The 60,948-nt window shown below is 37.3% G+C and overlaps 7 protein-coding genes, 1 long non-coding RNA gene and 1 pseudogene across 21 annotated transcripts in view; 5 read left to right on the top strand and 4 right to left on the bottom strand.

The window, feature by feature from the left end:
• The first annotated feature begins 4,140 nt into the window (after window positions 1-4,140).
• Window positions 4,141-8,345, top strand: LOC113696151 (protein OCTOPUS-like). Its single transcript, XM_027215524.2, has 2 exons — window positions 4,141-6,606; window positions 7,810-8,345. Exon 1 carries the CDS (start codon window positions 4,461-4,463, stop codon window positions 6,597-6,599), a length of 2,139 nt encoding a protein of 712 aa, XP_027071325.1. The 5' UTR covers window positions 4,141-4,460; the 3' UTR covers window positions 6,600-6,606; window positions 7,810-8,345.
• Window positions 8,346-9,220: 875 nt separating this feature from the next.
• Window positions 9,221-10,541, bottom strand: LOC140009253 (uncharacterized). The gene is made up of 2 exons (XR_011816649.1): window positions 9,887-10,541; window positions 9,221-9,702 (listed from the first exon to the last, which is right to left on the bottom strand). It is a non-coding gene; the product is annotated as an uncharacterized lncRNA (long non-coding RNA).
• A 1,105-nt stretch (window positions 10,542-11,646) lies between these two features.
• On the bottom strand, window positions 11,647-17,060 carry LOC113696033 (uncharacterized). Of its 3 annotated transcripts, none has more exons than XM_072054249.1 (3): window positions 16,971-17,060; window positions 15,679-16,255; window positions 11,647-13,024 (listed from the first exon to the last, which is right to left on the bottom strand). In XM_072054249.1, exons 2-3 carry the CDS (start codon window positions 15,931-15,933, stop codon window positions 11,891-11,893), a joined length of 1,389 nt encoding a protein of 462 aa, XP_071910350.1. In that variant the 5' UTR covers window positions 15,934-16,255; window positions 16,971-17,060; the 3' UTR covers window positions 11,647-11,890. The 3 variants fall into 3 exon arrangements, with proteins under 3 accessions (XP_071910350.1, XP_071910352.1, XP_027071133.1); XM_072054251.1 differs by having other exon boundaries at window positions 15,679-15,990; window positions 16,971-17,057; XM_027215332.2 differs by lacking the exon at window positions 16,971-17,060 and adding an exon at window positions 16,861-16,953.
• A 1,957-nt stretch (window positions 17,061-19,017) lies between these two features.
• LOC113695921 (uncharacterized) lies at window positions 19,018-24,875 on the top strand. 11 transcript variants are annotated; one of them, XM_072054245.1, is made up of 7 exons: window positions 19,018-22,343; window positions 22,444-22,520; window positions 22,723-22,792; window positions 22,927-22,979; window positions 23,047-23,121; window positions 23,477-23,595; window positions 23,670-24,875. In XM_072054245.1, exon 1 carries the CDS (start codon window positions 20,234-20,236, stop codon window positions 22,319-22,321), a length of 2,088 nt encoding a protein of 695 aa, XP_071910346.1. In that variant the 5' UTR covers window positions 19,018-20,233; the 3' UTR covers window positions 22,322-22,343; window positions 22,444-22,520; window positions 22,723-22,792; window positions 22,927-22,979; window positions 23,047-23,121; window positions 23,477-23,595; window positions 23,670-24,875. The 11 variants fall into 11 exon arrangements, with proteins under 11 accessions (XP_071910346.1, XP_071910349.1, XP_071910347.1 ...); XM_072054248.1 differs by having other exon boundaries at window positions 19,018-22,142; window positions 22,927-23,121; XM_072054246.1 differs by lacking the exon at window positions 22,927-22,979.
• On the bottom strand, window positions 23,263-24,360 carry LOC113695923 (uncharacterized). The gene is made up of 2 exons (XM_027215144.2): window positions 23,935-24,360; window positions 23,263-23,850 (listed from the first exon to the last, which is right to left on the bottom strand). Exons 1-2 carry the CDS (start codon window positions 24,358-24,360, stop codon window positions 23,407-23,409), a joined length of 870 nt encoding a protein of 289 aa, XP_027070945.1. The 3' UTR covers window positions 23,263-23,406.
• Window positions 24,876-29,060: 4,185 nt separating the features above from the next.
• LOC113697492 (laccase-4-like) lies at window positions 29,061-31,910 on the top strand (annotated as a pseudogene).
• Window positions 31,911-37,903: 5,993 nt separating this feature from the next.
• LOC113695179 (transcription factor DIVARICATA) lies at window positions 37,904-40,790 on the top strand. 2 transcript variants are annotated; one of them, XM_027214184.2, is made up of 3 exons: window positions 37,905-38,529; window positions 38,712-39,535; window positions 39,872-40,790. In XM_027214184.2, the coding sequence occupies exons 2-3, from the start codon at window positions 39,111-39,113 to the stop codon at window positions 40,347-40,349; spliced, it is 903 nt and encodes a 300-aa protein (XP_027069985.1). In that variant the 5' UTR covers window positions 37,905-38,529; window positions 38,712-39,110; the 3' UTR covers window positions 40,350-40,790. The 2 variants fall into 2 exon arrangements, with proteins under 2 accessions (XP_027069984.1, XP_027069985.1); XM_027214183.2 differs by having other exon boundaries at window positions 37,904-39,535.
• A 13,741-nt stretch (window positions 40,791-54,531) lies between these two features.
• Window positions 54,532-56,741, top strand: LOC113697225 (BAHD acyltransferase DCR-like). The gene has a single exon (XM_027216744.2). It carries the CDS (start codon window positions 54,907-54,909, stop codon window positions 56,296-56,298), a length of 1,392 nt encoding a protein of 463 aa, XP_027072545.1. The 5' UTR covers window positions 54,532-54,906; the 3' UTR covers window positions 56,299-56,741.
• Window positions 56,742-57,508: 767 nt separating this feature from the next.
• The window catches only part of LOC113697224 (sulfoquinovosyl transferase SQD2-like), a 5,850-nt gene continuing 2,410 nt past the window's right edge, over window positions 57,509-60,948 (bottom strand). The window contains exons 3-11 of the mRNA XM_027216743.2: window positions 60,709-60,779; window positions 60,447-60,564; window positions 60,265-60,338; window positions 59,942-59,997; window positions 59,760-59,843; window positions 59,446-59,533; window positions 59,294-59,371; window positions 58,764-58,820; window positions 57,509-58,189 (exon numbers count right to left, since the gene is read on the bottom strand). Of these exons, the coding sequence (XP_027072544.1) occupies window positions 57,694-58,189; window positions 58,764-58,820; window positions 59,294-59,371; window positions 59,446-59,533; window positions 59,760-59,843; window positions 59,942-59,997; window positions 60,265-60,338; window positions 60,447-60,564; window positions 60,709-60,779 (1,122 nt within the window). The 3' untranslated portion in view covers window positions 57,509-57,693. The remainder of the gene's footprint in view (window positions 58,190-58,763; window positions 58,821-59,293; window positions 59,372-59,445; window positions 59,534-59,759; window positions 59,844-59,941; window positions 59,998-60,264; window positions 60,339-60,446; window positions 60,565-60,708; window positions 60,780-60,948) is intronic.

Below are 60,948 nucleotides of genomic sequence, written 5' to 3'. Positions count from 1 at the left end.
AATCATAATAATGTATGGTATTCTAAGCGAAGAAGAGACGTTCTACCAAGAAGTTAGACAACTCGAAATTTTAATCTTTTCATCAATTACCATCAAAAAGTGACCTTGTTTGGATTGAAGCTTTTCAAATAAAAATTATTACATTTTTTATTGATCACAATTTTTAATTATTTTTCTTATTTTATATACATCAGATCAGATTGCTGTAATATATATATATATATATATTTACAAAAGCTTTAGAAAATATTTATCTAGAATTTTTAAGCCCCAAATTGGCATAATTTTATCCATCGCTTTTCTTTTAGATACCATGCCACTAGGATAAAAATTTTCCTAGTAGTAAAAACCGTGAGGAGTCAAGTCGTTGGACTGTGGATCCAGTGCTCATGCCCCACCCCCGCACGCTAGGTGCACCATGAGGACATATATTTTGTCTTTTTTTTTTTGGTGTTTTTTTGGTTGGTCGGAGGATAACCTAAAAATGGAAACATTAGCCGAGCTGAGCCGAAGAATCCTAAATTCCCATTTGTCTTTGCCTAATCGAACCAAGCCAAGCTGTGGGAATGGAAGCGTGTTCCCGCAGGGAGGCACTACTGTGTGAAAACTGAAAAGAGGCAGGTGGTGGAATATCGGTACCCACAAAATGATGGTAAATCCGTATGAAAACCCCACAAATGATGGAACTCAAAAATTTGGGTGAAAAATAACAAAAGAGACGAAAAAAGAAACCTGAAAAACAAAAAGGAAAGCAGACGCCTCCAGAAAAACCCAAAAAATAAAAAGGTAAAAAAATAAAAAAGATAAAAAGCAAAGAAAGCGAAATGAGATTATTGTGATTTGTGAGGGAGAGAGAGTGACAGAAACAACAGAGGAGGGGAGACATCTCTAAACACAAATGGAAAGAGAAAGCAGGGAGAGTGACATCCATCTCCCCAGTCTTAGTGATGGCGTGATTTACTTTTGCTTTTTCCCTCGACAGGAATCTTTGAAAATCGAAAGCACCCCCCAAAAAACAAAAGATGGACCCAAAAAAAAAAAAAGAAAAAAAAAACATTTGCTACCTCAGATTTCAGAACTAAAGTGAAAGAGGTTGTTTGCTTTTGATTTGAGCGCTCCGCCAAAGTGGTACTACTACTGGCAAAAGACTCTGAGTACCCGCCAAGAGAAAAAAGAAAAGCAAAATCAATTGTCACGCAGCAATGGTGGTAACAGTCTACGCACTTTGGATCTAGGAGTTTTTTAAATACATTAAAATTTTTAAAAAAGTAGTATAAAAGGTATCCTAAAAATAGTCTAAATTTTTTTTAATATTTAAAAAATATTTCAAAAAATATTTTAAAAACTTTATTACTCTTAAATATTCTAAAATATTTTTTAAAAATATCTCAAAATATACTCTAAAAACTCTACTACAGTAAAATTTTTCAAAAACACCCCAAAAAACAGGTAATCCAAACGGAAGTATATTTTTATGGATTTAGAGAGAATGATATTTGCATGGTCTTTTCAGAAAAATTTTAACTTTTTTTTATGAAGATATTTTTACCTTACATGTATCAAATTATTATAGTATATTTTTTTACAAAAAATTGCTAAAATAAAAATCCAAACAGGAGTAGTTAACACTAGTGTGTTTGGATAGGAGATTATATGAAATAATTATTGTACTACTTTTTATGATTTAATATATGTGAAATAAAATGGTGATTGAAAAAAATAAAATTTAAAATTATGTTTGTGATATGAGCAAATAATTTTTTTGCCAAATCATGATTATCTAAACACACTCGCTCAGTTAAACCAAATTATGGCGTTACAGTTTGCGTATTGTTTGTGAAAGTCAACTTCGTTTCTCCATTTCCAACCGTTTTGAATTACATTAAGCAATTGCTGAAAAGACTACCATTCTTTAAAAAGTATACCAATATAATGAACTTAATACATTTTAAGCAGTAAATATTGAAGAACTTTCAGTTTAAGGCAAAAGATTAGTTCCACAAAAACGAAATATAAATGCTTTATTATCACACGAATAACAAAGGGAGTGTTTATATATCAAAATTATCTCAAATAATATTTCGCTTGCATCACAAACACATTTCCCAACCTATCTTTTTATATTCCCAACTACTTTTTATTTCACATATATCACATCAAAAAAAATGTTACAGTAATTATTCCAAATAATATTTCAAATAATACAGTATCCAAACAAACTAAAAGTCATTACGTGAATGGTTTATCTTTATGGGTTTGGTTGACTGGTGCCCATGAAATGCGCATTAAGAGGGATTTTATGTGTGCATTATTTTGGTTGACAAGTGAGTTTGAGGAAATATCTACATGGCAATAAGAATGTGTTTTAAGTTAAATATAACTTAGATTGACCAAATGTTTGGGTTGTCAATTGGGTTATATGAGCCAAATTTTAGTAAGCTTGAACTCAACTAATGAAAAGGTAAAGTATTAGGGCTTTTTATGTCCCATTTGGATTGTTATTTTTTGAAATTTTAACAGAAAAGTAGACTATATTGATTTGATGCATATAATATAAAAATGTATTCACGAAAAAAGGTAAAAAAAAAATTTCTTTGAAAAGCTACAATCCAAACAAGGTTTCGAGCTCACATTACAATACTCATGCTCGGCTCACATATACATTGGGACTTTGAGCTTAATTTGAGCTTGGTCCAAATTTACCATCAATATATAATAACTATGTGTTTAATATTTATATTTTGTTGTGAAAAAATTATAACATTATTATTATTAAATTAAACACATTATTATTTATATATACATGATATATGTAATTATATAACTTAATTTCACAAGTTGGCTTCAATCGAGCTAACTCTTAATTAAATCGGGTATCATATTTAGGCTAAATTTTTGCTTGGCTTACTTATATAAAAAGTATTGATTCCAAAATTTTCGGTCCAAATGGGCAAATTCATTCATTTAAATACCGGTAATTATTATTATATATATGTTTTTGTAACGATAACATTTGTATAATCTAATTCATCATATTTTAAGAGGAGGAGTTTAAAGAGAACGTATAAAGGACTAACAGGTTTATGGATTCGACTAGATTAAAAAAATGTTCTGACACTTGTTTTGAATTTTTTCATTATAGAAGGGGTTTAAACCCTCCTGACCAATAGGTGGCACGGAGTCAAAACTCGATAGTTAAATACTTGTTAATGAAGTATTATTAGTCGCTTCTTATTTACTCTCTCTGTCATATTTTGATGGTCATAGTTTTTTTTCACATAATTTAAGAAAAAGTAGTTAACTTTGTTGAGAAAATAAATTTAGATTGTTATTTTTCTAAAACACCCTTACATTAAATAAAGTACAACTTTATATTAATCATTCATGGAAACTTGAATTAATGGTTTATGGGAATTTGAATTGATGATCAAGAAAGAATCAATCATCGTTTTATATTAAATGGGATAGGTTATATTCAATAATAATTTATATTAAATAAGGTAGTTTATATTTTAAAAATTTTTAAAAAATTATATTCTTTAATTGAGAAGTAAATTATAATTTGAGACAAATGAAAAAGAAAAACAGGACTGAGGGAATAATTATTACAAAATAAATGGACTATCAAAATGTACTAGCAGTCTAGCACTACAAATCTCTCTGTCTTTGGATAAATAAATGGATTGATACGTAGTACTATTTTGGTGGGCGGTGGAATGGGGAAGTAATTAATACGGTCCTGTGTCCAAGAAAAGAAGCCTCCCGAGCGGGCCGCAGGCATTGACACTTGTGCCTACTGCTCAAATGAAATGCGAGTGAAAGAGGAACAGTGGTGGAATGCACATTGAATGCAGCAAAAGGGATAAGAAAGTCTATTCACGGCTGGAGGAGTGTCCGTAGCCAAGAAAAAGCATCCTAAGGGAAAAGTAGAATTTGTTAGAGAGAGAGAAGGGTGAAGAAAAGGAAAAGAAAAGCAGCCTACTAATTAGTGAGTGAGATTTTCCCTTTGATTCTTCTTCTTCTTTAATTTCGTCCTCTCTCTTCTCTTCTGTTGAAGCCTAATTTAATTAGAGAGTCTCGAGTGTCGAGTCCTGTCCTGTCCTGTCGTCCTCCTTTCCCTTTCCCTTTCCCTTTCCCTTGGGGGAGTTTTGTTTTGTTTTTGGGCCTTTGACCTCTCTCCCTTCAATTCTCTCCGTCTCCTCTCTAGACTCCTCGTTCCCTCGCTCTACTCTACTGGCCGTTAGAAAAGAAAAAAAAAAAAGGAAGAAAAGAAGGAAGGGAAAAACACACAAAATCACATTCACACGCACAAATACACGCACAGACCCAAGAATCCTAACCAAAAACGTTCTCTTAAATTCCAGAGTTAGATGTAGCGAATTTATGTGAATGTAAGCAGTTACAAATAGTAGTATGAGCAGCACTAGACTGGGCGGCATTTCGCACTACCACCACCGGTTATGAATCCCACTGCTGCTGACCCAGCACCTCCGCCTCCTCCTCCGCCGCAGCCTCCGCGTTCCTCCTTCAGCTGTGACCGCCACCCTCAGGAACAATTTACCGGTTTCTGCCCCTCCTGCCTCTGCGAGCGCCTCACCACTCTCGACCAATCCTCTTCCAATCCTTCTTCCTCTTCTCGCCGCCCTTCCACCTCCTCTTCCTCCGCTGCCGCCGCCCTTAAATCCCTCTTCTCCTCCTCTTCCTCCAAGCCCTCCACCTCCTTTACCACCACCACTACTAACCCCCCGCCACAGCCCCCTCCTAAACCCTCCAAACCAGCCTCATTTTTCCCGGAGCTCCGCCGCACCAAGTCCTTCTCCGCCTCCAAGCACGAGGGCCTAGGCTTGAGCTTCTCCGGCGCTTTCGAGCCTCAACGCAAGTCCTGCGATGTTCGTGTCCGCAACACGCTTTGGTCCCTTTTCACTCTCGACAACGAGTCTAAAGTCACCACCTCCGCCAAACCCTCTACCTCTTCCTCTTCTTTAAATCCTCAACATTCCATCCTCACCAAAGATACCCATGATGATTTTGTGAACAAACCCGTTTTTGAGTCCAAAGAAGAAGGAGAAGGAGAGGAGGAGCCTCAAAACGACGAAAGTGAATGCAGTTACGATAGCAGCAGCAGCAGCAGCAACAACAACAACAACAACAACAACAATAACAACAACATCGGGTCTGATGAAATCACCCCTGTAGCTGCAATTCAGGAAGCTCCTGTTGTGGAAGAAAGAGGAGACATCAATTTGGAGATCGTGGAAGAAGAAGACGAAGAGGTGGTGGATTTTAGTACCATAAAGCCCATGAAAGATCATATAGATCTCGATTCTCAGGCGAAGAAGCCTTCTGGAGGAGGCGGAGTGAGAGAAATTGCGGGGAGTTTCTGGTCAGCTGCCTCAGTTTTCAGTAAGAAATGGCATAACTGGAGGCGCAAGCAGAAGATGAAGAAGCGAAGCAACGGCGAGTTATCGGCTACATTGCCTGTGGAGAAGCCCATTTCCAGGCAGTACAGAGAGACTCAGTCCGAGATTGCGGATTATGGGTTTGGGCGGCGTTCTTGTGATACTGATCCTCGGTTCTCTCTTGACGCCGGGAGGATTAGCTTTGATGATCCCAGGTACTCGTTCGACGAGCCTCGGGCTTCTTGGGACGGGTACTTGATTGGGAGGAGTTTTCCGAGGATGCCACCCATGCTGTCCGTCGTGGAAGATGCCCCAGCTGTTCACGTTTCGAGGTCTGATTCTCAGATTCCGGTGGAGGAGCCCAATGTCCTTGGGATGAATTGCCCCGTTAATGACGATGAGGCTGTGCCGGGAGGGTCTGCTCAGACTAGGGAGTATTATTCGGATTCTTCTTCCAGGAGGAGGAAGAGCCTGGATAGGTCTAGTTCTATTAGGAAGACTGCGGCTGATGTGGTGGCGGAGATCGATGAGATGAAGGGGGCTTCTAATGCTACGGTATTGCCTGCTAATCTGGACTATATGAATGGGACAAAGGTTATAGTTGCCGAAAGGGATTCCAAGGATGCAAACTCAAGTTCTTTGAGGGATGACTACTCCGAGGCTTTTGAATTACGTAGTCTGAGAGATAATGCTTCGGTGGTTGGGAATGGAGAAGGAAAGGGGCCAAAGAAATCAAGGAGATGGAGTTGGAAAATATGGGGTTTTATACACCGGAGAAATGGTGGAAACAAGGATGAGGATGATGACAGGGATAGTAAAGCAAATGGGGTGGAAAGGTCATATTCAGAGTCTTGGCAGGAGTTAAGGCGGGAGGGTAATGGTGAAGTGAAAGATGGGATCAATAGAAAGGTGTTTCGGAGTAACAGTAGTGTGAGCTGGAGGAATTCAAGTTATATTGGGGGATCATTTGGAAGTGTGAGGAGATTGGGGATGGAGATGAATGGAAATGGCAAGAAGAGGAGAGACGACTTCATCTTGGAGAGGAATAGGAGTGCCAGATATTCGCCGAACAATGTGGATCATGGCCTCCTGCGCTTTTACTTGACGCCCCTGAGAAGCAGCAGCCGCAGAGGTGCCCCGGCAAAGAACAGGCAAAATGGCTCTCATACAATTGCAAGAAGTGTACTTCGGCTATACTGAGACTAAGGTCCTGAAGTTGTTTCTTTGGTTCCTTGTTCTTGTTTTGTCGTCTGATCTCTACTTATGTTGTCCATCATTTTTGGCTTTATTACTGCATTATAAATTATCTTGGTCATGCTAAATCTAACAATCTGGCGTCCAGAATACTTTATACCAGTGAGCATTCTATCCTGATACTGTCTTTAGAAATTCCTTATCATGAATGTTACCCTTAACGTCCATACTTCGTCATGCTTGTTCTGGTCCCAAGTGGTCACCTTTCACTGTTATCTGTACGGTTGCTGATTGGTCAACCCCATCGGGCATTTTTTTGTTAGGAAGTAATCATTCTGTGTGAATTTTAAACCACTTATAGGGTGTTGTAGCGTCACAATATTGGAACAAATTATATCAGTCATCCCTTGTTGATGTGGAATTCGTAAAAATATGGTGATCAGCAGAGAATTTTCATAGCTCATGGTGGTCCATTTTCTAATTTCCAAGTTGTTCTTTGCTTAATTTAAATCTTTGTGCTTTGCATATTACCAAGAAGACACAATGAATCAATGTGCGTATTCCAAGTTGGGTGATGTTAATGTGCTGAAGGCATCAATTGATAAACAAGAACTGGTCAAGGAAAACATAAAGGGAACTTGTGAATAAAGACCAAGAACACCGGTCCAAGTTCAACCTTCAATAACCACTTTAGAGACAAACTCGGCCCTTCACGTAAGTGAAGGTCTTCTTTTGCATAGACGGGTCTCCAAATCTAGAGTGAGCTTGAGGAACAGCTCGTTTTGGGAATAACTTTTCTAAAAGGTCCTTGAATAATTTGCACTTCAATATCCTGTACTCTACTTGTTTTGGGAAACTACTGAAGCCGGTTTCTGGGTCCATGCAACTTGGACAAGGTTAATTAATTTAATCTAAATCCTTATGCTGTGTTTCTGTAGTATGTGGATCTTAGAACTGTCTGTTGCGTTTTTCATCATTGCAATTGGTTTCTAAGGCAAATTAATATTTGTTTCTTACTCCATTCAAAACAATAAATAGTGGACATCAACCCAAAATATAAAATCTTTTTATGTATCGTGTCAAGGCAGTTAACTTCTTGTCAATGGACATGGATCATGATGAATGTGTGTTTTGGACTTTATTTAATGCCGTGATAAATTCTCACACACACACTCTCTCTCTTAACGTATGTTTGATTTTTCCCAATATGTTACAGGAAGGCTGGTTTAACCTTGTCCTGCGTTTAAGGGAAGTCGGTGCATTCTTCTTGATAGCAAAGTTGCGGGCGGACATGAAGTTGGGCATGCTTAAAGGCTGAAGATCGTCACTCCAGTCTTCCCTGTATCTGTGGTAAGAGGGTGTCAAGGTGAATGAAGGTGGTGAATAGCTATGAGGAACAGAGCATATGAGGAACTCGGAAGGCAAAACTGGTTGAAAAGAGACTACTTAGTTGAATCAGGCATGTAGGCGGATCAGAGGGAGAGGGGGTCCACAAGGCATCTCTTCTTCGCTTGATTTCTGTTATCCTTTGACATGTTTGTTTAATTGTTTTTGGGGTTGGGCGGGGTATATGCGTTTTAGTTGCAATTACAAGTTGATGAGGGGATATATTGGAGGATTTGTTGAAAAATGTGATATACAAGTATTTTAGCGCTGATTCCTCTTTCTTTTTTTTTTTTTTGTTTTTTTTTGGGTTCTTTAGGATGTAAATATCCACCCACCTTAATGTTGCATATTCTCTGCTTACTTTGATCTCTTTAGCAAAGGCATTCCTTAATTGCACTAATAGTTGGAGGAGTTCTATACGAGAATTTTGGAGTTGGAGAGTTATACGGTAAAGGACTTTTGATGCTATGCATAAAAACTCGTTTCCATGTTTGGTGAAAATTTCAGAAAAGCAAAGCTGTAAATTTGTTTATGCTTTATGGCTCTATTGTGATGAGGGGATGCTACTATTCCAGGACTGTAATTCCACTTCCTGCATGAGCAACTGTTTCCTGGAAATTTTTTTTTTTTTTTTTTTTGTTTCATGTATATGCCGAGGGTGTGCTAGTCTCTTTATAATTCTTGAGATGGGAAGTGATATTTGTACTCTTAAACTAATTTTTCTCACGCCTTGCTATCGTGCCATGGAGTGAATGGATTAGAGTGGAGCAAGTTGAAATAGGGGTGTGAATATCACACTTCCCTTTGAGATTATACCTCACTATTAATTTTTAATCAAGATATCCTTTGAAGGCAAGTTGATCATAAAGTGCTATAAAGATGCGAGCATTATTTAGATAGGATAGAGTATTATTTGAAATAATTGTTATAGTACTGTATAATATATATTCTATGATTTAGATAGGATAGAGTATTATTTAAAATAATTGTTATAGTACTGTATAATATATATTCTATGATGTGATACATGTGAATTGAGCTTAAAAAGATGATTAAAATTATCAAAAAAATATTGAAAAAAACAAATATCATCTCAAATAATAATAATATTTGTATCCAAACACTCCCCTAGTAACACACCCCATGCATAAAAATTCCTCCCATAGAAAGGTTAACAAAAAGTGAAGATGTGTCTAAAATGGGACATGAATACATGACGATATTTTAGCTTCACAAACACCTTTCAGATGAAAATGTTATGTTAATCAAAATAGTAGGCAGCTAAGAGGGATGTTTTGAGTATTATCATTCTCCATCTACATTAACGGGAAATGCCTTGTACATCTGTAACACTTTTATGGCCCATTTTCTCCCTCTCTCAGAGCAAGGTTTTAGCTGGTTCTTGCATTACATTTAAGTACTACAATCGAGTTGTGAGTAATAGTACTGTACCATTTGCCACTAAATGTGGCAGGTCACTTCCACCGGACGAGTGCACTGTACACTCGTATGATCCGGTAAGTAGTTCAGCCCCTCAATTTTTTTCTGGCCCCTCCTCCCATAGTATTGAATAGGATAGAATAAATGTAATAAAAAAAAAGAGTAGTAAGTAATAGTTTTGTACTGGTAAAAGTTGTCTTTGATAGGCCTTTCCCGGAATAGAAAGACGACGGTGGAGTCCATCCATCCCACCAATTGTGAGGGAAAGCTACAAGCTTTTGACCTAAAAGAAGATAAAAAAAAAAAAAAGGGGTGCTAGTCAAAAATAAGAATCAGATCAATGAAAAAAGGAGGAACAAAAATCAAAGCCAGCAATTATCACTTGCCTAAAATCAACCGAGAATTTTGTTCCTGCTTAGCGCAAAATCAGAGGGAGCAAAAGTAATGAGCAAAGAGTATCGTCTTACGATTGAGATCATGATCATGTTCTTCTGTCGAGAAAAGCTCTCGCGATCAGAGTGTAAACTCGCCATTAAAAGTCAAAAAAAGTGGCAATTGAAAACATCCCAACATGATCCGTGATGGCGGTGGGGGGTGCTGCATAAGGCATACGTCTGCTAAAGAAAAGGAAAAGAGGAGAGAGATGGGAGGAAAAGAAAGAAAAGTCGCAAAAGAAACGAGATAAGAAAAAGAAAAAGAGAGAGGCTCGTTATCCGATGGAATGTCTAGTTCCTCTCCTTCTGCTGCTGCCTTCTTCGGTCTGGTGGCTACTGCTCTCTTTTTTTCACTCTCAGGTCCTTTCCGCATTGAATTTGATGGCAACGTATTTTTTCCGGACGCGGGCCAGCAACTAAATAAATAAATCATTCGCCATTTTAATGTTCTGTTCTCAACATTTCACACACTCTCCTTCGGCCGGCCTATTGGCTTCTTCTTCTTGGTTCGAGAGATCTTTTCTTTTCAACTGCTGCTATTATTGCAAATTCAGGATGACCCATGCCTGTTGTTCCTAGCACTGCATTTCGCGATCGTCTCAGGCTCACACTCGTTTGTGAATTACACTACCATATCATATATAGCTCACAGCCATTTTCATTTTCTTTTTCCTTCTTATTTTGTACCATGAATAACTTTGGAAACAACCTCAACCCATCCCCAAACCAACAACATTAAACGAAACACTCTTCTGTTCTGTTCTTTTTATCTTTATCATTTTTCTTTTAATCAATCAAACCACAGCCCCAACCCAACCCCCGACCACCCTTTCTCTTCCTTTGGGTCTCTCTCTTCTACCCCTCTTATCAAAATACTTCTCCTCCCGAGTTAAGTCGATGACCCTTTTTTCCCCTTTTCTTTTGAATTTACAAACGTCAACGCTTGTGCATTCCTAGCTAAGCGGAAGGGGATTTCACTCCTCAGAAAGAAATGTCAATCTTGATCAGAAACAGTGCAATAACACACGCTACGTATGTTTTTAACCATAAGTGCAGGGCTTGTACTCTCGATCAATAATAGTTTACATAAAAATTTTAAAATCCTTTTGGATGCCCCGCTTGATTACTAGAGCTCTGACAAAAGTTGGAACACGCAAGACCAGTGACAAAACGAGGAATGTAGGATTTCTAATGCTTAAATAGAGTTATATTCATACCGTTTATCAGACTATTTTGCCTAATTTTCGTTTTGTAAAAACTCTAAACCTTTCAAGCAGGATAGAGAAAAGGAAAAGATTGAGCAAAGGTGCTCATTAGATTCCTTTCTGTCTTGCTTATTGTGGATAAGATTGATGAGCAAAATTTTTTTTTCTTCCCCTATAGATGAATAACTTTAGTATCGAGGTTATTTTCTCAACTTTGGGCTATTTTACGGCCGGCAATAAAGTTGGACGGTACTGTTTCACAGGTCATGGTAAGGATTCCAGTTTCGGTTTCATGGGGCTCTCGATAGCCATTTTACCGATTCCGGGGGCTCATTATCCATCTAAACTCCCGGTTATGATTTATTATGATCATTGAAGGCCTAGTTAGTTATACAAACTTTAAAAAACTCATCCATTGTCTCCTCCTTTTGACAGTCGAGGGAATTAGTTGATCTCATCTTTGATTCAAGGACATAATGGGAGCAAATCTAGTAGGACTTTCAAGTCTTTTTTCAACTTTGCAACTGCAGGACGTTCCTGCGGAAGAATCATATGATCAACTACTACTGCACTCGTGACAATCGATCCTCATGTAAAAGCCAACTCTATGCCAAAACTAGCAACTAGTCAAGTTGGCCTATGTATGGAAATTAAATTGGGGAGTTTAGGTGCTGATATCTGTCAAACCCATGGAAAATTCTACTGATCGCCTGGATATAAAGGGAGCCCAAAAAGTTGGGTTGCAACATCAGGTTGTTGCGCAGCCAACTGCTCCATGAATATACACATACGTCCACTCTTTAGTAACTTCAGAAGGCTAAAAGTGGAGTGGCTACGAAGGGTGACGCAGGAATCGAGCTTTCACGTTTTTGCAACCGCCGATAGGAGCGTTGCCTTCAGATTTTCGCTGAAATCCCAGGTAATTAGAGTCTTCCACCTCATCCTCATCAGTGTCGACTTGGCTGAAAGTCGACCTCGTCTGCAGGCTCATCCGTCGAGGAATGAAAACGTTCAAATAATAACTAATAATTGCTCTTCGTGATTTCGAGGGAAAGCACTTCAAAGCATGCTTCAAGAAGTCCTTTCCAGTTGAGTTTAATTTTGTTTTAGCAAGTAATTCAAAATCACGCTGTTCCTCTGATGTCCATGATTTTGAAACTGCTTCCCCCGCCTCGTCAAGTTTCCAGCTGAAAAATGCAGGACCAGCATCACATAGCAGGAGTAGCCTTTCCTCGAGAATATGGCGTCGAACACACTCGACCGAAGCAGGGGACAAACAAGAGCAAGATTCAGGTCTCCCTTTACCAGCAACTCGAGTAGTGATTTTCATTTCTCTGCCTTCAATTGGCCAAATTCGGGTACCCAACCACCTTGAGCTATCAGAATCACAATCTTCATCACAGCAAGGGCCAGTCCAATTTGGAACCTCAGCCTGGAATCGAGGCCCAACAGGGACAACCATTTTTTGAAGATTGTCGCCAATGAAGTTCAACAACCTAATTGATCGCCAAGTTGGCTGAAGATGTTTTTGATTGCGATCATCAAAAGCGCCTAATTTTGAGCGCTGACCAATGTCATCCATATTCAGAGGAGGAACTTCAAGGAATGTCAGGTTTGCAGGACTTGCTGGGTTTGAACAATTCACTGATTCATCAGAATCGACTAAAGAAAACACATCCTTCCAAAAGGGACTGCAGTTTATAGGTTCACACATTAAGGAAGATTCTGAATATATCTGCTTCTCCAGAAAATCATCCTCAAAGGTCAATAAACTGTTTGAACTATTTGACTCCAAGAGAACTTTTGGGTCAAAACTTTCAGCAGATTCAACTGAACTCAAGAAGCATGAAGCGGAAGATGCATGCGAGACCTGCCCTCTGCTCAGTTTTGTCCAACATTGTTGGTTAGATAACTCTGAACCATAACCAGGAAGAGCTTTTAACAACTGCTGCAGTTTCCGCTTTCTCTGCAAATGAGTAGATAGGTGCTAAATTCCATCAGTGAAATCAAATAAAGAAACTACCCTAAAAGAGAGGAATATGTACTGAAAATTATGAAAGAAGAAACTTCACTTGTGAAGGATCTTAATCATGCACAAGCAAATTATAAAATGAAATGTCATAGAATCTATGCCTGGATAAAGTTTTCTACTGCTTTGGGAATGGGAAATACATTCATGTTGCTATTTAAAAGTTTATCATCCTTGGCAAATTTCAGAATAGGTAGCTTATTGGAACTCTTGAACAAGCTACATGTACAAAGTAAAAATCATTAAAATTAGTCCATGCTTTAAGGCAGAAAAGGAAGTTAAAAAGACATTATCTCATAAATCAGAAGTATCATCTCATATATAAAATATTAATAATCTCCTCCTGCACCCCTAACCCCGCTGGGCGGCCCCCGGGGGGGAGCCAAAAAACAAAACTTAAATTACAACAGTAACTGATCCATTTTAAGGATCAATGCAAGAAACAACTTGGAAATTTGACTTATGTCCAATAGCTCATGAAATAAATTTAAAAAGGATGCCTTAAAATAGCAAATCCTTCTACTTTAGAAGCTCTGCTAGATAGATTGAAGGGGATTCCTGTTATAATAGCAGGAACCTAGGCCAGCTTTGCACTTTAAGTGAAGGCGTTTAATAGCTAGACTTCAAAGGTTGTGTGGCAGCTACATATTTCATAGCCATCTCAATAAATGAATCCTTTATACAGTGCACTGAGACCACAGCAGTGTAAATTGGGGCATTCTCCATCTCACAAGTCAGAAGATGAAGGGATAAACCAATATAATTTTGAGCAAAATCTAAAATAGATGTTAAAAAAAGCCAAGTTGGCATTACAGTCATGAATGCAGGTACTACCTAAGGCCTATGCCAAAATGACAAGGGCAGACTCTACAAATTCCCAAATTTGGGAAAAAAACACAATGCTTTGTCAGTAAGTGTGACCATCTTACAGCAATCTCTGCTGTATTAAGGGATGAAGGTTATCTCATATAAAAAGTACCATCACACACCAACCACAGCCCCACTCCCCCCCCCCCCCCCCCACACACCAACACCAAAAAAAAAAAAGGTCACTGGGCATATTGTAGTAATAAAATTCACAGAAATCCAAATTAAAACCAAATTTCTGACACGTGAAAAGGCATTAGTTTATAATCAACACACTAATGCAAAAGTTTTCTTCAAACCACATTCTCCCAACAACTAAAAAGTCTTGCAGCGATTGCATAACACTTACCAATAGCATCCTGTACTGTAAATATGGATAGAGAATTTCATGTGAAGTTGCATTAACAAAGCAGCTTATAATGGCAGTAAGACACCCCCAAGATTTTGTGAAATCAAATCGTGAAACAAAATGTAAACACCTTAAGACAGAACTAATGATTCTAAAAACTATTGAAGACTCTACAAAGTATATTTCTATTGTTTGGACCAGGTATCGGAAAACTTTTGCCTTTATGCAAACAAAAACATGTGAAGTCAATCAGCGAAAAAGAAAAAAAGGTTATAACCTTACAATCTTAAATTGGAGAAAGCAATAGAAATAGAAAAGCACCTTCAAGAAACCATAAACATTGTGTTTGTTTGCAAGGAAAAGTGTGGAAAAGTTAGTTACTTCCTTCATGCATGTTTGGTTAACATGAAAGTTGAAAAATTTTCTTTCATTTTCCTTCACTTTCCTACATTTTGTGTCCTGCAAAATTTGTAGGATTTTGAAGTAAAAAGGTTGGTTAGATACAAAAATTATATAACTGCCAATAACTGTCACTAACTTCCCATCTTCCCTCAAACTTTTTCTTGACAACCAAGCGTAAACTGGAAAACAACTTTCATTTTCTTTTACTTCACTTTCCCACCTCTATTCAAACAGATATTCTTCATAAGGGAGGGACAAAAAGAATTAACCTCACACTTTTTAAGAGAAATTTTATTTTGTTCTTGTATAACACAAAAAACCCTGTTCAATATATAGTTTATTACTAAACCAATATATTGTTGCTTGCATGAATAGAAAATTGCACCTAAATTTTATTAATGAAACCGTGCCAAAAGATTCATTTTTCAGGCCATAACTTTAGCATTTTCTGAAATCAATCCTCGTAGGCACAGGCAAAAATAACTTTTGCTGATGGCTCCATGTGCAACAAATCCTTCGACACGCAATCAGTTACAGCAACAAGAGAGTATAGAGAGGAATTAACACAAGTAACTATACTGGTAGCAATATGATAAAAGCATTTACAGTACTTTGTTCCTTAACAAAAGAGTTAGGCTATGAGAAACTTAGAAGAATGGGCTAAAGATCGTTAACGACCCGAGAGACCAAAAGGAATAATAAGAGTGGATGAAGGGTCCAGTTAGAAGTGCCAAAGTCATCTTATAAAATGACGGCTCGTCTTTCTCTTTACAGAATTAGGTTCCCCTGTGGCCCCTTCGCCATTGGCAAACCATCATCGTTTGGGTTAGAGACACGGTTATGAAAAAAGATTTCGGAGGAACAGTTATGTGAAGAAAAAAGTTGTCAACCAACTTTCCAATTGTACAAAACCGCACAAACAAAAAGGTATCGAGGAAATATTCTTGAAAAAGTAGCAGAGTTCAAATCTCACCCGAGGAAATTCCGTACCAGCCATAGCCATAGCCTTGCGCACTCTAATAGTCTGATTCCACAAGGGTCGAATTTTGCTCTGTGAATATTCTGAATTACAAGGATCCAGAGCCAGTCCTTTCAGCTGAGCTACCAATTCTGCATCCGAGTATTGTCCGAAAACTGAGCTTTCTTTCATAACCTTGCCAGCTTCCCGTAAAGAATCTTCACTGTTGCTGTTTCTTCCCTCCCTCCTGGCCGACAATTTTCCAGTCATCTTAGTCTCGTCGACCAAGACGTTGTCGGACTTATATACTATCTCCTAAATCCAACCCTGAAATTATAGAAAAAAATATACCCAGCATTGTCATAGCCCAGCAGTGTTTTGGGTTCACCTCGTATACAACAGATCTCAACCTAGGAAGGAAACATATCCCAGAAAATACATAATTAATGTAATGCAGTTCAGCCCATTAAATATTCGATTTGACTCAACGTTAAGCTCATGTTTTCCCAGTTAAAAAGGAAAAAAGGCTTTCCCAGTAAAGTGATGTTAAGGAGTTGCAATGTTTTATTCTTCACAGCACCCAATCTGTCCACTGCACAAAAAATCATAAAAACAAAAACAATAAAAACAAATTATAAAATCAATTAAAACAAAACCGCATTTAGCCATTTAACCCAAGGGAAAAAAATGCTAATAAACAAGAACCACAGCCCAAAAAAAAAAAATAATAATAATAAAGCAAAGAAAAAAAGAAGAAAAAAAAGAGTCCCCCCACACACACAGAGAGACGGGATAAACTATCAGGTTGGATTAATGAAACCCTAACCCTAACGTCGGAAAACAATGGTCACCCGACAAATGCAATTACACATAGACTAAAGAGCCCTATTTTTCTAATAATTGAAGCTACCAAGAACAATTAATAAATCTATATTTATACATGCATATAACCGCGTAATCTTCTATACTTCAACGTGTGGGTGTTTGGGTATATTTATGATGCAGGGAGAAAAATTGAAGATGGGATCTAGTAAAGAATACGGGGCTACTGCAGACACAGTAATTGAAGTTATGTTTTGGTTGATTAGAGCTACACAAATATACTCTATCATCTACTTGTATGCTTTATTGTAGTACATCTTAATTATGCATCATATATATATATATCTATATAAAGAAATAAACTATGGAGTATACAAGTTTGGGATATCAATGGTGGCCTCGCTGGATTTGCAGCGAGGCACCGAGCGGGCGTGTGTGGAGGGCACGGGAATAATAAAACTAAAGAGAAAAAGAAAAGGTCGGACCTCAGGCGGATTAATTGCGACTTTTCTTACGGCACTGTCCTCCATTTGTTAGACGCTCGAATTCCATCCAACCAGGTAATACTTTATCGGATAAGTTAAAAAGTGAAAATCATATATAAATACTCCAATACATATTAGCTTGATCCCTTTTACGCCTCTCATCATATGTATAAAAGAGTTAATTACAATTAGTAAACTTCATTTTTCAATTTATTCTTTAATTTTTTTTATCTCATTTTATCCCCTGTCGGATAAAATTAGTCCTCTATCATTCTAATTTTTTTCTCTCTTTTGTATTTATTTTCTTTTCCCTTCATTTCTCCTTTATTTTCTTGTCTCTTTCTTTTTTGTTTACTTCTTCCTCTTTCTTATAAGGAATTTCATCTCCATGATTGAAACTAAAAAACATAGGTTACAGAGATTTGTGTTTTTCTCAAATGATTACAAAAATATTCAAACCCCTTCCCTGAAATACCATTTTTTGACCGTGCAATTCTTCTACTTTTTCCCCTTCCTATTCCAATTTTTCATTTTATTATCAAGAGAAGATCACAAGATGAATCTATAACTTGATTAACGATCATTGATTGTAATTTACAACATATGACATAATATAAAAATCAAAATTAGCTTTTAATGCCTTTCAAACCTTCATCCCAAAAATTTAATTACAAACTTCAGATAAAATTTTCTGTTCCAAAAAACCTAATTACAAACTTTAGATAAATTTTTCTGTTAAAATGAAGTTTTTTGTTTAGAGGGATGAAAGAGAGAAGAAAGAACAAAGAGAAAAAGAAATAAATGAAGGGAAAAGGGGGACAAAAGATAAATAAAAAGTCAAAATAATGAAAGAATATTTTTATCCTATAGGAACACAAGTGATAGAATTTAAAGATTATGAGGTAAAGTGAGAAATGGAATATAATTTAAGGAATTAATTATAATTAATCCTATATAAAACCATAACTTTCGCTTCTTACATATTGATTTTGTACCTTTTATAGTCCTCACACGTGATATGAAATGATGATCTCTCACAATTGAACTTATTTGGCAGATAAGTTTTTTACCAAGTTTATTTGTTACAAGTTTTTTAAAAACTTTAACTACAGTAACTTCAAAAAACTTCTCAAAGTTTTTAAATTATACACTTCAAAATATTCAAAAAAAAAATACACTTCAAATATTTTTTAAAAAACTTCTACAGTATGTTATAGTAAAATTTTAGATAAACACCTAAAAAACTCACTTAACAAATGGGCCGAAAAGTGCATATGTCTTGCAAACTTTAAGGGCAAAATAAAAAAATCGCAAGGGAAAAAGGAAAAATTTTATATCGCATTTCTTTCTTCTTCGTTCTATCTTTTTAGCCAAGAATGTAACTGTAGCCATGACAGCCTAATATATGACACCTAATATATTACCATATGATCACGGTTAGACAGATAACTATAGATATATATTAGGGTTAATCGCACTTTATCCCCTTTAAGTATAGGTCATTTCTCACTTTACCCCACAATGTTTGTTTTTTCTCAGTTTACTCCCTCCGTCAGCAATTGCACGTTAAAAACTTCAAGATGCCGAAATTGCCATTGGGTAGTTAATAGGGCTCCGTAGTTATTGCAAATTGATTTTGAGTTGGATGTGTGCATTTTTCATGAGCAGTTCAAGGTGGTGCATGGTTTTCTAATTGATAATATTTCTGTTGAATTGTCACTTTCATAGTCTCTTAAGTATTTCCTTCCTCCAGCACCTAGTTACCCTCACTTTTTCAATTTCATCAGTTGAACACTTAAAAAGTTGCTTAGCACTTTTTCCTCTTTAAAAGAGATTTTTTTCTTCCAAAGATTCAGACTATCACTTTTTGAATAAACATAAAAAGTTTGATTTCAAAGAACAGCAGAGTGAATTAGCTATCTGACATACTGTGAATTTTAACTAATCCTCAGGCTAACATAATCCTCAGGCTAACATGACAGATCAAAGCCTTCAGAAACAGTTTGGATTATTCTAACAGACCCACGAGTACTAATCCAACAGAGCAAAGCAGAATATGAGCAAAAAAGTTACAGAGGAGGAAATTATCCATTAGGAAATCACAGATGTTTCAAACTAACCTAAGCATCAGCCAGTAAACGTGCAAGAAGCTTTCTCACCAACATAAAATTCAAAAAATTATATGCTTCTTCTTTTTCCTCCTCTGCTTCTTCTGCTAAGAAGCGCAAATTCAAATTCCACTCCAATAGTAAGGCCTACGTCCAGTACCACACCCTCGTCGCCGATGAGGGCTCCAATGTCCCTCTCCGCGAGTACATCAATGCCGAATTCCTCAACCCTGTGCCTCCTCCTGACCCTCTTTCTTCTGAACCCTATTTCGGCCTAGGCGACGTCGTCGCCTGCCTACTATAGGGACGGCTGGTGGACTGGTATCGTCACCGCTCTTCTTCTTCAGCACCACGACGCCGACCGCCACTACCACTACAAGCAGCCCCAGTCCTCCTCTCTTCTGAGGTTCGTCGTCACCTTTCACAATCCACCCAACGAACTTCACTTTCCTCCTTCCCAATTGAGATTTCACCACCGATGGGTCAATTGCACCTGGGTCCGACCCGCAAAGCAGGTGCCGTTTCTATTTCTGGTGTCGTTTCATGTTTTTTAATGGAGGTTTTGCTAGGAATACAGAAGAAGAAAGAGGCTGATAGAGGGGAGAGAGACTTGACCGACAATGACAAAAAGGAAGGAAACCTTTTGTCTTCTGGTTTCCCTTTTCTTGTCCCATGTGCCCGATGGAGGGAAATTTCCTCCTCCATTGTCCCAGGGCAATTTTGGAAATTTGTTTTTATCCGTTTCATAAACCTTTGACATATGGGTATTTTGGGTTGTTCATTATTTTCTTAAGGGTATTACTGTCTTTTTATTATTCTGTTAATCTCCGTTAGAGTTGACTGTTAGTATTTGGGATAAACTGAAGAAAAACAAACGTTGGGGGGTAAAGTGAAAAATGACCCATACTTAAAGGGGATAAATTGCGATTAACCCTATATATTAGCCTCAACCATTCCCATCGTCCCTGGCGCACGATTACGGATATGGAGACTTAGAACTCGGGATGTGTTTATGTCAGAAGAATCTCAGCCGGCACTGGAGTTACCCCGTCCTCGTCATATCGCACAGGCGCTAATCTTCAACAGCAAATTAAAGAAGAAACGACCATGCTATGATGAGACCACGCAATCCTATTGGTAACCCTTCAGTTCTCTATGGCTCAACTGCCCAAAAACCTCACTTCCAAACATCTCTTAAAGCTCCTCAAATCCGAAAAGAATCTCAACTCAGCGCTCTCTCTTTTCGACTCTGCTAGTCAACACCCGGGTTATACCCACACCGCCGTCGTCTTCCACCACATCCTTCGCCGCCTCTGCCTTTCCAACTCGAATGGGAAACTTCCGCCTCGCATTGGCGAAATCGTTGATATGATCCAAACCCAGAAATTCCAGTGCTCTGAGGACGTTGCATTGACTGTGATCAAAGCGTATTCCAAGAACTTACTCGTCGACAAAGCAGTTGAAACTTTTCAAAACATGGTGGAAATCTTTGGGTGCGGACCCGGTATTAGGTCGTACAATACTCTGCTCAACGCTTTTGTGGTGTCAAATCAACTGAGCAAAGCGGAGTTGTTTTTTAGATCCTTTGAGACAATGGGGGTGGCGCCAAATTTAGAAACCTACAACATTTTGATCAAGCTTTCATGTAGAAGGAGGAAATTTGATAACGCTAAAGAGCTGCTGAATTGGTTGTGGGACAACGGTTTCAAGCCTGATGTGTATGGTTACGGGACATTGATTGATGGGCTTGCTAAAGTTGGGGATTTGCGCAGCGCCTTGAAACTGCTCGACGAAATGTCTGAGAGGGGTGTGATTCCGGACGTGACATGTTACAATATCCTAATTAATGGTTTTTTCAAGAAAGGGGATTTAGCGGGAGCTAATGAGACGTGGGAGAGGATGATAAGGGGATCAAGTGTCTATCCAAGTGTGATTAGCTATAATGTTATGATTAGTGGGTTGTGCAAATGCCGAAGGTTTACTGAGGCTCTGGAGTTGTGGAGCAGAATGAGGAAAAATGAGCGGAAAATGGATTTGTTTACATGTAGCTCGTTGATTCATGGGCTGTGTGAGTTAGGGAATATAGATGGGGCAGAGGCAGTTTTTGCAGAAATGATTGACACTAAGGTGTTTCCTGACGTTGTTGTTTATAATGCAATGCTTAATGGATATGGCCGGGCTGGGGATATTAGGAGGAGCTTTGAGTTGTGGGAGTTGATGGGAAGGGAGGGTTGTCGCAATATTGTTAGCTTCAACATTTTTATGAGAACTTTATTTGAGAATGGAAAGGTGGATGAAGCAAGTGCACTTTGGAAGCTCTTGGTGGAGACTGAACTATCTGCTGATTCTGCAACTTATGGAACTTTAGTTTATGGGTTTTGTCAGAATGGACTCCTTTTCAGGGCTTTGTTGGTTTTGGAAGAGGCAAAAGATAAAGGAAATGTTCTTGATGCTTTTGCATATTCAGCAATGATTTCTGGGTTATGCAGAGAAGGTACACTAGACAAAGCAGTTAGGGTGCTTGCTCAGATGATCAAATGCGGCTGTAAACCAAATTCCCAGTTGTGCAATGCACTTATTGATGGATTTGTCCAAGCTTCTAAGATGAAGGATGCTCTCAAGCTTTTACACAAAATGAACAGCATAAACTGTTCCCCAAATATTGTCACTTATAACACGATTATAGATGGACTGTGCAAAGGTGAAAGGTTTGCTGAAGCATATGAGCTTGTGAAGGAAATGCTGGAAAAAGGATGGAAGCCGGATATGATTACATATAGCTTGTTAATGAGAGGTCTTTGTCAAGGCTATAAGATTAACTTGGCCCTTAACTTGTGGAGCCAAGTTGTCAGCAAGGGTTTGACGCCAGATGTTACCATGCACAATATAATGATTCATGGCCTCTGTTTGGCTGGCAAAATTGACGTTGCTTTACATCTGTATCTCAACATGAGTCAGTTGAACTGTGTGCCAAACCTTGTTACTCATAATTCTCTAATGGAGGGCTTTTATAAAGCCAGGGACTGCAAAAATGCATTAGTCATCTGGGCTCGCATTTTGAGAGGTTGGCTTCAGCCAGACATCATTTCATATAATATCACCCTCAAAGGACTTTGTTCTTGCAATAGAATGTCGTATGCAATGTCATTCTTGAATGATGCTTTGAGTAAGAAAATTGTTCCTACCATAATCACTTGGAACATACTTGTCAGAGCAGTTCTTATTGAACGGGCTTCAACATGATCTTGGTTCTAGATCTTGAAAAGTTAGATTTCTAAATCTTACTGACTCTTATTGGCTTAGCCTCCTTGTTTTGCTTCTTTTATTGATTGATTAGATTTAATAGATCACCATTTCGATTGCAGCTTGAGTCTCATATGGTTAAACGTTGGTGTTCGAATTTATGTGAACTCCACTCAAGCAAGACAAGTTCCTGCTATCGGTATGCAATAGTTTGAAGTTCATATTGCAAGTCAACTCTCTCAGGTTCTCAAGTTACCTCCTGGATGTGAAATGACAGATATTACAGACTATATGAGCATTACTTTCTTTCTTCAAAGAAGTGATATTTGAATAGTGTTTCCCAAGATTAAGGATCTACTGCTTTTCGTGTTCTGCATCCTAAGATTATTTTGGTCTTGCAGGTTAGTTGCAAAAAGCATTGGTCATGTCAACTGTGAAGGCACATTTGCGTTCGAAGTTCCTAGAATCTTGGTATCCAAGTCACCAAACCCTTATTCCTGTCATAAATGCATATAATTCTGGACTTCTTGTCCACGTGAAAGTTGCTTTGAGAGTTTGTAAGGCATAAGCCATTATATGGTAACTGTGGTGAATTTTTGGTTCAGGTACGGATGGATTGAATAGATGAATCATGTCTACTTACAGCATTGGGCTTAAGGTTTGAGTAGGTTGATAATTTTTCCTGGAAGTTTTGTTAGCAAACTGATTTGCACTTAATTTTGCAGCTTCTTTGCTGAACCAGAGTTTAGCTGGCCTAAGTGATAGTAGTACATGCAGCAATTTTAAGTGATTTGTTACAGGTCTGGAAGCTTCCGCTTTTAGTCTTTTTCAATTCACATATCCTTCATGTGTCTTGGTTGTATTCTCATTGGTAAATTTCCATTGGAAAGCATCAAAAAAGAAGGTTTGGTGGTCGTAGTGGGATCTCCAGAACCTAGCAATGATGCAAAACTAAATTTGCTTGATGTATTAGCCCCAAATGGTAAGACCTTATTTGGGGTTATAACTCATGCGACACTCAAATTGTTTTCTCTTAAACTGCTATAGTGAAATCAAATATCTCAGTGGTGTGGGGAGAAAAAAAATCACTCTTTATCTATTTTGCTTTTGTTTTGTTCTGTTTTTTCTGTCTCTGACAACATCATTTGCTCGTAGAGGAGTTGAGAAAGCAAACCCACCAAGATTGCTCCAAGAACTGCTACCTTACGCCAGTCAGATGATGAAGTGATCGACGCATCACAAATTCCAATAAGTACCAAGCCTATTAGTGCAAGGTAAATGTTCCTCCTAGTTTTAGACCCAGCATTTTCCTTGGTAAGCTCTCTAAGCTTCATTCTCTCCTCCTCAGCTCTCTCTTTTCCAGGGGGTGTTTTCTGGCGCAAGTTCTTGAAGAACAGACCTTCGTTTCTGTCCTCCTCAATTTGGCCTTCGAAATCTGCCAACTTCTTCTCACTTTCTTCAATCTCCTGCTTATTCAATTCTGCCGATTCTTCAAAGGCTTGCATCTGGCTCTCTATGTTTTCCATTATCTGCTCAAGAAAATTAGTTGAAGTGGTTATAAGTTAATTTCCTAGTAGAAATTATGTTCTTGATAAAGAAGAGATCAAACAGACCCTGGAGCCAGCTTCATCAAGTTCTTTGAGAGCATTTTCACCTATTTGATCAATTTCAGCATTGGCTTCTTCTGCAAACTGGGTCAGATATGCGGACCTTTCATCTAAGTAATCAGTAAGACGTAGTTTTTGGGCTTGCAGCATTGCTATTCGGGCAAGCAATTCCTGCTTTCTTCTATCTCCTTCAGGTGGCGGTGTTCCCGAATCTGATTCGTTTGCCTTGCATAGGAGGAGGTTGGTGTACTTCCTCTTGGAGTAATCTCTTCCTCGGAGTAAAGCGTGCTTGTTTGGAGTAAAAGGGGATTGAAATGCTTTTAGGGACATCATATTTGCTGTCATCCAAGTAAGAGAGGAAGAGAGAGAGAGAGGGAGGGGGCAATTGTGCAAGAGCTGCGGAGGCGTTTTGAACCTCTCATTAAGTTGCATTATCTCGTCGGCAAGACCTCTGTCTGACTTGTATGGATTTGTTTTTATTGGTTTAAAAAGCAAATTTGATGCTACTCCCTTTGAACAACGGCTCGTTTATTGGTCATGACAAAAGAATTGAGACTTTGTAGGGCAACGGTTCAACTATTGTCTCTCATCTTGATTCTTGTTCGTTGAACATCAAGAAAAAGTGAGGTGTGCTCAAAATATTGTGCTGACAAAATTACCGAAGTTTACTGCTGGTGATTGCTTAATTGAAGTTAATGGAGTTTTGTGGTAGGGTTCAGGTGTTGCAAATCTAAGCTGAGGCAGCAGTCAAGTCGTTTGGGAAACATGAAGATTACGTGGAATTTTTGAGTCATTTGAGAAAAGGGACTTTTGAGTCGTCCAATTTGGAGATCCAAAAAATTAAAAAAAAAAAAAAAAAGAATTAGACAGACAGCTTTTGAATGTATATATGTTTTCGACAATATTGCTTTTAAATATATAACTGCAGTTAAATGGCGATGAAGCAATTGATAGACCGAGGAAATTGTGATAGAAAATACACACTATATATTTTTATTCAAAGCAGATTTATTTCATATTGATGCTGCGGTGGCGACCCCTGTGTAGGAACAGCAGGCCGCCGTCTTCCCATTAGGAAAAGGTAAACCAGTCATAAAGCCATAAACTTGAGTGTACGCGCATGCATGGCAGGGCAGGTAGCCCACTGTTCAATTCAGACCTATGTTTTGAAATTCGGACCATGACTCGGACAAGTTCAGTGATTAAGGATCAGTGTATTCGGCCGAGGTCGGATCGGTATGAACCGATGACGTAATCATGATATTATAAATAAATAAATATATTAATTTTATTTAAGTAAATAACATTAAAAATTGACTATAAGTGTAGTGAAAATTCATTTTCACCATCATATTCCTTGCCCATCAAGTTCATAAAAAAATAACTTAATTGTAAACTCAACAAATGATAATTAACATCAACTAGTTAACAAGACTTTCAAATAAAACACAAAAATCAAAATTTTAAATTTATTGGCTAATGTTCTTAAGATTCAAATGCATATTGTATATTTTTTCAAGAGAATGAACAAATTGAGCCTCATTTGTAAAAATATAAAGTCAAATTTGCACATAGAAGTTTGAGAGTGTATTTACGATTATTTAAAACATCGAGGGATTAAAATCAAATATTTAAAAAGTTGAAAAGCACCTTTTTTGAGAGTGTATTTACGATTAATGTTGCAAATGAAAATCAAGAAATATCACAGGAACTTGTATAATTATCCAAAATGTTCAGGGAGAAAAATAAGATACTGAAAAACTTAGGGGGTCTAACTCTAATTCATTCTCTTGTGGCCTTTATGTCTCAGCCGTCTGACTCTGTGTCATGAGTTTCATCTTCCAATTTCAACTTTGGTCTTTTCCTCCGCTTCTTTTTGTGTCAAATTTTTCTTCCTATCTAGTTCCATGGTTGACTGTCTTGTCTTTATCTAATCAAACAAAAACTGCAAAGTTCTTGTTCTTTTACTTTCCCTTCTATCTCTTTGTTCTTTTTATTTTCTTTTTAGATTTGTTTCTTCTTTTCCTTATTAGTTTTCTTTAAGGAGTGTGGATGGAGCAACTTCTCCATTGCAGATTCGTTCCGCCATTGATTCTTTTGAAGATTTGGGGAGTGAAAGGCTGAAAATTTTTTTTTTTTGCCTAGAAAAAATTTACAAACTTGGGAAAATAGAACCGGGCTTTTTGGTAGATTTGGTTTTCCAGTTTAACCTCGATTGGACCCGGTTCTTGACCGGTTTTGACCAGATCTCTGCCACCCGATTTTTTACATTTACTCGGATCGAATACTCATCCAAATCTTGATTTAGCCGATCGGTCCAATCCAAGCTTTAAAACACTGTTTAACACCATCATTGACGGCTCACTCAATGTCTATTTTTTTTTTTTTTTTTTTTTGACGGGAGATTGGGTTAGGTCAGCATGATTGAGGAGGAGCGTTTCCATCGCCCTCTTGAGGTGCCATGAACACGGCTATTTGATCAAACTGGTCTTTAGCCACAATCACGTCCAAGGAAACGGAGATCAAATACATACTCACATTCATATTTCATGCAGAAAACAGGGAAAAGAAAAAGAAGAGAGAGTACGGACCGTGTTTTGTAGCTTTGGTAAAATTCACCAATAAATTACCTTCTTCCACTTCAAGATGGTTTGTAACGTTTTCTGGTATTTAGTTTGTTCTGTAGATGTACCCATTTAGTTGGCCGGGCTAGTGTTAATTGCAAGGCCCACTCATACATCTTCAAGCCTTATGCAATAATGAAATCCAAAAGAGGACTCAGATGGAAGTTTATGTCATTCTTTCCGTGAGTAGTTAAGGCTCAAAATTGGAATTACTGGGGTCATCTCAGCGAGATTTTTAGAGTTTTCATCGCTATAAAATTCAGGAAAAGATATGAGAAGGGATGGAAGGGTTAAAAGAAAAAAGGGAACAATTCAAGATGGGGATGAAAAGGGATAGGAGGGTTAAAAAAAAAAAAGAAACAACCAAAAACGAGTAATTTCAATGGGGTTGGGAAGGGATAAAAGAAAGAAACAACTCAAAATCAAGTACTAATTTCGAAGTGAGAAACAGAAAACCAAGCATTTTTAGCATTTTACTGGTTTATTAATTAGGTTCGTGGCTTTGTTCGGCACATCTCCGCAGTAAGGGAAAGTCAATCTGCCACCTTAATTAAACTGTGGAAACTAAAACATGGTAATGATGGCATCACCACTAAGAAGGGACGATAAAGTCCGCCACCAGCTCATGCGAAAACAGTAAGAATCAGTTTCAAACGCTAAAACTCAACCACAAATAAAAATATTTTAGGATTTAGTACAAGTACCAATCATCATTGTGTTCAAGGATCCATCAATCAACCGGGAAGGAGGTAGATAAAATGGGCTGATGAGACAATAATGAGTGAGTGAGTTAACCAAGTAATCTGATGCTAGTTGGCTTAGCCTTAGCGTTCAAACTATGTACATATGATGTCCTCATGGCGGTGGGAGCTACAAGAAACTGACTGATGCATACCTGAAAGGAATTTGACAACCATGTAGCAACTAAATCTAGGTGTTGCTTAGGAAGGGTATGCTACCATTCTCCCTTTTTGCTTTCATCTCCCAAGCTGTCAATAATCGTATCATACGTACTTGGAATTCCCAAATAAAAATTACTAGCACGTTATTAACAAGTTTAGTTTTTAATATTGATTTTTTCCCCCCCTCAAAGCATAGGATGCCAAATTTAATCATTAAGCATTATTGCTGGTTTCATCCGTCGAGGATGGGGATATTTAAAGCCGATCAAGATAGAAGCATTAACGAATTCTCACCTGATGATTTCAACTAGGGTTATCTGCAACATAATGCATGTTAATTTCACAACAGAGCATCTGCAGGATTTGTATCTCGTTTAAATGAAGGTGTTAAATTTCCATCATCTTGAGTTCACCCTTCCACATCTTTCTTTCTCATTTCCTTCTTAAACTATAAATAAATAAATAGTTTATATAGACAATCACGCATTAACAGGCTGGCAAGCATAATCTTTCTAAAAGTTCGAGGGAAAAATTAAGATAAAAGAGAAATGGTGCAGGGATTCTGGTTTTGTGAAGGGGACGGACTGGCAATTTATATATTTTCCGGACTTCTGGAAGAGACATTCTGTAGTTCATTTTAATCGTCCCCATTTTTCTTTTTTACTATTTTTTTTATAGGGTTGTCTCGGGGTGTTGGGGTGTCGAAACCGTTTGAAAAAGGGCCGAAGTAGGAGCACTTTTGAAAATGTAATTGCGAAGTCATGCAAGAAAAACAGGGATTAAAACCAACCTGAATGAAGTGACGAATTTGATTCTAGAAATGAAAGGGGACTATTTGCGGACTAACTTTTGAATCTCTGTTACCATGAATGCGTAAGCAAGCACTTTTAGACTTTGGCAATGTTTCACCAACCAATTGAGATGGTCCCTCGGACCAGATCACCAGCTGATTTCTGGATTGTTTTGCTGGTCACCCTAGCTTAATGCAATTTGAAGAAACATATTAAACTAGTCAAAAATCAAAATTAGTGACTGGTTTACTAGGGACGTTTTAGCTCCCGCACCCCAACCCCCCCAACAAAACAAAACCAGAGCCCAAAAGAAAAATAGAAATCTTTTGAAAAGTGAATTTCAGGATGCTTCGTCAAAGTAGAACTAATCGTAGGGTAGAAAAGTTTATATGTTAAAAAAAGAAAAGAAAAGAAAAGAAAAGAATGGTGTGTGTTTAATTTGTGATTTGCATGAAATAACAACCACGAAAAGCAAAAAAAATAAAATAAAAATAGAGGGGAACAAATATATCCACAAGATTTAGAGCAAGCTAAAGCAATTGAGTTGAATGGTTCATATGTCCAAGTCATTAGATGAATAAGGGTGGGTGAAAGGATGGCAGTAAGATTAATTTATGAAATGGAATTGGTGCAGTAGATAAAAATACTTTATGTAATATGCAAGAAACGATAGGCAAACGTTAGTTTTCTGAAGAAAAGCTTGTATTTCAAGGATCCACGAATGATCCATCCATTCACCTACTGAAGATAGAGGACCGGGCAGCAGGCAATGAGGCAATGACCTTTATCACCTATATAAGGTTGGTTAGCCAGTCATGGCTGACAGCCCGAGCGCAACCGCAACGACGCTAAAAACCACTGAAGTTACACAGAGACAAGACAGCAAAGAAGACGTAGATGGGTGGCTACTCCTCCTCCTGGGTTCAAATTTTGATCCTGGCATTTTTCTTATTTCCTGCACTCGTCCACTGCAGAGTTCGCCACTACAAATTCGATGTAAGATAACATTTTTTTAAAAAAAAATGCCCACACACACACACACTAAACCAGTACTTCAATTTGATGTAGATCATACTTATTGCTGCATGCCCATGCAAAAATGTAGTTTTTTTTTTCTTTAAATGCATATTATCCACATGAATTTTAGACTGAAGAAATCAAATTGGGCAAATGTACTTCAGCATTAGTTATCGAACTTGTATTTGAATTTTTGAAATAAATCCCGCCGGGGTGGAGGGAATGATGAAGCTTTGTTTTCCCACTTCTGGTAACGAATTTTCAGAAAAACGATAGTATTTGGTAGTGAGAGCGTAGGGTGGTGCAAATTGGGTATTTAGTAGTCTCTCCAGCGTAGGCCTTTGCAGCTGTAATTTGGTTGGGATTACTTCTGTGAGCAGGTGGTGCTGAAGAACTTCACCCGCTTGTGTTCAAGTAAGCCCATTGTCACCGTGAATGGAAAGTCCCCAGGACCAGTTTATATGCCCGGGAAGATGACACTGTTCTCGTCAGGGTCGTCAACCATGTCAAGTATAACGTATCAATCCACTGGTAATTAAATCAAGAATCTTGTTTTAGTTGGATCAGTAATGTATATATTATAGTGGTAAATGTTTTGGGATGTCGTATATTTGTTGGAAAAACATGGCAGGCACGGTGTCAGGCAGCTTCGGACAGGATGGGCAGATGGACCTGCATACATTACACAATGCCCAATCCAGCCAGGGCAAAGCTACGTATACAACTTCACAATCACAGGCCAAAGGGGTACCCTACTTTGGCACGCTCATATCTTATGGCTGAGGGCCACCGTACACGGTGCTGTGGTCATTTTGCCTAAGCGTGGTGTGTTGTATCCATTTCCCAAGCCCCATCACGAAAACGTTGTCGTATTAGGTGAGAGAGCTATGTCAATTATCACCATTTTTTTTCTTTTCATTTTTTGTTTTTACTTCACCCCTGACTATACTCAGTCTGAGGAGAAGAACTCTAAAAACCCTCCTCTAATACAGTACCCTACGTTATATTCAGTAAATGTAATGTACACTGAATTCTAAGCATGCAGTCCGGTTGCACTAAAATCAGGGATGGTGGAACTCACCAGTTAAACTTCGAAACTACTGCAGGTGAATGGTGGAAATCAGACACCGAAGCAGTGATCAATGAGGCACTAAAATCAGGGATGGCTCCCAATGTCTCTGACGCTCATACCATCAACGGTCATCCTGGAGCTGTCGCAAACTGTTCATCAGACCAAGGTGGGTTCACGTTGAGCGTGGAACCAGGGAAGAGCTACTTGCTCCGAGTTATCAATGCTGCACTCAATGAGGAACTCTTCTTCAAGATCGCAGGACACACATTGACAGTGGTAGAAGTCGATGCCACCTACGTAAAACCCTTCAAAACCGACACCATCCTAGTCGCCCCTGGCCAAACTACCAACGTCATCGTAACAGCTGACCAGTCCGCTGGCAAATACATGGTTTCTGCCTCTACCTTCATGGACTCTACCATCGCCGTCGACAACACCTCAGCCACAGCCACCTTACATTATTCAGGAACACTTTCCAGTTCCCCTACCACCTTTACCACTGCACCAGCACTGAATGCTACCCCGGTCGCTAACAAATTCACTAATTCCCTCCGAAGCCTTAATTCCAAAAAATACCCTGCCCAGGTTCCGCAGACCGTGGATCACTCCCTTTTCTTCGTGGTGGGTTTGGGGATTAACCCGTGTCCTACTTGCAAAGCCGCCAACGGTAGCCGGGTGGTGGCCAGCGTAAACAACGTCACCTTCGTGATGCCAACCGTAGCGCTCCTCCAGGCGCATTTCTTCAATATAAATGGAGTCTTTACCACCGACTTTCCAGGGAATCCGCCCAGTCCCTTCAATTATACGGGAACGCCTCCAGCAAACCTACAGACTAAGAATGGAACAAAGGTTTACAGACTGCCTTACAATGCCACGGTCCAGGTGGTTTTGCAGGACACTGGAATCGTTGCCCCTGAGAACCATCCAGTCCATCTCCACGGCTTCAACTTTTTTGCTGTTGGCAGGGGTCTAGGGAATTTCAATCCCAAGACAGATCCCAAGAAATTTAATCTCGTTGACCCCGTCGAGAGGAACACCATCGGAGTACCAACTGGTGGATGGGTGGCTATTCGATTCCGAGCAGACAATCCAGGTAATGTTGAACCACCATCTATGTATTTATTTGTTAGTCTTCTAGATATATAATTTTTTTTAATTTACATCATCGTTTTATTTTGTATTGAAATATTGCTTTAATTGTGCGTATTCTCAGGCGTCTGGTTTATGCATTGCCACCTAGAGGTGCACACGACATGGGGGCTGAAAATGGCATTCCTGGTTGACAATGGCAAGGGACCTAACGAGTCTCTTCTACCACCTCCCAGTGATCTTCCTAAATGCTGAGATATCAGTAGTACATCGCGAAGACCAAGTCAGAACATGAATAAGAAGAACACAAGAGGAGGCGCAAGATGAGTTAATTAATACAGATTTTCTTTCGAGATCCCCTGGGTGTACATGTCTTTTGAGTAGAGGAATTTTTTACTCAAGAGATTTTGGTAATTATGCTAAAGGGATTGTATCCAAGTGCTTTTTAAATTTAATCCATGCAAATCATAGCAATGATTTTATTTTATTTTTCACAGCAATGATTATTCCCACGGTGTGCATTAACTATTCTTTAACCGGAAATACTAATAAAAAAAAAAAAAAAAGAAGCCAATCAACAACACCAATTTATTATTGTCTTGATTCATATTAATGATTGAAACGGGCAAAATATATTCGTGTCTTGATTCATAACATTGATTGAATGGGGTTATATCTCTCTCTCTCTCTTCTCTAATGGGAACTGCTGACCATATAAAGGAAAGGAGGATTGAGAATCAAACTAGAGGCGCAAGTCTTTTAAGGTTTTTTCTTTTGTTTGTTTGTTTGTTGGATTAATTTGACTTTCTGTGTGACTTGGGATGGAGTTCTGGGTCTAGGCCTTGGCAGATGGTTGTTGGGCCAGGGTGGTTTGATGTATGGGGTCCGGAGTCCAAAACACTTGTCTGGGTTTAGGTGTGGTTTAATTCAGTGTATCATAAGAGCCCAAGCAGATTTTCGGCACAAATTGCGTCTATTTACTAAGTTGACCACGGGAACGGAATATAATTACAGAGAACACGGGATATTTGCGGAAAGAACGCATTGTAGAATTCACCCTCTTGCAAATCCTCTTGGCATCAAATTCCATCAAAATGTTTGCGAAGTGCGACAGCCCCGATATTCATCATGTAAATATTGAATACCTTTTCCAGTGCATACGTACATATTTTATCATTGTTCGCATTTAAGCATTTCCTTAGTTTAAATTTAGCACCTTTTTTTTTTTACAAGAAAAATGCAACTTTTATTAAGAGGTTTGAACTTTCCTAAGTTTAAATTTACCACCTTACTGCATTTTAATATTAACGTAGAAGTCTTTCCAGAATATTTTTCGCTTAATTGATGAGTGGTGGGTTTATTCGACTCACCCATTTATACCTACTTAAAAATAATTATACATTTAAACTCAATTTTTATTGAGTATTAAGCAAATAAATTTGAGTTTCTTATCAATCTAATAACAATAAAATATCATTATTTCCTGTCAAACAATATTTAAAAAAAAATAAGTAGAATTTTAAGTGAATAAATAGGTAATTGGGTATATCTATACTCATTTATTAAAATAACATAAATGGGTGCCCATTTATATCCATTTAATTGAATTGATCTAATTATTCGATTATGAGCCGTTCAAAATCGTTCACGCATTTCAAACATTTTTCACCGCACAAAAAAACCGGAAAAAGGAGAAGCTAATCAAAAGTTGGATTTCGATTGGAGAGTTGAAATTGATACCATCAAGTTCTTCAACCTTTGTGACGGTACGTAATAGTATATTGACATCTCACATTTCCTATGAGAGCAACTCCAATAGCATGTTATGGGAAGTATAACACCTCCCATGACACAAACTTATTACACGGCTATCCATTGTTGCCGTGGAACGAGCATTACATGCATCATCAAAATGATGGGTGTAAATGCTATTAAAAAGGAGGAAATAGTGAGTCATTTTTTTGCAACGGATAAATTTGTTAAACATAAACAACAGTTAAAATTTCATAGAGCTAGTTAACATTCAATTTTTTTTTCAATGGTCATTTTTGGTTCCCTTTATATAAACACACAAGACACCCAATTTTTTTTTTCATATTTTACTATCTTATTATATTATTTCTCTTACTCTCTCCCTCAACCTCTTTGCACAATTTTCTAAAATTTTAATATTTTTGTGATTATGGATGAAAATTTTAGTAGTTTTAGAAATACGTTGAATACTCTAAATATATAAAATTCATCTTCAGCACAAAAACCACCAAAATTTTCCAAATTACCCAAATCAACTTCGATCCGACTAGGTCGAGCATATTTGGGAACGGTTCGGACTTCGGAGGCAATAACAATGAAAACTAGTATTCATTATGTTATTATTTGTATTTTATTTTTTGAAATTATGTAATATTATGTTATGGAGTTCAATTAATTACATAAAGAATTATTAATTAAGTATGAATTATTATGATATTCTCACATTTGAGGTATTCCATTGTTGTTTAATAATTACATAATTATTTTTTAGAAAATAACGATATATTATTTTTTGAGAGATAGAAAAAGATATATTGTTTAAACTCAGAAATTAATAATATTATTTTTTAGAAAATAAAAAATCCAAAAAGTAAAAAAAATTTAATGAAAGATAATAATTTATTTTTAAAAAAATAATGAAATTATTTTTAAAAAATTATTTATTTATTTACAAGATATGAATTGTGCATTATTAAAATAAATATTTAATTTGATTGTGAATTCATACTATTATAATGTGTAAAATGTAATTCATTATAAATAAAAATATAATAAAAAAGAGTGAAATACTACGTGGTTACACTCTGTAACTGCCCTGAAGACTAGGCAACCACTCCTTAGTAGGTAGACCGTAAGCGTGGTAGAAGCCGTGGGAGGTGAGTAATAAATAAATTAATGAAAACGCCAAGCTGTACGAACCAAGCGGGGGCCCGCATGACCTCATCACCTAACCACATGCCTTTTTTTTTGGAAACGCGGTAGTAGTAGGAATCTTTCCGTTTTTGGAAATTCTGGCCGAGCTCTTATACTTACTATAGTAGTATGCTGCTGCTCCTCACTTTCAGTCCCAGACAACGCCACTGGGTCAATGTTTCAGATTTTTTGCAGAATTTGCTCCAGCTTAGAGGTCAGGAGTAGCATTGGTAAAAGTAAACACAAAGGCTTAAGTTATTATTTTGTTTGGATTGTAAGTTATCTGAGATATTTTTACTGTAACATTTTTTGTGATGTGATGTATGTGAGATAAAAAGGTAATTAGGAAGGTAAAAAGGTGTATTGAAAATTGTAATGATGATGTAAGCAAATATATTTGGAAAAATAAAGGCCAATCCAAACAAACCCAATTATTATTATTGTTTTATCAATTTCCTTTAATTGTAGTACCGGTTAGTAGTGGGGATAATATCAGAAACCTCCCCTGAGATTTTTTGAAATATCACTAAGCTCCCTCCATATTTTGGAAATCTCTCTTACCACCCCTCGAGTGATTGTGGGGTCAGAAGTCACTAGTTGACTTCATCAGTTGCCAATAATACCCTTGTTTCTGCTGTTACCTTATTTAGCTGATAAAAAGGAAAAAAAATTAAAGTAAAGAAATTAAAACAATTAAATATTTTACTCTTAAAGCTTTTTGTGGACATTTTACTCTCAAACAGTCAATTTATAATAAATATATAAATATTTTTAAGTAAAATTCAAAAAGTGTTATAGTAATTTCTTACGAAAAAAACTAGTAAGTTATCTATTTAACATAAATTAAATATTTTTAAAAAAAGAAATATCCCATAAAGTACCAACTCTTTATGGCTTTTCTCTATTACATGAACCAAGTATCAGGTTTGTATGATTATTTTATTCTGAATCATTTAATTTATGTTGAATACATAAATATTTGCAAATAAAATTCAAAAGCCATTACACAAATATTTTTACAGAAATAGCAGTAACCTCCTTTAAATATAAATGAAGTATTTGAAAGTAAAAAAAAATTGTCCATAACATACCAGTTCTTTACGAGTTTCTTCCATTATATGAATAAAGTACTAGCTATTTATGAGCACTTTACTTTAAATCATTTAATTTATATTAAATACATAAATGTTTATAAGTGAAATTCAAAAAGTGTTTCACTAATATTATTATGAAAGGGAAACTAGTAGGTTTTGTATTTAACATAAATTAAATATGTGAAAGTAAAAAAAGAAATTACCCACTTTTTACTAGCTCTTTACGGGTTTCTTCTATTATATGAATAAAGTACTAGCTATTTATAGGCATTTTACTCTGAATCATATAATTTATGTTAAATACATAAATGTTTGTAAGTAAAATTTAAAAAGTGATATACTAATATTTTTACGAAAGGAAAACTAGTAGGTTTTGTATTTAACATAAATTAAATACGTGAAAGTAAAAAAGAAAAAAGAAATTGCCCATAACATATCAACTCTTTATGGGTTTCCTTTATTACACGAACAAAGTAATAGCTATTTATGAGCATTTTGCTCTGAATCATTTAATTTATATTTAATATACAAATGGTTGTAAGTAAAATTCAAAAAGTCTTACACTCATATTTTTACGAAAGAGAAACTGATAGATTTTGTATTTAACATAAATTAATTATGTGAAAGTAATACTCGCAGGTAATTTAATTAGTTTAATTAGTTACTTAATTAAATGCATTCATTTCATAAACCCTAAAGGATGAGTTTAATTAGTTTAATTGTATGAGTGTCCTAATTAAAGGATGAACTAGCCATTTCTTTGCCCAGTTACCTCTCCATCTGCGCAGCTATTTCAAGCGGTAGTTTCACCTTTTAAAGGAGAAACTGGAAGCACTCAAAGTAGCCGTTGCATGTCCAACGGTCATGCAACAGTGCTCATGCCAGAAAAATACTCTCCAATTCACATTTTCCACCTACTGCAACTTTCTTATATCATTGTATCAGTCAACCTAAGGGTATTAAGGGAACTAAAATACTCTCCCTCCTCCAAAATGCATTTTTTATTGTTACTTTTGTTTAGAGGGGCTGACATTGTTAAGAAAATGTCAATTCAAAGGGTGGTAAGAGAGATTTCCAAAATGTGGGGGGAACTAGTGATATTTCAAGAAACCTCAGGGGAGGTTTCTGATATTATCCCTTAGTAGTGTAACAAGTTTCAACAGCTGGATTGAAAGTAACATGATTTCATTTCCAAATACGTATCATCATTCATTAGAAAATTTAAGATGGCAGATGAGCAGACCATAGAGACTACTGCAGAATAATAATAATAGTAATATAAAGCTACAGTTTCACTGCATTCCAGAGTATTGAATTAGTGTATCTATATATATATATTTTTTTTTTCGAAAACGATAACAATTGTATAACCTATTTTATCCTAAATTACAGGAGAGAGGGAGTCTAGAGAAGCTTGTGTTAGGAGTTAGCAGGTACACACAGACTTTACTAAATCAAAGATATGCTTTTCGGACCACTCTTAAATTTTTTTCATTATAGATGGAATTTGAACCCTACTTCCTTGGTGGCCACTGAGCTAATCTCAGTGACTGAATTAGTATATCTATATATTACTCCTACTTTATCATCTAAGCTTTATTTCGTACGCACGGCAAGTACATTGAATCCCACCATAGTGACTGTTTTGTTGATTGTGCTATATTCTTATTGTCTTCGGGCGTTGCACATTTAGAAGTTTGGGCGAGTTTGCGATCGTACACTTATTTATGCATATACCCAATCCTCTTGACTAACGCTAATATCGAATTTACGTAATTTGGAGAGCCCATCATCCTCTGTCTCCAAATAATTTGGAGACAGATCCATCGTAATTCCAAAAAAAAAAAATAAAACCCGGGAGAAGCAAACATTCCTATTTCATTTCTATTTTTTTTTCCCTTTGAGATGAGTCATATTTCATCTCATTTCATGTATAGCTCTCCTTTTGATTGTTATATTTGTTTTTTTTAATAGACTTTTTAGTAGCGTTCGTTTGATATATGAAAGATCTAACGTATTTTTTTTTTGCATTTTGCACTTTATTCCAACCATCAGCCATAAGTGTACGTCCCTGTTACCATCCCTAGTTTAATCCGATGAAATGAAAGGTACGAGTGAGACCCAATAATAAGATAGAACTTTGACCTCGAGGGTAATTCTGTCCCAAGCAGCAAATTTTCTGTGACATTATAGGAAGTGCACTGGCAATAGCAACGCCCCAATTTTATAGTAAAGAAATTGGAAGGAAACCGCCCAGCACTTACTCCATCATTTTTACAAAGCTTTCCTTGAATCGTTTTTAATTTTATGGCTACACAGGAAGAGATGAATAAGCTAAAACATGGGGCAGATCAGGAGCTTCAGCCGTACAAAAAAGGGGATAAGAATACCTACAATTACACCACCGCCATTCCCAAGCCACTTCCAACTTTCTCATTAAGTAAGTATATATATATATATTTTTTTTTCAGCCTTTCAATCACAATGAAAATTCGCTATTTTGCTGCATCCGTTTCAGCAAATGACAGAATTGTCTCTTCGGGCTTTTGATTGGCCAGCTTGCTTCTTTGCCTCCTCTTCACCTTCTCCCTCTTTCTTTTACCTTTTCTAAATTGAGATTTTAGTTGATGAGAACAATTTTGCATTCTTTTTGGGTTGGGCAGCAGTCCCAACCAATTCAGCCAATCACACCTCGACGACCTCCATCTCCCTGCGTCTCCCACCGCCCCATTTCCTTAATACTAGCATAGGTGCTCTGGTATCACTTGTCAGCTGTGGATCACTACGTTTGGTCGCAGAAAGTACAATTACAAGTTGCTGGATCTCTGCGCTCCCAAGTGCTTTTGCTTTCACTTCCCGTCCCTTGAGCACCTTGTGGAACTTTCGTAGCTAGCTAGCAGAGTGCTAGTTTTTCTTGGTTCCTGTCCATCTACGACATACAACTCGAGGGAGAAGGAAACCTTCTACCCAGAAAGAAAAATATAAAGGGAGAAGAAACCCTTTTTCACTTTTTACTGCTCCAAGTCTTTTGGGAATTGGGATCTCCTTGCTTCTTGTCAAGTATAGGTATAGAACTAGCATCTCTTTTCCTCCATTATGCCTTTCTTATCTAAGCATCCAAATTGCAGCTCTATGAATGAACTCATAGGATGTTTTTTCGACTTTTTGGTTTCTTCAGATAGCTTGCTCTTTTGCCTATTCTCTGATTCTGTTCTTGGAGCTTAAACGCTCTCCCTTTCTGTTCTCAGGTGTTAAGGAGTCTTAGGACTAACGTTGAAAATGGGGTTTTATTGAGGGGTGCCCTATCTTTCTTGCCTTTAGGATCTCATAAAGTGCCCTGATGTTTGCCATTGACAATTTACTAACATCTACTTTTTCCAAAGCATATTGAATTCTCCTTGGGCTTTGGAGAATTGAGGGCCCTTTTCAAGATTCCCTCACCTCGTATAACCGTGTCCAAAAGGTATTCAGATTCTTTTCACATAATGCCTGTTGATTAAATGCTCATCTGGCCCTAGAACCAGAAACCACTACTTCCTCCGCATTTCCTCTCTGGGTTCTCCCGAGGGATTGTTTCCTCGGCTAAATTTTCCATCGATTCTCTCTTCCAGCCTTTTTGTCGCCAAAATCTTTTTTTTTTAGCTCTGATGAGCCGAGGGATGGAAATTCTCTCTCCCTCGCCCTATCTCGGGAACTCCAGTTGGTTGTTTGAGGAAAGCAAAGGAGCAAAATGGACACCAGAAGAGAACAAGAGGTTTGAGAATGCGCTGGCTTTATTTGACAAGGATACCCCGGATAGATGGTTCAATGTGGCCACTATGATCCCGGGTAAGACCGTGAGTGACGTGATCAAACAATACAGAGAATTGGTTGACGATGTTGGTGACATTGAGGCTGGTTTAATACCCATTCCTGGGTACACAGGTGACTCTTTCACGTTAGAGTGGGTAAACGATCACGACTATGACGGCCTGAAGCAATTCTACGGCCCAGGGGGAAAGCGAAACTCATCCAATCGCTATTCTGATCATGAAAGAAAGAAAGGTGTGCCCTGGACAGAGGAAGAACACAGGTGATTTAGCTCCAACGCCATATAGCCTCGTCTCCCAGTCTTTATTTTCAAACTGCAGCTTAAACATGCCCAGATTCTATGGCTTATAGCTTCTTTGTAGCGCTTAATTGAAATGGATTTGATTTTGAAACCGGATCATCAAACATAACTCGTCGAAGTATAGAGTCAACTAGCTACAAGATTTGGAAAACCATGACCACCAGTCAGTCTCTTCGTGCCGAAATTTTGTTTAAGATTGTTTTCAAAACCTCAAGTTGTTGATTTTAGATATTCTTTCTTCCCCTCCTCCTGGCTAATAGTAATACACGAATTAATCTATTGATTTTGAACCGTCAGGCAATTTCTTTTGGGTCTCAAGAAATATGGTAAAGGTGACTGGCGAAATATATCTCGCAACTTCGTGACCACTAGGACGCCGACTCAGGTCGCCAGTCATGCCCAGAAGTACTTTATCAGGCAGCTTTCTGGGGGAAAAGATAAAAGGAGATCAAGCATTCATGATATCACAACCGTAAATCTTGCTGAAAAGAAGTCTCCCTCCCCTGATGATGACAGACCTCCATCGACAGATGAATCGTCCCCAGTTCTTCAGCCATCAGCCAATTCCGATATGAATGGTATCTCCAAAGCATTTTACGACTATAACCCACCAAATCAAGGAGCAACCATGGCATTCCACCTTTCAAACAGCAGCACAACATCAACACCTCATCAGATAATTTCATATGGACAAAGGCCTAGTGATCGTAACACGCATGGCATTGCTTTGCATGGATTCCAGTTTGGAGATGACAATTCATTTTTCCAAAGTTAAGTGCCGCAATACATCATTGAGTCGATGCAGAATGGAAGCCTATTTTACAAGGTTTTGTTTGTCAAAAAGGATGTAAATAGCGTGCATGGACGGTAGTTTGTGTAGCAGACAGAGATAATCAGAGGCCACACTGGATTTTTAATTAGGTCATTTAAAAGGGTCGTAGCTTGAAGGGAAGTTCATCTTCGTCTGCTATCCTCCCTACTTTCTGGCTTCGTCCTCTCCGGACGTTCGCATACATAGCTAAGACTGCGGCATGGAAAAAAAAGGCGTTGCTGTGCTTCGCTTTTTTAATTAGCAGGTGTACACGTTCCAATTCCAAACAACGTTGACCTGACCGAATGTCATCTAGATGATGAACCTTCCACCACATGATTCAAGGCTTTAGAAGCTGTTGGAATTGGAGTACTTCAATTAAAACTTGTCCATACGATTTTTCAATCTAGGATGACATTCGGAACTCAAACTAGATTTTCTCTGCCGACTTCTGGTAGGTGTCTGTGGAACAACATTTGTTATCCACAAACAATTCATCAGCACCCCAATAAAATGAACTAAATCTAGCCGGTCTTGGTCTTATCTTATCACTTATGTGTGAAAGTGAAAGGTCCATTTGCGCGTCAAACTCCACGTTGTCGTCTAAACAGGAAGAAATCAATAAAATGCATACAATTATTAAGGAAACAGTACAAGGGCCTGGTTGGGTTGGGAACGGGGAACGCTATTCAAATCTCTGGCCTCGGTGCCTATCCATCCATCCATGAAGAGAACCCAACTGCTTCTCCTGCTGTTGTTATGACGAGGCAAGAGCGGACTTAAGCATCCATACCCATAATTATAAGAATAGAATCAAGTCTGAGAACCACTTCTGATCTGACCATTTTCCCCGGTCACCGACCCGACAAAGACAAACATCTAATGCTTTCCATCCTCATCTCTTTTTTGGTGTTGTCTTGCTGGCGATGATTCTCTCTTTTGCAAAAAAGAAAGCAAAAAAAGATTAAGAGCCAAGCAGAAGATTCAACTCAAGTCAATTGTTAAAATAAGAAACTGCAAATCCACATGAGTGTACTGTGAACAATACACAACTTTTTATACCCCTATATATATATATATATATATTTTTTGGCAAATGTTTACGATAATTCTGGCCATGAATCCAATTCTATAGCAACACCACCGTCCATGGCAATGATTCCCTTTTTTTTTTTTTGACATGGTATTAATATATATAAATTCTCACGCAAAAGATAATCTAAATGCTAACTAAAGATTCTTGCTTTGCAAAAGTTAGCAAGCATCGTGTTACCAAGACGTCCTGATATGCATTTGGCCCAGAACCTCTCCTTTCGGGGAGTGAATTTGGAGCTATGAATTCATCAGAAAGTGAGTAAGTAATACATATACATATAGTCCCTAACAAGCCCTTATTACTACTATTCTGAATCAGAAGGAAAGAGGAAGCGTTTTGTGATAATCTGGCAGGCAGTAAACGAAACATGTTCGATGTCCTTTGAGTCCCTAGCCTACCATGTTCTTTTAATTTTAGCTTCCAGCCAAACCACCACTACCATGCCTTGCACAACGTTGAGCTATGCAATTTATGAATTGAGAGTCGGTTTCCAAGAACTTTCAATCGCCAAAAAGCTTCATGATTTGTGCTTTACTGCAGCAATTATTGGTTTGCATGCATGGTTTTTTCGCTATTAAAGTCCGCTGTTTCTGATGGTAATGTCGCCTAAAGCAACTTGCACTTGACAATTCCAGGCACTAGCCAAAGCCAAAGAAACTAGCCGAAGAATTGAGCCCTGCATCAACAAACAATAATGTGACCACTCCTACAAACCTTTTCAGCAAATGACACAACTGCCCACTCTTTCCTCTCTAAACTAAAGATGCACTTTCAGCAACTTGTTGCTTTGGAAAAGCACTTATTAGGCACTTTATTCTAAATTGATATACGCCTGTGAAGCATATTACGACCAAATCCTGAGCCTCACAGCCCAAATATTTCTGTGATCCAAATTCCTTTACCTCATTTCCTTCTTTCTTTCTTTCTTTTTCTTTTAACAAGAGATTCTGATACCTTGCTTCAAAATGATAATGGTATCCCATAAAAACAATACATCAGCAGAGCTTCTAACGTACGACGTATCGCATGCATCATTGCAAATAAAGATTACAGACAAGGGAAAGAGCACTTTTTGGACTTCTCCATTATGCCTCTTTCTCGGCCCACAGATGCACGAGGACAGACAGACACAACAACAGTAGGAGATTTTGTCACATTCTAAGGAAAAGGTACGAAGAAGACTTCGAAGTGCATGGGAGATGCCACAGCCCATGTTTGAATAGGTAAGAAGGATTTTAGTATTAGTTTTTTAGAAAAAAGTTTAGTTAATTTGAAAAAAATATGTTTAAATACAAAGAGTATAATAATTGTGTATATTCACGAAATATATTAAACGTATTTTAAGTGCGCCAACGAGGAAGTCCTTTCAAAGTATATATATGCTATAATACTGCAAGACTGGGAGTTCAAACGATTATTTATTAGCTTCGTAAAGAATGAAGGTATTCTGCTTCCTTCACCGTGGAGGCCAGCAATATCACTTTTGACCTTAAGCCACTCTCAATTAGTAATACCATAAACAAAAAAGAAGTGTTTGACTGTTATTTTGGATCAGGAACAAGTATGATTGGGATTTTGATCATATGCGTTCCGTTCCATAATTTGGTTTGTCATCGTATTAAATCTTTTTTTTTTTTTTTATTTTACGCGTAAGTTTTATTCCTCCATGCCGATTCGATGTATAAACATAACTTAATTTATAAACATTACACAAAGAAAATTGTTGTTAAAAAAAATCAAAATTTCAGAGAAATACACACAGCTGCACCAAACTAAACAATACCTGCCGTAATCACTAATTGTTGTTTAGTGTTATATAATCAATACAGACTGAGACCAGTAGAATTATCAGAAGGTGAAACAGAGTTACACTACTATTAAACAGGGGGGTTAATCGGCCACATTTAAACAGGCAACTTGAAAAGAATCCAACTGAAGTAAGAGGATGGCTTTCCCTAAAAAAAAAAAAGAAAAAAAACTAAGGATGGCTAGAGGAAGAAAAGCTCACCTCTAAACCAGAGGCGTATTATTGCAAACCTTTTGAATTTATTAATTACAAATCCAACTTAGGTACAGAGTAGGCATGAAGGAGTTTTCTGCATACAGTCAACGGGGAGAGAGTACCTTTAATAGTGGTGGGTGACTTTTCTTTTGGGGATTCATAATTTGATCCAAAAGTCGCCTGTTTGGGCCAACCAGACAACAAAGGCGAAATTCTTCGTGCGTATGCGTATGCGTATGCGCGTGTGCGTCTTTCTTTTTTTTTTTTAAATTAAAAATAAATACTAATAAAGAATAAAGAATAAAGGTCTCAAGACTCAAGAGGAGGATGGTGCCTTCACCAATAAAACTTTGAATCGAGCCAAGCAAAAGGAACCAGAAAGTATAATCATAGGTTAAAAGGAAAAAAGATAAGTGAGACCCCGGCCTGCAAGGTAAATGGGCCAACTTTCAACAAATAAAAGGTATTAATTATTGGAATAAAGTAAGGATTAATCTTTCTTATAACAGTATACACACTGTCGTTGTAATTGGATGAATGATAACTATATAAAATATGAATTTTAAATTCAATTTTTATACACATATTTTGAATCAAACGGTGATAGTGTATACACTGTCATACAGTATGCACGTTCTTTTGTTTATGTGCAATCGGCTGAAGCCACGACCGCTTATCATCTCATATCATAGTTATGTCGGTATAAGTTGACATACATCCAAATTATGAAAAGTGATTTTATGCATCTGTTCCAAACTTTCCCTCGAGAGAAGGACGAAGATTTGAAGGAATTGTACTGCTAAAGAGCATCAAGTTATACGGGCTCAAAATATTGGACCAGGGCTGGCCCATTTTTGTGCCAATTTAACTTGGGAACTCTCTTGCCCAAAGCATCCTGGCGGATTTCTGAGTGCTCTTGTCCTGTGTCCACTCTCCCACGGCAAAAATTAACCAGAAAAAAAAAAAAAAAAGAGTAAAATTCACCTAAAGAAAGAAAGCGAAAGGTGAAAGTGTGCTTGAGGTTTGGAACGAGTGTCAGCAATAATTAAGAATGATATTTCAAGTCAAACAAGCAGTTTAGTCATAAATCACGCAAGGTTCTTTTTCATCTTTCCAACTCCTTCATGATTAAGGGAGTCAAAAAACGCATCATAATTAAGTTCATTATTAAGTTAATGAGGTTGATAAGTTGGTAAACTTTGTCTGCTTTGTTGGGTCGAAAAGACAAAAGCACGACCCATTCGACCCGACAAACAAACAAAACAATAACTTTTTTTAACCCACAAAAAATAATTATAATAGCCGTTATGACCACGACAACATTTATCATTTATGCACAGGACTTTGATTCCACTTTTAGAATGATATAAACTGAATGTTGTCTTGACAATGATACAGTATGACGGAAAAGGAGTCAAGAACTAGAGATGTATCTGATGAATTTATGCTGTTAGTCGTTTTTGTCTGCAACTCCTGATACATTGTATGTGAGGTAAAACAACTTTTCAAATAATAAAGAAACACTGAGATTTTAATTAAAGGTCTTTTTATTTAGATATTTTAATCAATGAGCTGAAAAAAAATCAAGAAATGCCGTTAACAGGGGGCTTCCTACTCCTAGCTAGGGGATGGCGGGGTGAGGAGGGCCGCCCACTCTCCAACATTCTCAAAATCCAATAGAAAAAAAAAACTTTTCAATTAGTTTCTTAGCAAAATTTGATCATGCCCGGCCCCCTCAATATTTGTATCAAAATCATACTCAGCCCTGCTCATTCTCCTGCTTGCTTAAATTTTGCCCGCAACCCTTTAATTCTTTGACCTCCGAACAGCAGCCAGCTGAATTGACCGAGTCGGTTTCTGCATCCACAGAAATTAAATAAAGCACAGGAGAAAGACACCTTATCCAAACAATTGGTGCCCCCATGCTCATTTTAGAGTGGGATGACATTGACAACTGCCGATGTCTGCAACCAACTAGAACAGGACGGGATCTGGATGACTGTTTACTTTTTGGGTTATCCGGATTCGGAAGTTGTCCGATTGGCGAGTTGGATTTGTTTTTATTGAATCTCAAGGCCCCAGCCCTGCATTTTCTTTTTTGTTTTCTTTTCACAATTATAGCCATTGCAAAGCAGCAATGCTATGAGAAAAGCCAGGCTGCTTTGCCTCAATGAAACAATGGCCTTGTAGTAGTAGACTGTTACTTCTGGCCGACATTTTAGTCCTCCTTAAATTGGAAACGGTACAGGCCAACGGTTACCTCCTACCATTCCTCATCCGTTCCTCTCCTTAGATTTTGGAAAAAAAAACACGAGTACAGACCTCAATATTGAAAAGATCCAAAAAAAAAAAAAAAGAAAGAAAGAAAACAGTGTGGAATTAGGGCATGCAAAGCCAGAACAGTAAAAGTGCAAACTTGTGTTGAATCTGACTCCGATCTTTGGTGCATGCAACTGGAATGGGTGAAGAGTAGGGACCGTTATCAATCATGCGTGACTGACTGCTCACATACATGATACCACTCCCTTCAGGATTCATCAATTTTGGTCCGGTACATCTGTACGTGTTCAATGCGGATTTTGCGGCTTCAATGATTGTCAATTCCAATCCTACTAGACGCCGTGGTTGTGGCTGTGGTCGTGGTCGTGTTCTAATCATGGCATAATGACAGTTTGCTGTATTTATCTTATTTTCAATTTTTCCCCAAACTTTTACTAATATTTCACCCCATAAAATTCAGTAATCTTTATAATAATCCTACAAACTCCTTATACGTGTTGCCCAATTGATGTTAAGTCTCGATTGGTATCGAACAATGAAAACATTAAGGGTCCGTTTGTTTCGGGTGAAAATATTTTCCTAATTTCCCGTGTTTGGTTGCACAAAAGTTACTGAAAACATTTTCCTATGTAAAATATTTTCACTCATCTTATGGAAAACAACTTCCCTTCCCAACTTCCTGAAGTTGTTTTCCGAAATGCATGCATCTTACCTGTAGTATGTTCCAAACTTACTGAAATCATCTTGCAGTATGTTCTTTTTTTTTTTAAGTGTAAATAGGAAGACTCGAACTCAAGACCTCTTCCTTACACTCCCTCCCCCGTACCACCCAACCCTCCCCCTAGTATATTCAAAAAAAAAAAAAAAAAACCTCATCCTGCTCATCCTATGCTAGTAATTAATTATGTATAATAGGGACATTCTTTTCTAGAGAAACTTTCAGCAGTGAGAGTGCAAGATATATGTCACAATAAGCATTGCATGTGATTGATATTTGACACTAAATGGCCAGCAATTTATTTATTTGCTTAAGAAAATATTTTTATTCATATATACCTTTTTTCAAGATTTTTTAAAGTTAAACAATGAGATAAATTTTCTTATTTTGCATGGGAAGAAGTATGTAGTTATAATGTGTAGAAAGTAAAGATAGAGATAAAAGTGAAAATATTTCAAAAGTTAAACAAACATCAGAAAAATGAAGTAAGAAAATATTTTCAATAAGCTAACCAAACACCTGAAAATGATAAAAGGGAAATGATTTTCATGGAAAATTACTTCCACGGAAAATATTTTCCCAAGGAAAACATTTTACTTCCAACCAAACAGACCCTAAAATGTGAATGAACTTAATGCCTTCTTTTTCTCGTCACTAAACAAAAATTAATGAACGTGAATGATACATTTGATTGAACAAGCAACCCACTGACTCATCTCATCCTTTTGGGTGGATTTTCGTCCGGCCAAATTTGATAACACTTACGATCGTTTCACGGAAAAGAAAAAAGAAGCAGGTCTATGTAACATTAGAAGTTCGAATTCCACACTTGTAATTACACTGGACCACATTTCGCCTTTCGTGCATGTACCCAACTCACCTAACGATGCGTCTGCAATTGTTTGGATTGTGATTTTTTTACCCAAAAAAAATTGTTATTTTTTTTCGTGAATATAATTTTTAATTATCTTTTTATCTCACATGTATCAAATCTCTATAACACTTTTTTTTTAACAAAAAACTCATGAAAATAGCAATTCAAACTAACCCTTAGAGTTGCAGATAGAGCTCCTGAGACATGAAATCAGTTGAATGCTTCTGTTTCTATTGCTTTTGGCCAACCATGAAACTATTTTTTTTTTTTGTCGCAACGATAACAATTGTAAAACCTATTCTAATCTAGTCCAAAGGGAGGGGAAGTCGACGGAAAACTCCGTCGAAAGAAGCCACCCGAAGGTGGCAGCCACAATTAAGTGACAACAGTTGAACACCTTCCCAAGACTTAAAGAGGCTATTGGCAACCATGATTTGTTTGGATTGTAAGTTATTTGGGATTATTTGAGATATTTTTACTGTTGCACTCTTTGTGATGTGATGTATGTGAAATAAAAAAATAATTGGGAAGATAAAAAGGTGTATTGGAAATTGTAATGATGATGTAAGCAAATAAAATTGGGTAAATAATGCTCAATCCAAACAAACCAGCATGCATGTTTGCGTCGTTTTGCTTAAAGAATAATTTGAACAGCAATTTATCAGAATGTGCTTTCTAACTTGGCGAGCAATAAGTACTCTATATGCCAATTGCTTAAATAATTTATTTTTGATAATTCGAGGAATTGTTATGTAGCAGTATTAGATTACTTTGTGTCGTTTTGATTAGATACTCTGAAACAGGCAGAAGGTTTGTTTGTACAGACGCAACCACGTATGCACTGGATAAAGATGCGGGACGAAAGTTGCTGATCAGATGTACGTCTCCGGCAGCTGAAGCTAGACGGTTAGTTGATCGGGATAGTTTTCAGATTCGGTTGAACCTGTATCCTTGCCAAAAATGATAATTAGATGGAAGAAAATACAACAACAAGCTGATGAGATGGAGCCGTCCGCCTCTTTTGCCCTAATCTCAATCTCACAAAAACAAAATGCCACTAAAATCAAAATACTACTAGTAGCCGCCTTATCTAATTTGTACTGAAAGTAAATATTTGTTTTGCCCATAATTTGGCGCCAGATATCAGAGCGGCCAAAGTGTGCCAAATATTATATGTGTGAATCACAACCTAATTACGTTGATATATTCAAGCAAGTCCATTAATTTGAAATAGATATTCAATTAAACTCATTTAATTGGTGGGCAGTGGATTGACTCGATTCATCTATTTCTACTCATTTAAAAATAACTATATATTTAAACTCAATTTTTAGTGAATGTTAAGCAAATAAATTTTAATTTCTTACTAATGTAATAACAACAAAATACCATTATTTCTTGTCAAACAACATGCAAAAAAATAAAATAAAAAATAGAATTTTAAGTGACTCATAAATGGATAATTAAATATACACATATCCATCTAAATAAATGGAGATTCATTTATACCTATTTATTTAAATGGATATAAATTGAATGATCTAATTATACCCATTATCTGGTTATGACCCATCTGAATCACCAATTTTGACACATCTACCGAATACCTAATGTAACACCAAAAACATTAAAACTGGTCATCGCATTAATATCTGAACGCATTAATTTCTTATTCCGCCAACGATTGATGCGAAAAATGTTGTCAAGACCAGTCTCGCAAGATCTTTTGAAGGTAGGCCAAGATAAGAGGAAGTCCAAAACTAATCTGGCATTTTATCTTTCCAGTTTCCTAAGGTCTCTTTTTTTTTATTTTTTTCCTTAACGAATAATAACTTGGAGTATCTAGATATTTAAATGCTCGTCTCCTTAAAATTAGCACAACTCCTCAAAGTGTCTATAATCTACTACTCCCAGAATTCTTGATCGGCAAATTTTATACATAACAAGTAGACAACGTGGGGGGCATCCACGCACGAATTAGGCGACTCAGGGGTGGATTGTTGGGAGTGGCCAGCACCCGGCGACGTAAACAAATTTATGACGTCGAACCGAACCCAACCATCCTCCGGCTGTTCAGGTTCATGAACGTGGACAAAATGTTGGCTTCCGCATCATCTCATCGCTGATCACTGAAGCCGGCACAAAAATCCTAAATTTATTGGCTCTGAAGGTCTTCATATTTTCTGGAAATATGACTGCGGACGCTTGGGTGCGTGATGCTATTGAATTGTTTATCTTCAGCAGATGGCCGGTGACTTTGGCTCCCCAATCGATCCAGGACATCTTAGTTGACAGGTCTGGTTGATTTTGTTGCTTGTCTAATCAATCACCAGTTCCGGCCGTTGGTGATTCTTTTTTGGCTCGTGTCTAATCTCTAAGCAATCTCTGCCCCCCATCTTCTTCGAAGGAGTGGCAGATGTTTGTGGAAACTTCACTTTGACGTGGACTTGCACTCGACTAACTAACTTTCCCAGGTAAAAATAATAATAATAATAAAATAAACTCTCACGTGTTTCATAAAACTCTGTCGATGTATGTGCCGTCTCTTTCAGTTGCGGCTCACGAAGTGAGACTAGCACTAGTACTTTCTTTTGAAGAGTTTAATTAGAAGCTATTTCTTCGTAATTTCGTCTGGTTTGTAATGAAAAAATGTGTGTATATATGGACGGTTCATCTAAAATATGGGTTATACGATTTGTCTTTTAAAGAAAGAAATCAAAATATCACTGTTTGCAAATTTTTGACCGGGTCCAACTGGGATGGATACATGCGCCTCACTCTCTTTCATTTTATTGATATTTCAAAATAAGAATGAATTCTGGAGTGTCTGGATAGAATATTAATTAAAATAATTATTTTAATATTTTTTATGATGTGATGTATATGAGATAAAAAAATAATTAAAAAATATAAAAAGATGAGTTGAGAAATGTGTTTATGATGCAAGCGAAATATTATGTGAAATAATTTAGCTATCCGAACACACTAGCATGCTCTTTTTGTAATGTGATATATGTACAATGAAAATGTAGTTGAAAATATAAACATATGAGTTGAAAAATATGTTTATGATACAAGAGAAATATTATTTGAAAAAAAAAAGGTAACTATATTTGGATTAGTAAATTATCTCAAATAATAATTCGTTTACATCATAAACACATTTTCAATCCACCTTTTTATATTTTCAACTACTTTTTTATCTCATATACATCACATCACAAAAAGTGTTATAGTAATTATTTCAAATAATACTCTATCCAAACACACTCTATGTTTTCTAATTTAATATTTAAAAAAGTAATTTTTTAAAATCTTAATACATATTTATCAAGTAAATATTTTGAATTTAAAAATATATGTGTAAATTCTTCAATGTCATATCATTTAGGCATAATGATTAATATATTTTCATAAAAAGTTGAATTCCCCTAAAAGCGACTCTGATTCTGATATAAGAGTAGCCACTGGAGCAGGTCCTTTTGTAAGAATAGTAAACCATGACGCGACTTATTCTGGATATGGACAATTAATTGCAAGAATACACGTGGGCACACCAAGGAGTGAAAAGTGAAAACACATGCGTTGAAGGCACTTGCTTATATTCAGCGTTGCGGTAGAAAGCCGAAAGATATCACATGGTCTAGTTTCCACTTTCTGGGACATTTCTTCTTTCTTTTTTTCTTTTTTTTTTTTCCTTTTTCACGGGCACAAGAACGTCCACCAACATAGCATCGAACACCAAAACGTTTTAGCTTAACACATGTTAACGTTTTAGCCCCCCACGGTTTGCTCGGGCGGTCCTTGTAGCTCCATTGAGTGAGAAGGGCCTGGGTTCGATTCCGAGCTCGGGCAGCCGGGGTAAATTCCTGATGATTCGGTGGGGCCCGCTCTCTCAGGCGCAGTGGGATTAGTTGGGGTTAATGGCGGTGTCAGGTATCCAGTCCCAGACCGCTACCCCCAGATACCCCTGTGTTGACAAAAAAAAAAAAAAAAAAAAAAAACACATGTTAACTGTTGATCTCAAATGCAGCGGCCAGTTTGTCCTTCAACCACAGTTTCTCTTCTTTCGTTAGAAAGTATTGCTCCGACTTTTGTGGATAAAGTGTCGAGTAACTCTTATATACACTGAAAGTGTATATATAATTATCATTGAATTCATAATACATGTGCAAAAATTGAATTTTAAATTCAAATTTTGCGTAATTTTCGTTCATCTAACCCTGACAGTGTATACACTGTCAATGGATGAAATATTAATTCTAAAGTATTTAGAAGCCCTACTAATATTTACCTGAGAATTGATCTCAGCATGCGAAAATGATAGTGATTTACAATCTAATTTTATGTTAATTCAAATTTAAAATTTAAAATTTTTCCATGTCAAATGAGTGCTTAATAAATCTTTTATAGTTTGTTTTCAGACTTTATCCCTTTTTTCCTGTCATAATTAAAGAAAATAAATTTAAAAAATTTGATTAGCCCCATATTAAAATCATTCACTCCATTGCAACTTTATCACTTTATCCCATTTTACTCCTTGATTAATAAATATTGATTTGTCAAATTTGAGAAATAATGTGATGATTTCTATTTTTTAATCATTTACATAGTGATATTTTTATCATTTTCTTTCTAGGTATATACATAGATTTGTTAACACATTCAAATGATATATCCAATTATAATCACTTTTTAACCATTTAACCTATTGCAACTCAATCAAAATTTTTAGCCTTAAACTTATCCTATTAAACAATTATTCCAACCAATGAAATAAACATTCCGACATACAACGTTATCTAGATAATTTTTTACATGCTCAAAACTTCATTTGGATAATTTTTCATATAACATGTATATCAAAAAATGCACATAAAATAAAATTTTTCTATGAATTTTAAATTAATAAAGGGGGTATTTAGATAATTTTATTTTTTGGAATTTTTATCAAAAATTTTAAAAGAAATATTTGTTTAAACAATTATTTTGGGTGGTCATCACAAAAAATAGTAGTATTTTACCAAAATTATACTCAATTATTTTTCCATTACGACCATAATTCTAACTTTTTATTTGATAAAAGAAGCACACTTGAAAAGTGAGACAATGAATCCTAAATAATAAAAGGAATAGAAATATAGGAATGTAGGGTTGGGAAGGGTAAAGGTGAGATAACGAATCCTAAATAGTAAAAGGGGTATAAAGATAAGAATATATGGTTGAAAAGGGTAAAGTCAAGGGATCTGTAACTGTGAGTTGGGATGAAACTATCAAAATGAGTGATTTATGTGAATTAAATGGATATAGTTTTACATGAATTTGGTTATTTTACCCATTTACATCCGCTGCAAGTTTTATTTATTTTTTCTCCCATATTCTTTGAGCAACAAAATAAAATATCATTGTAATCAATAAAAATAAAACACATTATATTAATAAATATATTTTTAACTAAAAAAGGTTACACAGAAGAATCAATGGTGGTGAGTTTCAAATTTCACACTTTACAAGAATTTCAAAATAATTTGGGTGTGAAAGCAAGAAATCAATTAGCACTTAATTAGTTAATTAAAACTTTGATGGAAAGTATGGAGGAAGTATGATGAAATTTAACAAAAATTTTTTTAAAAAAAACTTTAAAGAATAGGAAAAGAACGTTAAATATGGCTTTGCAAAAAGTATAATATAATTATTGTATTGGTAGTAATTTAAATTTACTTACTAATGAATTTGAATCTATGTCTAATTTAATTAGTTCTAAATAGGTAGTCCCAATCTATCCATTTAATAGCTACTAGTTAATCGGTTTAATTGGATTGTCCACTTGAAACTAATAAAATTGCACACCCATACTCATTTGTTGAAGAACAAGTTGAAAATTTGGTCATTATTTATAACTATAAATGGATGAAAAGAGTAGTAGAATAGTAGGTAAATAAGTTGCAAAATAAGATAAGAAATCGCATAATTGCATGGAAGCAAGGTAAGGTGAAGAGAAGGTAGAGTTTGTCGAAGGGAGAAGAGTTAAACGGATATGGGAAGCTTGGGTTATGAAAGTGAAGATGCGGATAATGAAGAATAGGAAAATGTTGAGAGAAAATGACGCAAAAAGAGAGAGCGTGGAAAATAGGGGTAATAATATTGTATTGGGTGTGCTTTTAGTATTTCTTTAGGTATTTTTGTAATCTTTATTTATATTTTTTAATATACTTTAAGGTCTTAAATAAGGTACATAAATACAATATAAATTAGATACTAAAATATATTTCTTTTGATTTTTTAAACCTTTTTTCATTTAACTAATATAAATAATTTATTTACTATTATTATTATATTAGACGTAAATCCGTGCATAGCACGGGTTACAATGCTAGTTTAATCTAAACATGAACATACATCGAAACATAAAAGAGAGTACGCCTTCTCCGGTTAATTTAACTAATTTAGTATTCTTGAAATGCACGCGTAATTGGTCTTATCAATCATACCAACAAACTAGTAAGTACATCATTTTTATACACAGTATTATCATTCATATATGTAAGCACAAACATTTGTTTTTTTCTTAATTATATCGTCAAGAAAAAATATGATTCAAGTGTTAATTTTTAAAAAAATAAAATCAATCGAGTAAGTGTATAAATACAATGAGAGGTGAATAATTATACATGTGTGAACATAAATTGTAAATAGATTTCAATCAAGCACACTAACAAGTGTCATCACCAAATTGGAAAACCCATATAAATATGCTGTTGATGATCGAGAAAGGGATAAAGAACTTGAGTGCTAATATTGTTGTTCATCAAGCTAGAGAAAATCAAGGTCTCGTTCGGATTGCTATTTTTAAGAGCTTTTATTTAAAAAAAATTTATTGTAGTAATTTGATATATATAAAATAAAAAAGTAATTAAAAAATCTGTTTACAGAAAATATAAATATATATATATATTTTTGGAAAAATTGGCTTTCCAATTAAACTGAAACCACCAGCAGGGAACACGGAAACATATATGAACAGACACATCAGGTAGATGGCTAGATCTACTTTATCCCCTTACCATGAAATAGACAGACTTTTGTACCCGCGAGCAAGTCACATGGCAATTCAAGAAAGCGCATTAAACTCGAGTCCCATGACAAAATTGCTAGCGAAAAATAATTACAGTATCCGCAACCACCACACAGTGGCCTGCCCGCAGCTTGGACCTTCCTTTTCTTTTCTGCTAATAATCGGATGACAAAATAATTCAAGTATCACAAATGATGATGTCCCAACAAAGAAAGAGAAGGAAGATAGGTACAGACGACTTGCGTCGACTAACCACCCCGTCTATCTTCTTAACTGCCAAAATGCATGAACCCTTCCACGCCCGTACACAAACTGCCTCTCTCTATATATATATAATCCCCTCTCAGGCCCCAAAATGTTCCATCCTGCGCTTCTAGTAAAAAATTCTCATCACTCACTCGCTAGTCGCTGCTCACTACCACTTGGGATTCCATTCCCGGGAAGAACATAATCACTGGAAAAAAGGGAGAGATAAGATGCCAACAACTGCAGTTCATGTAGTTTCCAAATGCACAGTCTACCCGGAATCCAAATCAGCCCTATTCCCGTCTTTAAAGCTCTCCGTCTCTGACCTTCCCATGCTCTCTTGCCAATATATCCAAAAGGGCGTTTTACTATCCCAGCCTCCCCTTGACGCCGCCTCTCTTCTCTCTCTGCTCAAGCTCTCCCTCTCCAAAGCTCTCTCCCACTTCCCTCCCCTCGCCGGCCGCCTTCATACCGACCCTCACGGTCACGTCCACATCCTATGCAACGATGCCGGCGTCGACTTCGTCCATGCAAAAGCCTTGCACCTCTCCCTCCCCACCCTCGTCCCTTCTGATCAACTTCATCTTCATGACATCCCGCCTTGTTTCCGAAAGTTCTTCCAGTTCGACCACACTCTCAGCTACGCCGGTCACCACAAACCTCTCCTGGCTGTGCAGGTCACCGAGCTCAACGGCGGCCTTTTCATTGGTTGCACCATGAACCACGCCGTCGTGGACGGGACCTCCTTCTGGAACTTCTTCAACGCCTTCGCTGAGGCCTGTAAGGGGGCCAAAAGGATCTCCAAGTCCCCCAACTTCTGCCGCGAAACCGTGTTCACCTCCCCGGCGGTTCTCCAGCTCCCGGCAGGCGGGCCTTCGGCGACATTTTCCGGTGACGAGCCTTTGCGGGAAAAGATATTCCATTTCAGCAGAGAGGCAGTCTTGCAGCTGAAATTGAGAACCAACAAGACTTGCAAAATGGGGAGTTGGGTGGCGGGTGACGGAGAAAAAGGCGTCAGAACTAACGGAAAGGTAACGCGCAAGTCTTTGAAGCCCGCGACCGATGAGATCTCGTCTTTTCAGTCCCTGTGCGCGCAGCTGTGGAGATCCGTGACACGTGCGAGGAATTTGGATGGGAACAGAAGGACGACATTCAGGATGGCGGTGAACTGCAGACACCGGCTGGAGCCGCGGGTGGACCCTCTCTACTTTGGTAACTTGATCCAGAGCATCCCAACTGTGGCTTGCGTGGAGGAGCTGCTGGGCAACGACCTATCCTGGGGTGCGGATCGGCTGCATCGGAATGTGTTGGCGCATGACGATTCCACGGTGCGGCGGGGCGTCGAGGAATGGGAGAGTAATCCAAGGCTGTTTCCGCTGGGGAACTTTGACGGCGCGATGATCACCATGGGAAGCTCCCCAAGGTTTCCAATGTACGATAATGATTTTGGGTGGGGACGACCCATTGCAGTGCGAAGCGGTAGGGCCAATAAATTTGACGGCAAGATCTCGGCATTCCCAGGGCGTGAAGGAAATGGGAGCGTCGATCTGGAAGTTGTTTTAGCACCAGAGACTATGGCTGGACTTGAGAAGGATGTGGAATTTATGCAATATGTATCCTGAATCCTGACCGACTCAATGCTAGCGTACTGTACTCCTCCAGAGGCGCGTCTCCTTCTACTCCGTCCACCTGCATCATGATTATTGGACAAAATTTTAACGGACGCAGGATTGCAGCCAAATTTCCTTCTCCAAAAAAGAAAACAAAAAAACAAACCTCAGTCGAGAAGGAGAGAAGAAATAAAAGATTTTTTTTTTTTTTTTAGTGTTTGAAAAAAAAAAATACCGAAGTAAGGATCTTGAAAAAGACGTACTACAATATAGATATAACATCTGCAAATGGGTGTGATAAATCATAAACATCTGCAAATGGGTCCAAACAAGTTAAGGATCGCCAAGAAAGAAATCTGCAATTGAGCTAGCCATGTAAATACAATATTTATATTAGCCTATATTTTGCTGATGATTAAGTTGGATTATATTGCTACGACTGTGCTTTTATCTCATCCTCGTCCTGTTCAGTCTTGGTACATTTTTGTTCTGGAGTTGCCTTGACTTCTAATTTTCGGGTGTGTTCTTCTTCATCATGCTGCTTCCTATTTTATTATACCTCTCTCTCTCTGTTCTCAAGTGTTCTTCATCTTTGCCATATTCTCGGTTTTCTGGAGGGCTGGCGGAGAATTTCAAGTCAACATTTCATTGTTTTGGAATCAACTCTAAAACATCGGTAATCTTGTTTAGGGTTTGTTCTTTATGAATACCAAATTTAGCGCAGTTTAGATGTTATGACTAAATCTTTCTTAAACACACTAACATTGGAGGACACCTGGAATGGTGCCCACCATCCTATAGTATCAACTAGGTAGCACAACTAGTGAAGAAGATAAACGGAGGACACTTAGAAATTAATTGGTCTGGTAATGGTTGGACCCGATTCAGAAGACGAGGCTGCTGAAGAGATTATAAGCCTGAATGAGTTGGCACTGAAAGTTTCAGACGGATCTACCCTAAAAAATAGGGAGTCAAAGTTTCAGATCAATCCTGGCTTCTTTAATCCAATAGGAGGCCTCCAACGCTCATTTTTCTTGTAATAGAGTCACAGGGCAATATTATATACTTTGTTTCACCTTCTTTTCATCACAAACTAAATTGAGGGAGCGGTCATGGAAATGCTGCTCCCACGTTAAACACTTATTATCTTCCAAGGAAATTAAAATTGCTAGCACACATTAAAAATTCTGCCTTCCTACGTTCATCACACTGAGCTTACATCTACTTAAAATCATCATATATTTAATCAATGACAGCAGAATTGACCAAATTTTCCAGCCAATATTGTACAACTCAATACACAGCCGCAATCAGTCACGCATTTATCCCCAATGTCTTTTCGATTACACCAAATAATACCAACTTTTTCAAGAATATCTTGTGTCTGAACTTCACGAATCATGCGGATCACCTGTAGTCAACCTCTGGTGCTTGAAAAATACGCTTAAATAACCATTGAAATGGCCTTAGTAACTGTGCTCTCTTCTTCCTCCAAAACCAAATTGCAGCATTGTACTGCTCATTGCGTATCTTTCGAGTTGCAGCCCTCCAATCAAACTTCTCCATCTCTAGTCTTGCAGCATTTCCAATAGTTTCTCTCAATTCGAGATCATGTAACAGGGGCTTCAGCTTGCTCAAACAATCATCGACATCTCCAGGATTAAATAGATACCCAATTTTACCTTGCTGATCCTCAGGAATTATGTCTGGAATTCCTCCCGCACGAGCAGCCACCACAGGAAGTCCTGATGACATTGCCTCCAAAACAACGAGCCCAAGTGTCTCTGATTCTGAAGGCATAATAAAAACATCTCCGCTAGCATATGCCTGAGAAAGCTCCTCACCATGTAACATTCCCATGAATACAGCAGGCATGCCTCTGAACATGTTCTCTAGCTCCTCTCTGGTACAAAATAAACGAAAAGAAAGCATTTTAACCATTCCTAACTTCCATACTTCAGGTGTTCATATAAAGTTCAGTATAAAGTTTTAGGTGTTCGGTATAAAGTGTTCATATATATGTATGGCGAGCATAAGAGCAAGAACTGTTAAGACAGCCATTTATTAACTCTTTATTTTTATTTAGTGGGCAGGTTAAAGAAATAAGCATGTCTCGATATTTACAAGCAACATTTCAAACAGAAATTTCAGAATTTACAAGTGTGACATATCAAACGTGAACTTTTTAACAAACATTACTGCAATGGCTCCCAATCGGGGAGTCCTTCCATCTCCTGAACCACCAAGACCTACAAATTTCCACAAGGTAAAGTGGGACATAGGACAAAGATATAGCAATTATCTGCCTATAATCAGATATGGGATCCCATATGTTCTGGCAGACAAGCAGCAGACATCACTTATTGACTCTTAAGTCTCTGCTAGTATGTGCTCTGAAATGTGACAACAACATTTTGTTCACAGAAGATGCACCTATAACATTTTTGGGAGATCAAGCAGAGATCATAGTAACTCACCTGTATGGCCCGTCTCCAATAAAAGCTATTCGTGCTTCTGGAAGCTTGTCCATGATCCTGTTTCCAACGTGTTTATTTCAAATGCCAAAATTTGAGCACATAATCTAGGTTTTGAAAAAGCTAATAATTATAAAAAGAGTGAATAGGTACTCAGTAATCTCGAACTTTTTGATCTTGGTGCATGATACAGATGCACAAAGCACGAAACCAGGATATAGTAGGTGAACTTGGAAGATGCAAGGAAAAGTTAACAATCAGAAAAAACAAAAGAAAATGATGAGCCCCATTTTTGTTATGCAACCAAGCAATTTTTCAGGGCCTTGTTTAGTTTAGTCTTCCCCTTTACAATTTTGGGATGTCACTAAAGATATACATATTGAGTTACTTTCCCTGCCCAAGGTATCAAAGGGTACCAAGACAGATCACTTCCTTTGTTTGGGGAGGGGTGGGGGGAAAGAAAAAGAGGGAAAGTCATCATCTTTCCCAGAAGACGCAATCACCTGAAGCTTCATGGAGTACAAGTGGAGTACCTTTTTAGGAAATCCAAGCTCTTCTCATATCCAAGTCGGCCAACATGAATTATCAATGGTTTCTGAGGTTCTCCACCACTGATTCATGAAAATACAGTAATTAATACTAAGTTGAAAATCACCACTAGTCATTAACATCAAACTAAGTTTACCTTAGTTTTAATCGCATCTCATCAGAATGGTACCGCGGATGAAAGCTCTCCGAATCCACACCCTTAGTCCACAGACGAATTCTATTTGCTGAAAATTAGAAAATACGTGAATTTCCATTTGAAATATAGTAAATAAAGAAGAGGATGAGCCTTTATACTCGTATGAGCAACTGGGCACTCCAGTTAAGTAGAGTGGTAGTAGTATCAATATTCATAACAAAATACAAAGTAAATAATGTTTCAGGAGAAAATGGAATAGGGTGAACATATCTGCATAAAGAACCATCAGCCAATCTGAACATGTGAAACTTTACCTGCTGTCACCTGAGCAGCTTCAAGATCCTTTCCAATTGCAGCAGATGGTACCAAAGTAAGATCAGCAGCTCTATGAAGAAATTCTGAATCAAGGAACAGAATTGTAGAGGAGATGTTCAGATTTTACAATTATTAAAAGTATATAATTCATTAAATATAGCAAGAAAGAGAGGCGACGTACTTATTATTAACCACATAGGTTTTACCAGCCAACTAAAGGTGTATCTTGGTATGTACCTGCAAACAACATTTTATTCAGCCCAACGCACCAAACTTGGAAGCGCAGTATATTGACAAAAACGAACCTGCAATTTGTTGTAGATTCTCCCCGCGCCCCAGCCCCCTTCTCCCAACAAAAAGAAAAAGAAAAAGAAAGTTTTGCTCTCTACCCGTGTACGTGTGCATGTATGCCTGTAATGCTATAACTTATCAATGTTTTTCCCATCTCAGCCCAACACCTACTCTGGGAATCAAATTTATAAAAATGACCCAGATGCAACTTACACCGGAACATGAGTGTGGTAAGACATCACTATGGGCACGCATAGTAGTTTTGCTATGGCAAGAGCACCAAATACCTATCATAAGAAAAGAAATGTCAGGTATCTGAACAAGCTAGATGGTAGATATCGGACAAAAGTCAAGCAGCAATATCCAGCGTAGCAAATTAAGAAAAAGAAAATTACCATGACACCAGGAGATGATGCATGTATAATGTCTGGCTTAAACCTGGCAACTTCTGAGATAATTCTAGGGCTCAGAGCAAGTGAAAGGGGCACCTTTTTGTACCAGGGACATGGAAAGCTGAAAAAAGAATTAATCACCATCAATAAATGACAATTTCTAGGGAAGAAAAGCCATTGAACTACTAGTAAAGCGAAGTGCTTCAATATCGATATAATTGCATCACTCACTAAAACCAAAACACATGAAACTAATAATTACTACCTCCTTGATCCAATCAATTTTGCTCCATAAAATTCCTGGGGTACTCCTTCATGCGTTGTCACAACCATCACCTGCATCATGTGTCGAGTCATTTCAGTACAATATGAACTCTGCACATCAAAACTTCCACAGAAACTTTGCCAATATCTCTATTTTATACATAATGTTGTGTGCAAAGAGCCAAATGGGAATTACGGCAGAGTTATGGATTAGAGGAACCCCATTTCTAGTGAGTATTAT

The sequence above is a fragment of the Coffea arabica genome, chromosome 6e (assembly GCF_036785885.1).
Source record: "Coffea arabica cultivar ET-39 chromosome 6e, Coffea Arabica ET-39 HiFi, whole genome shotgun sequence".
NCBI lineage: Eukaryota > Viridiplantae > Streptophyta > Magnoliopsida > Gentianales > Rubiaceae > Coffea > Coffea arabica.
This window is presented reverse-complemented; position numbering and strand designations above follow the sequence as displayed.

Excerpts from the sequence above, each read along its gene's own strand:
- LOC113696151 (XM_027215524.2), top strand. The coding sequence starts at position 4,461 with ATGAATCCCACTGCTGCTGACCCAGCACCTCCGCCTCCTCCTCCGCCG.
- LOC113696033 (XM_072054249.1), bottom strand. The coding sequence starts at position 15,933 with ATGACTGGAAAATTGTCGGCCAGGAGGGAGGGAAGAAACAGCAACAGT. Across the intron at positions 13,025-15,678 it reads CTGGTACGGAATTTCCTCGG|AGAAAGCGGAAACTGCAGCA; the intron begins GTGAGATTTGAA and ends ACTCATTTGCAG.
- LOC113695921 (XM_072054246.1), top strand. The coding sequence starts at position 20,234 with ATGGCTCAACTGCCCAAAAACCTCACTTCCAAACATCTCTTAAAGCTC.
- LOC113695923 (XM_027215144.2), bottom strand. The coding sequence starts at position 24,360 with ATGCAACTTAATGAGAGGTTCAAAACGCCTCCGCAGCTCTTGCACAAT. Across the intron at positions 23,851-23,934 it reads TTGATGAAGCTGGCTCCAGG|ATAATGGAAAACATAGAGAG; the intron begins GTCTGTTTGATC and ends TTTCTTGAGCAG.
- LOC113695179 (XM_027214183.2), top strand. The coding sequence starts at position 39,111 with ATGAGCCGAGGGATGGAAATTCTCTCTCCCTCGCCCTATCTCGGGAAC. Across the intron at positions 39,536-39,871 it reads TGGACAGAGGAAGAACACAG|GCAATTTCTTTTGGGTCTCA; the intron begins GTGATTTAGCTC and ends TTGAACCGTCAG.
- LOC113697225 (XM_027216744.2), top strand. The coding sequence starts at position 54,907 with ATGCCAACAACTGCAGTTCATGTAGTTTCCAAATGCACAGTCTACCCG.